The sequence below is a fragment of the Lepeophtheirus salmonis genome, chromosome 4 (genome assembly GCF_016086655.4).
Source record: "Lepeophtheirus salmonis chromosome 4, UVic_Lsal_1.4, whole genome shotgun sequence".
Lineage (NCBI taxonomy): Eukaryota > Metazoa > Arthropoda > Copepoda > Siphonostomatoida > Caligidae > Lepeophtheirus > Lepeophtheirus salmonis.
The window spans coordinates 37,444,037-37,509,180 of NC_052134.2; the positions used below are offsets into that span (position 1 = coordinate 37,444,037).

The 65,144-nt window shown below is 28.0% G+C and overlaps 2 protein-coding genes across 3 annotated transcripts; one reads left to right on the top strand and one right to left on the bottom strand.

Moving 5' to 3' along the window:
- Positions 1-4,520: 4,520 nt before the first annotated feature.
- On the bottom strand, positions 4,521-7,091 carry LOC121115879 (uncharacterized). Of its 2 annotated transcripts, none has more exons than XM_040710048.2 (3): positions 7,021-7,091; positions 5,656-5,840; positions 4,521-4,760 (listed from the first exon to the last, which is right to left on the bottom strand). In XM_040710048.2, the coding sequence occupies exons 1-3, from the start codon at positions 7,022-7,024 to the stop codon at positions 4,650-4,652; spliced, it is 300 nt and encodes a 99-aa protein (XP_040565982.1). In that variant the 5' UTR covers positions 7,025-7,091; the 3' UTR covers positions 4,521-4,649. The 2 variants fall into 2 exon arrangements, with proteins under 2 accessions (XP_040565982.1, XP_040565981.1); XM_040710047.2 differs by having other exon boundaries at positions 5,656-5,843.
- A 22,552-nt stretch (positions 7,092-29,643) lies between these two features.
- LOC121115880 (lachesin) lies at positions 29,644-60,630 on the top strand. The gene is made up of 8 exons (XM_040710049.2): positions 29,644-29,846; positions 52,282-52,439; positions 52,543-52,652; positions 54,191-54,575; positions 55,163-55,291; positions 59,408-59,527; positions 59,583-59,753; positions 59,820-60,630. Exons 2-8 carry the CDS (start codon positions 52,394-52,396, stop codon positions 60,179-60,181), a joined length of 1,323 nt encoding a protein of 440 aa, XP_040565983.1. The 5' UTR covers positions 29,644-29,846; positions 52,282-52,393; the 3' UTR covers positions 60,182-60,630.
- The last annotated feature ends 4,514 nt before the right edge of the window (positions 60,631-65,144 follow it).

A 65,144-nucleotide genomic window follows, 5' to 3' on the forward strand; every position in this document is an offset into this window, starting at 1 on the left:
ATTTCTAAAAAAGGGTTTTTATACAAACTTTAAATAAATTTGAAATGCTAATTATGAATGTGAACTCAATTGTTGTTTATCACATCAGAATTTTGAGAATTGTTGTTTTTCAATTTTTGATGAATATTACTCCTCGAATATTAACGCGTGATTCTTAGTACTACATTTTGTTCATCTTAATCAAAAAGTATAATCAAATGTAATGGCTGAATTAAAATAGTAAATATAAAAAAACATATGTATGGTTTTTAAATCGTGAAATTATGTTTTCTTTCATATCATGTTCACAGATCAATGACAAATAACTAGATAAATTGTGTGATTTTTTTTCTCAGCGGATCTTTGCTCTACGGCTTCTGGGGTCTCTTTGATCAATCTTCAGAAATAATCCGTCATCATATGTGAGTCCCTCTACCTTTGATACCATTCCTCCATTGTTTTAATCTACTGTTGAGAACCTTATTCCTTGCTCAAATTCCTTAATGTTAATCAGAAAATTATTAAACTGACTCTATAAATGGTGAGCCTTGATACTCATTCTTCACCCAAAATCTTGCAGGCTCGTTATTGGTTATTCTGCAACCTTTTTATTGTTGTTTGCTTCCTTATTGCCTGGAAAATTCTTCACCATATTGCAAAATGCATTCCAAGCTTTTTCTTCGGTATCATTCATTGATTTGATATAATTTTGATATCTCATTAGTATTGTTGTTTTGAGTGCATATAATATGTCTGCCTTTTTCTTCTCTTCACAAATTTCAGAAAAAGTTAAACATATTCCTGATACATTTTCACTTGTGATTAAGAGATTTAACGAACTTTTTTAATCAATCCAAGTTTTTTTTTGCAAGGGAAAAGACAATCTTTTTTTATCCAAAATGTGTCATTGAGACCATTCTTTTTTCACACAGTATTTGCTGTAATTCTATTGTCCAAATAACACAGAAAAAGGGGTATTGTTCGTTTTTAATTTACCTTTGTATGATAAAGAAAGGGAATACTTTGAATGATCAAAGAAAACAAAGTTTTTTCCCAGTTTATTAGAAGATTGAATTAAATGTTTTTGCTATACTATTCAGTAGAATGATAAATGTTCCTTTAAATTAATGAATATTAAATAAATAACTATGTTGCAAAACCGTGATGTGATATAGAAAATTTCGGATTGAGTTTAAAATAAGCACTCTTAAACTGTTTATAAATTCCTTTGCAGATATTTATTTTCCATTTTGTAGATCATTTTGATAATTATAGAAAAAATAACTCAATTAGTGTTATACTATTGAAAATATATTTATGAATACTCAATCTAAATTTAATGTATTTTTTTATAAAACGAGTATTTAGGAGCAATTGTTAAAAAATATTGTAAATGAGATCTTGTAAGGAAAGGAATTATCTACAAAATTTATTTTGTAGGCTTTCTCTTATTCAGAAATGAGGTAATCAAAACATTTTTTTTTTTTTGAATTGGTAAAAATATATCGAAATCTCCAAGCACCATTATTATGGTAATTAAACTTTTTTAAATGTACTAAATGCTGTTTGTATAGTTGAGAACAGTTGCCATAGATACAAATCATTTATCGATAATAAAAATAAAATAAAATAATGAATTACGATTAAATTGTTAAGAAAAAAAGTGTACCCTTATTGTCACAAGAAATAACGAAGTTTTTCTGTTTTATGAATACTGCTATTGATTGAAAATAACATATATTTTTTAGGAACATAGAGTTCTGATATTTTTTAGCTAATTAAATATGTAAATACTAAATTGGAAAAGAAGAAACCTTAAAAAAATATTAAAAAATAATAATAACTCTTAACTTTTGACATGATTTGAGATTCCCAACTTTTCAAAATATAATCAAATATATAAAACTCTTACAATTTTACATTTAGCTTTAAAAGTTCCATTTAGATTAGTATATTTAATAGAATATAAAAGTCAATCAACCATTGGTATATTAAGGCCTTTTTTTGGACTCGAACAAGTCAGATTTTTCTTCCAAATGTACGAATTGTACTTCTATAATAGTTTTAAGACATTTTTATCGTTTCCACAAAAAATAATTATATTTTCAAATACATACTTCACTAACTTATTAAAATGGTGTAATGACTTTAAGTTAAGACTAAGCTGTTTATTTAATCTATAATAAATGTCTAAGTAAATTACTTTAGTTTATACAAACTCCGTCTACAACAACTATTGCATTTATTACGCAAAATATATTTTTTGAAACCTTCAGAACCGGGACTGTCAGACTAGAGGTACTATAGTACATTTATAAAAGTGAAATAAAATTGAGTGACGTCATCAAGGACCGAACCTTATAAGTTTTTGAAAATGATATGCAGGAGTAAATTGGACCGTAGCGATAGGGAACTAGACTGGACTGCAGTGTCCAGTCTTTAATACAGACTGACCCAAAAACTAATCAGAATTTCAAAGTTATATCTGTTATAAAGGATTAAATTTTTGAGTTTCCTGAAAAAGAAAAAAGAATACCCGTAGGCTTTTTAAGCAAGAAAATTTTAACTTGTCTTTAATCCAGAGAATACTTTAAGATAATATACAGACTGAAAAGGGTATTACTGTCATAAAATAAATTAATAATGCTGTATAATATAATTAATAATTACTACTAGTCGTCCAGGACCATCGGGTATAATAAGTATTGGAAATAATGCATATAAAAATTATGCGATAATAACAATATTCCTTTAATCATTTCGTTCTGAATGATATAGGTTTTTGCCTATTTCCATATTTTTGTTTCATTTAAAAAAATAAACAGAATTATATAATTATAATCTAAAAAAATGAGTTATAATAAACTAATTACTGGAACAAAAAAAGCTTGTTGAGCATGCCTTCATTTAATGTATTAAGGCTCTGTAATATTGTTTTATATTTTTTATCATAATCACTCAGTAATATTGCTGTTTTAATGAAGATAAATAATACCTGCTGTGAGTAATAGGTTTAAAAATTTCCCTTTCTCTCCTATTCTGTTTTCAATAGAAGATAATGATTTAAGACACATCTCACAATATCTCTAATATATGTATATAATATAATATGCATTTTTTTTATTGGCTAATTTTTAATATTTTATGATGATTAACTTAAAATGTTTGGCTTCGGTCATCTTTAAAACAGTGCCTTTCAAATTATAGTATACGTGCTGTTAGCGTTTCTTAATAGCTGGATTAATCTATTGATTCATTTCACTTTTTTCGATATTGTTTAAGTGTTTGAATTCAATTCATTTTTCCTATCATTAATTGTGCTAGTCTTCGTAACTTAACTTACATGTATTCCCTTTATTAGTCATTTGAGGCTAGGAGAGTACACTATATTTTCTACTAAAAAAGTAATCGAAAAATTTATATTACTTGGAGATCAAGATATTTTCTGGGGTGGTACACAACAATGTTGTGTATCGGTCCCAGATCTATCTTTTCTTTCCGGGTTGTTCTTAACATATTTTTCTTGATCGACTTGAATCGATATTGCGGTTCATACCACGATATGCAATAGTAAATCGAAATTTATCTGTTTTCAAGTTATTGATCGATTTTTTGCTCCCATTATATGAATTGGTTTTCTCCCCTACAATGCATTAGTGTGTACGGTCAAAAATCTTGAGCGATAGGAGGAGCGTCCTCATTGTGTGGAATAATGATCGACAGCTAGAGCATTCTTGTAACTTTTGAAGATCAATAAAATTGTACTAATTTTTGCTCATTTATATAAATTTGTATTAATTTTTCCGTTTCTACTTCTTTTGAGATAATATAAAAACATTTCGAGTAAGAGAATAATTTTAAAGATTGTAAGAAAAGATGTTTCAAGCTATGTCTCAAGATAAGCTACAATATTTTTTCTTTGCTGTATCTGTGGCTCTCTACTGTTTTCAGTTGACAAGCTTGACTCTCAAGTAGCTGGCCACTTAAGAAAGACTTAGACATCAGGTCCCTCAGAGAAACTGCCCTCTCCTTCGTGTGTAGATATTGCATTAGAAGATAAATCTTTTTTTTTTTTTTTTTTGTAATTGAAATTTCCCAACTGAAATACGATTTCCTTATATTTTTATTTTGTAAAGTTACATAAGATCTCATAAAACATAAGTTCAACAACTTGAGAACCATGTGTTCAATCTCAAACTAATTATCAGCCTTAACCGGACGATAACTATTCAATTAAATTTCTCCTAAGATAGTGGTTTCCAAAAGTTTTTTTCTACAGGCACACCAAAAGAAAAATAAAAATTATAGACACAATTAATTGAATTATTGCAAATAATGTATGGTTGTGACAAATCGTAAGGCCCACTAGAATTTGCCTGAATACACACTATCTGGAAACCACTACCCATAAGCACTTCTGATTTATACAATGATATCCTCAGCTCCCGTTGACAGAGTATTTTCTAAAGATGGTCAATTATTTGATGATAAATGTCAGTTTTATGGACTATTTTTCTAATATACAAATCCAAATCTAAAAATAATTAGCAAAAATATTTTTATTCTTTCTATACTTCTACATACATACATGTAATTAATATGCATAATTACGCCAATAAACATATATAAATAATTAATTTGTATTTGCATAGAGTAAAGAGTAAAATTTATTATAGGATAACTCGAGAATATCGATCAGGATTTGACTGTATCATTTTTTCCTTTTGTTTCAATGCAAGCTTTCTAATTTCTTCATCCTTTTGACGTCTTTTTTCTTCTATCTGAAAGTATGCATGGTTTCAAATAGATGCACTCGTATATAGTATATTTTGAAGGATACAATTTGTAATACAATTATTATATTTTTTTAGTTTCTATGGAAATACTAATCCAAATATGATTGTCCATCATATTGCGAGTCACACTTGAATACTACATAAATATGTAAGTTAATATTTTGAGTAAACACAACAAGAAATATGATACTTAATAAAAAGAACACACATCGTGTTCTCATTTTGATGTAAAATAAATAAAGACTTATATAAGTGGTAAATTCTTTACATTGATACTTTAAAAAAATATTTTTTCAATAAAGCTAAATATTAATCATAAACTTTTATTGGATGTATTTATAATTTTATATTTACATCTCAAGTAAGTATTTTTAGAGGATATTTACGAGTGCAAACGGATTTAATAGTTCGGAAAGTATGACAAATTAAAAATATTATAACTTCGAGTCCATGTTGTATGAGTATCATTTTATAAAATTATAATTTAAAAAAATAAATAAAGTGTGTGTCATATTTATCCGTCCTTAAGGGCTGCACATCGACTTTGAAGTAAGCAATGTGCAATATGTGCGCCGCAACAATACGCTGTTTTTATTTTTTTTTAAATGAAATTACTCTCTTTAAAAGTAAACCAGTATACAACTTTTGATAGATTGTTAATTAATGTAAAGTAATGCCTATTAATGGGTAGGACTAGACCTTTTTTTACAAAATTGTAAAATTTAGAAACTTTAAGATTGATGTATTTAGCTCCAATTTTATATTTGTATATTTTTGATCAAAATGTCCATTTGAGGACTAAGTCTCCCAACATTTCGAAATATATATATATATATATTCATCACTGAAAAGATAATTTTAAACTTTATACTAAATTTACTTGTTGCTGTTGAACAAGCTTCAAGGCTGTAGCAAGACTTCTTGTTAAAATTTCGGATGGAGGAAGACATTTCTTCTTAATCTTCTTCTTTTTCTTGGATATTTTCTTTTTTTCAGACTCTTCCTCAATTTTTGGAATAATTATCTCAATTTTGGAGATTTGAAAGCTTGAAGTTTCCTCATGAGTTTCTTTGTCAATACAGATGATTCCAAATAGATAGAAAAAATAAATATATATCTTAGAATGATTTTAATTTATAATGAATAAATTTTATTTTTGTGGATAGTTCCAATTATTTGAATTCAATGGAGAACAAGTAAACATTGCCTTTTTGACAAATGATCAATTATATAGCTGTAAAAAAGAAAAGGAAAAAAGTAATTTTATTACAATTAGAGAGAGCCAAAAAGTTTGTAACAAATGGAATCTTGATATTTAATACAAAATTGCCTCATTCCCCTAATGCATAGTTGTATTATTTCCCCCAGTTCCACCCCTATAATAATGATTATTTTTCTCCAAGAGTTCCATGTACCTATCAAGCCATGAATTACTTTATTTATTTTTCATTATATTAGATAATCAAACATTTTCACTTTAAAAATAAAGTAAAAACCAGATGATTCCAACTGACTATTGGATTGGTGAAACGTTAAAAAAAATAGTTTTAAGATTAAAAGAAATAATGTTTGACACTTATATATATTTTTTTTTTAACTATGCCCATTCTTCGATAGATTATCGTGATGATAATATCTTTAGTCAAACGAAGAATTCCGTCTACGCTTTGATGAATAAAAAAAAGCAGACTAACATAATAATACACAAATATATTTCAATCTAATTATTATATTGTCTTTGTTCTAATGCTATTTTAAATACCAAAAGTTCTGCTCTTTATTGCAGTAATCCATTTTCTCCCTCTAAAATCATATAAAAAACAGCTGATGATAATCGGGGCCTTTCAATTGCACCATAATTCTCCTTCTCACATTTTACAAAATTTATATGCCTTTTAATGAGTAATTAAGGACCTGACCAGGGGCTTCTCGGAGCCTTGCGTTTTTACGGTGCATCGTCAAGGGCTTGACGAAACATTACATATATAATGCATACAACATTTGGTTAAGCATGATTTATATGCCACAATATATGAAATTATACTCTTAGTGATAATAAGGTTTGGAATCTCTTGCTTAAGGCCTTAAGTTTTCTCATCGATCATCATATAATTTACGTCTTTGGAAAAATACATCTGGTAAAAATTATGCCAAGAAAAGATTTAACCTTTAATATGTTTTGTTAAGAAAAATTTGTACTGATGTACACTAAACTTGTTTCTTATACCAATAAAGTAGAGCTTACCCATGTCTATTCCTGTGTTCTTCTTGTTTCCCCCTCTTCCGAGTGAATTGAATTATAAAAAGGAACTAATGAATAGACATACTTTTTTCAAGTAAACGACATTGAAAAAATTAATAATAAAAGACCTTACGTGACAAGCATGACCTTAAAATGCGTGGGAGGAATGTCTGTTATTTTTTATTTCTTCTATTAGTTATAACTAAGTGACCATGTGTATTCCCTAATAAATTTTTGCTTTTTCTGCATGCATGCATATTTGAAGCTTGTTAATGACACTTTGATTTCCGAAGGGCATATTTTCGAAAGATCAAATTCCTATTTGTTTAAAAGACCAAATGTAAGGAAGTAAACATAAATTGATGCATTAAATACAAAGCTCATAAATCAATCAAACTTTGCATTTTACAAAAAGTTTACATTTTTATGTGATATTTAAACGTAATTACCTGATTTAAATTGTTCTTTCTTTCATTCATTAAGTAATTAATAAATTTTAACAACGATGCTTTATTGTAATCGATCATATAAAACCATAACAATCAGAATATTTAACTTATGCGTATAAGTACTGTGATTACCAACTTAAATAAATTCATAGATCACTGGTATTGCATCACTGCACTTACATAAAAAATTACAATACTTGAATTGTCAGGTGTCGATATTTATACTTCTTTTTCAGCGTTTTGAACATTGATTACTTGAATTTAAACTAGAAAAAAAGTTAAGGTTTGAAGGAGGATTTTTTGTCCTGTTTCGACTCTACTTATTATCTACTCGGTTTGAGTAGACTTATTATAGTGAGTCAATTTTCAACTAAAGAAAAAATCTGTTTCGACTTCATATTTTTTTAAATCAGATTGATTTGTATTATGGAACTTCATCAACCATTTTTGAGCCTTGTGTCGTTGTTCATAAATTATAATTTAATCAATCATAATCGGGGTTGTTACAAATTGCACGATCTCACAATTACATAAGAATAATAGCTCATCAGTATTTATTTATTTTGTGCATGTTAAAAAAACAACCGAAAATCAACATGGTAACCCTGACAATTAGAAGAATGTTTTGGAGGAGTGCAGATTCGCTGTCATGACGTTTCATTGGATCAGCTACATTCAGCTGTAATTTTACTCAGAGTTCAACTAAGACTGGCAATTATAACTCCGCAACAAATCCTCAGGGTTACTCTCCGTCTTTTATGAGCATAACCAAATCTTTAATCAGGTTTTGAATGTAATTGTTCATTACACAGAAGTACAATAATAATGAAAATATATAAGGATAATAAAATTCCTTCTGCAGATTACCAAATTTCAATCAAGCGGACCAGCTAAAAAATACACACGATGAGTATTACTGCTTATGAGTCTTGATAAAGGAAAAAAAATCGCCCTAAAAGGACATGAAAAGTACGTAAATGCTTAACAAAGTACCCATTGAAAGCATTTTGTTGAATATAAATTAAGAAATGGGCATAGGTATGCGTCGCTACTTTAATTTTTGATTTTTTTTTTTCATTTTCTAATGGATCGACTCGAATTTACTCAAGTCGACACAACGCTACTTATTGAACAACTATTCCATAGGCGGTAAGAATAAGTGAATCACCAACTGACTTTGGGCCATTATTTGTTTATGGTCGTAGGAAAGTTTGTGAGCTACAATAAAGTTAACGACATGTTCGATGCATAAATTTTCATTTGACTTAGCATAAAAATGAAATAAAAGGTAATTAGATTTATATAATAACAAATAAAGCGCTTTTAGATTACTTATATCGAAAGTAGTATATTTAAATGATGATTAGTATTTTTTCAAGAAATTTTAAACTTTGGAAGAAGGAATTTAGCTATAAAAAGTGTATAACATTTTAAAGGAAAGTACAATCATGCATAATATGATACTAGTCATTTTCTTAAAATGAATCTTCGTAAAACTGAAATAATCTTCCTTTTTTTTAATATACCATTATTATTTTTTTTGCAATGACCAAAAGGGACTCTTGTCTGTATTAAGATCAGAGCCGGTTTTAGAGGGCACTTGCTCCAAGTCCCACTCTTGACTTGTAGACCCCTCTCTGGATATAATTTTGTAAAATTTAAAAATATACACTAATAAAAAATTCTATAGAACAACTGTAGAAAAAAAAAAGAAGATTGATCTTACCTAAAGAAGTCATTTAAAAAATAGAAAAATATATTTTCTAAGAAACTGTCATTAAATGAAATAATATATTGACACAATTTATTTGAAAAAACCATAGTAATGTCAAAAAGGGCTCTGCATTTTATTGACATAAAGTAATATGAAAATATTTAAAAAAAGAGATTTGCATGTTGTTCATGCTAAAACCGGCTCAGATTAGAACTTGTTTGATATTTACATATTTTTTGGATGGGATACCTATTATTTAACTGAAGAAATCTATTACCGATTAATCCGTCCTTTTGTTTTCAATTTTCAACTTTTATCAAGAAAAAAAAAGTGAGTTTTTAATTGATACTATGGAAAAAGTATGAAAAGTTAAAATATCATATTAAAAAATTGATTTAGAAAAAATAAATATTTATGTCCCTTCTCCATTAACTGAATCTCCGGTAGCTCCGAGTATAGTTCTTACATTCTTATGAAATTAAACACAATGCATGTGTTTTTTTTTATATTGCACGGGATTAAAAAAAAGAAGTTTATATAACAACAACATTTGGCTCCAGGACGACCCAATCAGGATGCAGATTTCATTTTTGAGCCCTATATACTAATTGAAAGCAATAGTGAATAATTTATTAAAACAGATACATTTAAAAAAAAGAATAGTTACAATTATTTTTCTAGATAAGCTTATAACAATGATGAGACTTAAATATATGTTTCCTTAATAGTTTTATATCGTTAAAAATAAAATATAATAAAAGATTTTTAAATATGAACATATTCATTTTTTCTACTTATTTCTATGACCAGATCATATAAACAATGTATAAAAAAATTAATTGCAAAAATGATTAAATTACGATAAAAAGTACACAAAATGATGGTCAATCAACATTTTTAACACATTCTTATTCTGATTTTTACTGTAAACAAGATAATTATTTTTTATCCTTATACATGGGAATAGATGTGTTTGTTCATTTATATAGTATATTTATAAATAATGGTGACAATTTAGCTAATTTTATCAATAGAACAAGTTTTTAAAACTATTTACTTTTACAGATGTAACTTATGTTAGCAAAGCTCTCATTCTAAAATAAAACAAAGTTTTTCTGGATGATTGAATGTTTTGGTATCTAAAAAGCCATCGTTTTGGAGTGCATCATAGAATTGCGTGAGTACTTTAAAAAAAAATAGAAATGTTAGATAGACATGGTGGCGAGACTCCAATCGACTAGTTTATCAGGATTAAGTAAAAGAAAATCTCCATTCTTGCAGAACCGACAGCATCAGAGTCATGACAGATTCTGATTTGAACGCAAAAATATTTACAGATGGTTACCAAAGCAAAATCCTTTGTGTTCGTTTCTTCCGATATGACACGGCCAGTCTTGTCTACATTAAAGCCTTAACCGGCCATGGCTAAAATTAAGCCACTTGCTATATATAAATATATTTAACCAATCCCCTGAAGAAAGATGATTTGGATTATTAATCAGCACAGTTTTTACTACAATGATCCATGCTGGCCTGTATAAATCCCATAACTACGAGCTAAAGCCCTTTCTTTAAAATCTTAAGAATACCTCTAACGAGGTCAAGGTGGACAGCATCACTATAGATACTGTATTGATGAAGGTATTTTTTTATTTATTAAGGCTCATAAACGCTTATCTACTATAATATAATATTAAAACTGGTGTATGTATGTCAGTCCGTCCTCTAATAAAAATGCATAGGATAGAGTATTTATTTCAAAAACGGAGACAAATACAGCCCTTGGATATAAAAAAAAAGTTTTTCAAAATTCTGAGTTACGTACCTAAGTTTTTCGCAAACAATTTATTTTTTTGATTTAGCAAGATCGATTCCCCGTGTCCCCGTATAGGTTATAGATTCGAAAATGAACCAAAAAAGTTAAAAATCCTAAAGACAATTACTGTATTATGGGGAAAAAGGGACAACGTATAGATTGAATACGAATTAAATAATAGAATTAGGGAGAGGATTAGCGAGTTTGTCTTAGTATGTATTAATATTCGAAATAAATTCTGTAATATGGATGACATAATATAAAATATGTAGGTAGAGGAATTTAGTTATAGATAACATAAATAAACATTTTATTTTAAAATTATTCGCCTCCCAATTTTGAAGGGTATTTATCATGCACTGATGAAGGTTTTCCTAGTATTGATGATGTTGCATTTAACAAAGAAAAAGATCAGTATAGCGGAAAGATACGATGAGTGTTAATATTCTTATTTTAACGTTTATTAATATATTTCGATCATTGGTCATGGCTATCCTCCTTATTTAAACAAACATCTTTCCTGAGGGCCACCGAAAAACACATGAAATATAAATTGATTTATCTTCAAGGACATGACATTTAAGTAAATAATTATCTCCAGTTTTATTGATTTATGATATGTATTTGCTAAATAACTAATAAGTCGATCATTAATAGAAGATTACATCACAAAAAAGTTATTAACTCGGATATTAAAGCCACTTTTTAGATTATTATCTATACCAATTGTTAAAAAATAGTTTTTTTTATCCAGATTATAAATAATAGGATCAAATATGCTTATTTGTGTATATGTTTATAGAGTTATTCTCCTACACAACGTTCAGGTAGATTATCACACAATCAAACTTGTAACAAGCAATTTATAAATAAGAACTTGTGTTAATCTCAACAAATCTGCGATTTAAAATGTTTTTTATTTGGAGGAAATAAAATGTCACGTTAATAATTTTCGTTCTTTGCAAAATGATTTTATGATGGTATTTTCACTCCTAGAAACAATACACAAATTAAATAATAAAACTTGTTGATTTCAGTTTTTAGCAAGATTGGGGCTTTAGGGATATTTGCTAATTTCAATATTTTCATAAAATATTTGGATTTGAATAATGAAATAAGAGCTTCTAATAAGATAAAATAATTAAACTTGATAGATATCTCACTAAAAAAAGGGTGGGAAATATAATAAAATAATAATATATAACATTTTAAGCGCCTAATTATATTTCATCGTTTTTTAACAATATTAAAATTTAATTATAATTCATTTATTAATTAAATGCATTAATTTTTAGTCTTGAATAATTTTGTACACATAATAAAAAGTTAAAATATTTAGTTCAACTAGCCTCATTATCTCTTTGCTTTTTTAAAAATTGTCCCCACATTCCATGCATACTTTTTTTGAAGGGCAAATGCATTACATAATATAATTTTTCTTAGAATTTTATTGAACATTGATTTTTAAATGTTTATATTTGTGTATTGTACATATTTAGTTACATGTGTTCAATGGTATAATCCCAATAAATCATATTTGCTAAGGGCTCACATTTTAGGAAGAGCCAAATTAAGATTTTGTTTCAATGAAACAATAGGGGATAAATATATTTTAAAAATTAAGACCATAATTTCTAATTATTGTTTGAAAGAGATACATTTTTTTTTGTCTATATATTGCGACAGGGATTGTTCATGAACCAGAGTTAATGCCTTTTAACAGTATTCAATTATTTTTCTCGAAAATGTATTATTCACTACTCCTCATGGATGACTTTGGTTCGATTTGCAATTTTATGCAGGGATATTATAAAGTCTTCTCTACAAATTCTTAATACAACTCACAATTAATATGTGATAAATACTAATACTTAAAAAAATCATTGTAGGGACTAGACCCTCGTGGATTCGGAATTTCATAGAATATAACAGAAAATATTATATTGCATATAAAAGTTCAATTAAAAAGCAAACAAATATAAAAATGGCCTCTCAACTGTTCATACAGGATTATATTTTACTATTTTGGGACTCAATGGAGTGGAGATAGGTGTGGACGAACCCTAAATGACGATTATTCTGATGTGGTTCACGTGAACCCAAAACGATACTCCCTCAGGGAAACACAGTTTACCAGTTAGTCATGATTTAGTACCTGAAAAGGACTGAACATTGCTTTCACAACTTAAAAAATATGAAACCAATGTTTGTTGATATAGTTTAAGTTTCATGATAATTATGAAATAAATAACTCATTCTTTCTTATTGGGTAAAATATATCATTTTCTTCACTTGTGACCACCTTCCCAAGTCGGCATTTTCAACATAAATACCATTTAATACTTATTTAACTAACTTTTTGGTTCAAAAAATTAATCAAACTAAAAGTAGTCTCCCTATGTAACATGATTTCAAATTTTACAAATTCTATAATTAAAAAATGTATGAGGGTCTAAAATTTGTATTTGCCTAATTTCTAAAAAAAATGAAAGGATTAAAAAAGTAAAATTTGCTTACATAATATTTTTATTTCATACACAGAGGAACTTGTTCTAATTTATACTACATATACATAATCCTAAAATAAAAAATTATTTCCTTAATATATGTGAAAAAATAAAATAATCTTAAATGAGGTTTTTCTGTTAAAGGAATATGATACTTTTTATTTGAGGTATCCCTGTTGTCACCTGAAGAGAAGAAGGAAAACGCGTGGTTTATTAAATAAAAAAAGGAGAGTCATCTATATATAGTATACTGTATTATATTAATGGGGCTCTGATTAATATAATTATATTATCCTGTAGAGTTTGTGACAACAAGCCATGAATTCTTTTCTAATCTTCTATAATTGCTTATAATTTTTACTTTGACAACTTTATTGAATGTTTGGCAACAACCACACAGTCTACCCGTCAAAAATATATATTGGAAAATTCACAATATTTTTTTCATAAGGGGTATACTCAGTCATACATATTTTATCCCACTGGTTTGTAAAAATAGAAGAAACAAAAAATTAAAGTGATCACCCTAACAATTCGAAGAATGTTTAATGTGGGATAAAGCGTTGAACCAAGTAGCAATACGAGGACCCACGTGATCAAAAGCTGAAAAATGTATTGGTGCACAGAAACTTTTTTTCTTCGCTAGAAGTACTATTTAGTTATTATTTGGAGATATAAGTAGAGATTATGATGTTATCTAATATCTAAGATGTTCATTCGAAGTCCGTAAGACGGACTTAGGTTATCTAGAAAATATTTTTATAATATGGAGGTTTTTTAAACCGGTAATTTATTTACTCTAGTTCAAAGATCATGATGTTTATTCTGCATTATTTTTTCATATATAGTAAATGTAAAAATAAATGTTTCATTTTAAACTATGGAGTCCAAGTCAAGTCTCGAGTCCAAATTCCCAGCTCTGACAATAATTGACCATTGTATCATCAAACATACATTTATTATTATAATAACAATAAATAAATCATAAATGTATAATTGAAAACTCCAGCCTTTTCTCTTTGTTGGGAAATTCAAAAAAGGAAATATCAAAGAATAAAATAATATCTTCTTTCCCCATAGCAATTTTAGAGTGTAAGCTAGGCGTGATTCATTTATCACTCTCTTTATTATATCCTAGCCTACGTCAGATATTATATGAAAAGCGACATCTTGCGAAAATGTGTTAAAACGCTGCACCATTGGATCTCTTCAGGCTAGCGATCGCGTTTCCCTACTTGGTTTAAAGCTTTAGGTGGAAAGTAAGTTTATTATAACAGATTTGGAAAATAATGTATTCAGACCAGATTACTAAGTAGAAAAATCCCCTTCCACTTTCTATTACATATTTTATACACCTCTAGGTATACTTCTGCCCCTTTTCTCACCCTTGTAGTCACGGAACTGGTCCTAACAGGCATTTATACATTAAATGTATCACTCTAAATAATAATTGATGCATTTTTGGAATGTATCTTAACTCATTCTTTTATAGGTTTTTTAGTATACTTATTAACTCATTACTTACGTATATGAAAGATTCTCCTTAATCAAACAGTATCATTTTTAGAAAATAATAATGAACATTAGTTCCGCCTTGTTATTTATAAATATATCAAAGTTCCAATGTTATCTCATATATCCTGGCATGAGTGTTATATTAATAACATAAATAGCCATGTATTAATGCGTAAATTTATGAACATATATATGATGTACATAAAAGTATGTATAATCTAATCTACATCAGATATTATGTGGATTGTATCATATAATTACTTTGTTTGTTAAATATTTGATGATAAGGCAAAATATACCTGTTGGACTAATGGAAAACAAAATCAAATAATTATAGAGTACATAGCATTTTATATTAATATGTTATGAGATGTTTTGTATTCAAATTTAATTAAATAAAAAAATAAAAATTGAGGAATCCTTTTTTGTACTTGGATTCATATACGAATTATTCAAATTACATTAAAATAAAAAAAATATGTAGTTAACCTTTTACCGCCTAAATTTTATCTGGCGGATTAAAAAGAAAAATTCTCATTCATGATATAATATAAATGAAAAACATAGAAAAAAACAAGACTTTGACTCCACTTGGTCACATTATTTAAAAAAAGTGAATATTTATATTTACTTTACTATACCTACGTTTAAAATTTGTGTCATTTAATACTCAAACATTGATTTTTTTATTGATTTAATCATCAACTAATGTACATAATAGCTAAGTAATAATTTATAGTTGACAACAAAAAAAAAATACAAAGTATAGAAGGCTAGCTATCATATGCTTTTTCAACTTTTTAATTTCTCTTTTTACAGTCGAGGTTAAGAATGGATAAATAACGAAGTTTATAGTCTTTTGATATCTATTATCTAGTCTTTAAACTCTGAGCAATCAAACTAAAAACTATATGTTAGCATTCAAAAGCTGAGTAAAAACAACATAAAAGTAACCTAGATAGCGTTTTATGAATAGAAAGACACCTCGTGGTCATTGTTTTTAACTAACAGCTGGTGTTGCAAGTTTTATTAATGTAAATTAGCACGTCCACAATTGTCATTTGGTTCCTATGAGCTACTTTTTATTGACAATAGATGATAAACAATACCGATCGAATGGATCAAAGTAAAAGTAACAACTGCTCTTGTCCTGCCTTACTTAAACTCAAGGCTATTTAAATGCTCATCATAACTTTACTAACAGCTAAATATTGCTTAAATAAAGCTGTAAAACATTCTAGCACATAGTCGACCTACCTTTGTTTAATAAGTTATTGTTCAATATTAAATAATTCTATTATATCCTTTGATGAGTGATTGAATAATGTGAAAGACAGCATCCTGCTTACTTCAGCGTTCCCTACAAATAAAGAATTTTAGAAAACTGAGGTGTATAAATTTTTACTCGTAATACTACTCAAACCCTAAATAAAAACTTTTGAATTCCATATTTAATTAAATTAGTATTTGATTACGAACAAACCAGTTTTTTCGTATCAAATCTGGCCTTCAATATTGTTTTAATAGGTTCCTTTATTTGCTAAGATGGAGATGTATGAAATAATCCATCTGACCTAGGAAGTATCTATCGTCGAAGTATATATACTTATTATATATCTCTTTTTGTGGGAAAGATTTTTCCTGAGTGTGTTGTCCACTGAGCTATTTCCTTCCATTGATCATTTTTAATTTGAATTTTTTTATTGTTCTGACTCTTTTGAGTCAACTTTTGAAAAATATACTTATATCAATATACTTTTCAAAAAATTTAAGTTTTTTAAAAATATGGTCTTATATTTTCTATGTGATCCTCCAATCATTAGAAAATGCAATTTAAAGTTTAAAAGCTACTATATTTCGAAGATTTTATGGTAAAAGGGAATGACTTCTTAGTTTTTCAATTGTTTTTACGTCGAAGGAATTAACTTAAATGATTAGGATTTCATTTACAAAAGAGTATTTTGTTCTAAAAGGTCTAATTCATCTACAATATCAATTTTTATTTTATTTTATTAGGAGAGAATCAATAAGAGTTTTAATGAATAATAAAATATAAAAACTTTCTGTGTTTATCTAATTACATTTAGATTATTTTACTTCCGTTTATATTTAATATATCTCATTATTTAAAATTTTGACAATTAATCTCGATAAATTTCTACTTCTAAATATAAAATTGTTATCGATTGGTTTACATCCAAAACTTTTTTTTAAATGTTTAAAATTTGTTGGTTATCTATATTTTAGGTTTTAAAGATATACAAAAAGGGTTAGAAATGCAGCACCAGTCTTATACCTACAGTAGTAATGATTAATTAATCATATCATTTTGCATAAAAAAAATGAATTTATTAAATCCAAAATTTCGAACCACACAATTAAATGCAATCGTCGGTGAGTCAATATAATTTATATTGTAATAAAATATACTATCTACTTAAATTTACACATATACTTATATGAATTGAGGCCATACATATCAAATCTTTCAAACAAAGGAAATATTTGTTTGATATTGTCATAATAGGAAATCTATTTTCCTATTATGAATATCTATGCAAACATAAAAGAATCCTGAAAACAATTGAAATTCTTATTTTTGATATATTACATATATATTTATGTATATTTAGATTTGATGGGTTTGATTGTACATTTAAATTTGATTTATTTGTAAAAAAACAAAAACAAAAAAAAACAAAAAACAGATGCCAAATTTATAATAACTTTCTCTGTTTTGATTATATAAAGTTATATAGAAAAAAAATTATTAATTAAAAATATTTAGCTTTCTTTTTATAACGAAATATTGGTAACGGGAATTCTGTCAGAACAAAGACCATTGGCGAACAAAACACATTTATATGTAGATATTACATATATAAATACCAATGGAGAAAAAATAGCAAAGGTGCAAAAGATTGAGTCTATATTCCATAGTTTTTACATAATCATTCTTTAATTAAAAGTTCCCAATCAAGTCCAATTCTATAAATTTTTATTCCATTTTATAATTAACTCCCGAGAATTTTTTTTTGTTAATTTATCAATGGTGTTATTAATTCATGTTAATATACAGTTAGATTGATTAGCATAAAAATTGCAAAATTCTATGTATATATTTTTCCAAAAAAAACTATGAATAGGAATACAAGACAAGTAGTTTAGCCTATAAAGTAGGGATATAGATGTAAGGATTTTAATTGGAGAGAGGTATAAATAACTTTTTTTTTTTTGCTTCAAAGTAATAAATGATACTTTTTATTCAATTTACACATAAAAATCAAGATTTGATCAATGTTTTGTCTCATAACTAAATCTGTAGCGTCTAAAATTTAATTTACCAAAGAGTTGCTTTGTGGATTGGTTTTTGCTGTATTTTTGGATAGGGGGTTTGTCCTGTATTTTAACTTGGAGCCAACAAAAATTCAGTACTGTATGTACTGAATTAAAATAAGCATATATTAACCCATACTCTCCTGGTGATCCCGTATAGGATCACAAAATAATTTAAAATAAAGATATGCTTTTAATCAAAATCTTATATATATATTAACTCTTTATATATAAATTATAATTGGGTGGATTATCCCCAGACAATCCAAGAAGAAATGTCTTACGCTGGGCTGAACAAAGGCAAGAAGTAAACTTTGATATATACAATCCTTCTTTCGAGTAATCTCTCAGAAGTTATTTCCCATTGGCTATATTGGGTAAGAATATAATATGGTTGACCCAGTGGGAAAAAATTCCTGGTCTCTTCTACGTATAACACCGATGTTGATCCTTTAAAATCGATGAAATATAGTGAATTTGAATTCTATCTTGATATTTGAAAATGGGTTTATCTTACAAATTTTGCAAAACATAATATAATTAATAATTGTCAATACACTCAATCAAATATTATAATTAACAAAGGAACCAAAAAAACAACAAAAGGCAATACTGTACTTTAGTCCTGAGAACATCATTTTCCTTCTTTTAGATGTGTTCCATTAGAAATACAACCAATTTCACTTCCATTTAAATTGGAAAATACTTGATTTTATGTGCATTGCAGGTCAGAGATATTTAATATATTTTCAACTTATTAATTCCACTCGCTTCAAGGATGGCGCATTCTTTATTAAAACTAATGAATTATTTAAAATATTCATTAAATTAAAAAAAAAAATTATATAAGGATTAATTTATTTTCAAAAATACTAAAAGTCTGTTTCTACATATTTGAAATATGTGTTGCCTTTGAGAGTTGCCTTTGCCATATTTCGAAATATGTTGAAAAAAATGTATGAATTTTTTTTGTCAGAAACCGTTTTACAGTCTAGTATATTTAATAATGTCAAACGGGGTTAATTTTTTAAGTAAGAAGATGGATACCACCAGTCTGTTTCAAGAATAAACAAATTCACTAGTGGGTGAAATTTTTGAACAGTATAATTGTATAGCAATGCCTACTTTAATTTTCATAACAAAATCTTTTCTGTCAATCATCATAATAAAAAATTAAAAAGCTACACGCCACCAAAAATGGGGTTCTTTCAAAAAATAAATTCAAATCATTTTCCCAACCTTTTTTCTGAATAGTAGCTCAAAGTTTCAAGACTATAGCAACCATTTTCAAAATTTTGAGTACAAATGCGAATAGAATAAGATACCTTCAACTCTTGGCTGCAAATGTTGTTATACATTGCTACTACTTAATAGGAAGTGACAGTACCTGAGCAATAGCTACAGGGAGCGAGGATCAAATTTTCGCTTACTTTAAACCTTGATAACTTGAAGACAACATTATCAAATAAAAAACTGGTTACCAAATAGGAAAGGTATTCTTGTCAGCTGACGATACGTAGTTCAGTTAGCATCATGCCGTCATCATATGAGGAGATAAAGAGCTATAAGTGGAACGAGGAGCTTTGGAGGTCCGCCATAGTCATGGCATTGGTTAATAATGGAGGTGAAATCTCCAATTCAACGATTGCTTCAACCTTAAGAGTGAATTTACGGACTGTTCAGCGTATCCGTAAGAAGCTAGAGGATACCTGGGATATTGATAACACCATAAAGAGGGTACCCAAGGAGGAGGGCGCCGACAGGATGGTCAGGGACACCGACTTTGTCGACAAGGTGAAGAAGATGGTTGAGGATGACCCTACCAGGTCCATGAAGGCCATGGCGAAGGATCTGGGCTGCCATGAGAAAGCAATAAGGGACTGTGTATCTGAAGGATTTAAGGTGCAGGAGCTATGAGATGCAGGTGGGTCAGATCTTGACCCAGAAGGCAAAGGACAACAGGCTGATGAAGTCAACAAAATTGCTCAACAAGCTCAAGCACCCAAAGCAGCCCGGGATGCTGTGGTTTTTCTCTGATGAAAAGGATTTCTGTCAAGATCAGAAGGTCAACAAGCAGAACAACAGGTGGATAGACACCTGCACCAGCCATGTGAGGAAGGTAATGAAGACCAAGTTCCCTGCAATGGCCATGGTGTTCGGGGTGGTCAGCAGTGAAGGTCATGTTATGCCTCCCCACATGTTTGAAACGGGTCTAAAGATCAATACAGAGGTCTACCTGGATGTTATGGAGAAGGTGGTTCTGCCCTGGATCCAAGGAGTGGCAGGAGACAGACCCTGGGTGTGGCAACAGGACTCAGCACCCTGCCATGTGTCCAAAATCTCCATGCAGTGGTTAACCGAGAACTGTTATGACGTCGTAACCAAGAATTTGTGGCCTCCTAACTGTCCCGACCTTAATCCTTTGGACTATTTTTTCTGGGGATATGTCGAGAGACATACCAACAGACATCTTCATAGCACCAAGGCCAGCCTGATGGACTCCATCAAGGAGGTATTCGGCAACATGGACAATGAGATGGTCAGAAGAGACTGCGGCCGGTTCAGAGGCCGTATTGAGGCTGTTATTGATGCCAACGGGGATTAAACTTTTTCAGACAGCACCTAAGAGTATGTGGTACATATCTCATTATGTGAAAAACTTTATTTAATTTATTCGTTTGGCTGCGACTAGTAGCTAAAAAAAAGGCCAATATTGTCGAATCATGGTAACATATAATAAAATAATATGATATTATCTTATGAAATAATATTATATTTTCTTATGAAATAATATGGTAAAATGAAGTAATTTAATGGGGTATAATTAAATGAGATAATATGAATATAGAAAAATAGAAAGATGAACTAGGGACCTTATAACATAATTTGGGCTTGATATTACAATTATTCAGTCCATTAATAACTGTAAAAGTCATAACCATATCCTGTAGTTTTCTCCTATTTTCAAGTGACTAGATGTAAACCAACTTCATAGGATGCATGCCTGCATACCACCTTAATAAAGCGTTTCTGTACATTTTCAAGAGATTAGGGTTCCTTTCTAAACATTGGATTCCACAAATGAGAAAGGTACTTTAAAATAGGCATACCATATGCGTCATAAAGCTGTATCGTCCTTGCGCATTGTTTTGGAAGGATATTTATGTCCCAACCCTTAATTTTTGTGAAGCGTGTGAGGGGTTCTCTTTTATAAAATTGGACAAGTATATATAAGTATATTTTAAGTATATCTTCAGGTGGTCCTCAAAGTTGTTAAGTATTTGAGTTTTTCCAATATTTAAGATAGTCCAGATATTTTTGCGATCCCTTGTATTGTTTAAATATAATTCTCAATTTATTGTAGCAGCTCCTTTCTAGTTCCTTCGCAGAAAAGCGTCAGATTGTCTACGTATAAAAGTCATATCATCAACATGTTACCTATTTTTATTTCCTTAATTCTAGGGTCAAAATGGGTTTTCTCGCTAATGTTGTTTATGTTAATTATAAATAGATTTTGAGAAAAATATCTCCTTGTTGTGCTCCACGATTGATATAAAACTTTTTTTGATACTTGATATGTCCATTTTCGAAGAGAAGTTCCTCAGTATGGCAGATATTTTTTTAATAAATCCATCTGAAAATTTGTATTTATATGGTTGCCCAATTATGAGCTTATGGGAGACAGTATCAAATGCTTTCTCAAAATCAAACATAAGTGCTGCAATTTCTTCATTTTCTGATCAGTAAATTACATCTTGGTTTGAGCAAGGTATATTTTCTAGAAGCCTTGATTTAATGAAATCTTTTTGGCTAGAGAAATGAATTACGAGAGAAGTTTAGCTATTCTATTATTTGAAATACAGTAAGTACTTTGTAGGAGGTATTTAGAAGAGAGATAGGTCTGTAATTTTTTATTTCTTCCCCTCGAACGAATTTTCTTTTGTATATGCGACAGAGATCCGGTGCTAATCAAATATGGAGCAAATCCCCTTTTAAATATATCTTTATAGACCGCGTGAAGAACAAGGGTTAGCTGGGTATTGAATATTTATAAAATTCAAAGGATAGACCCGAGGGCCCTGGAGATTTGTATTTTTTATTGTATTTCCCGATAAAGTTATTAATCTCAATTTGTGTAATTTGCTTGTCTATACCCTTAAATTTATAACCAATCTTATTGTCTCTCTCTTCCTATTTAGATCCCAAGGTGAAGGAAAGATAATCTTTTCCAATTAAATTTATTTCTCCATCCTTGTAGGATGGACGAAACCCAAAATAAGGAACCTCAGTATCCGGAACAATAGGGAGAGGAATAAACCAAAAAGGACGCAAAGGCTTTACCCATTTTTTGTAAGTAATGATGCAGGAACCAGAAAACCTTTTTGTAAAAAGAGTTAGGGATGTATCTTCCAGAGTCGCTATGCGTAATGAGAAGAAACATAAGAGAATACAGAAAACTTTAAATTACCTGTAAGGACTTCCAGGTTTGAAGATATCAAAGAAAAAAGCAAGAAAATTAGTTCAATCTCAGCATTTATCACCAATAATTATGAGAAGGTATTGACAGAAGGACTGGATGAGAAAAAAATGAGGAAAGTGAGGAAAACTAGTTTTCTTTATTAAATTTTCGATAATCGATTTTTTTAAGCAGGAATTATAGATAATTACGGATATTATGACACAATATTCGAAAAAAGAACATAGCACACACTGGAGAAGATTAAGCCCCAATGGTATGTTAGAAGATAATGGCGAAATAGTTCAAATAAGCCAAATGATATATTTTACGTAGCTAGGGACGGGTTTGGGAATCAATGCATCCGAAGACTTTGGATAACATGTAACATTCGTACTAATTTTTTTTTTTAAATTCACATAATAAAATGTAAATACTCGAATTACTTTCAGTTTGAACATATTAAAAGAGATTGCAAGAATAATATAGAACACGAAATATTATACAAAATATAAATTTAAATATTGGACCAAGACCGGAAATAATTAATGAAGATCCAACCCAACCTTTTGTTACAGAGGAAACAATACATTTTACATATGGTGTCGTCATTCTAAAGGATAATATCGATCTTTGTACATAATGTGAAGACAAAAAAAGGTATATGGATGCTCTGGAGTAGTAAAATCTGAAAATAATTTTATACAAAAATTGAATTAAATAGAGTGAGCTCTTGGTAGAGTGCAAAGTTATGGTCAACTGGACTTTTTTCCGTTGTTTACAACCCTGGCCTCTTACTGGTAATTTTTATATTCTCCCAACAATGTCTCAATAAGATCGGTCTCCATCTTTTTCCATAACCCTACATACAAACAAATAAGTCGAGCCAAAAACATTCCGGTCAAGTTCGCTGGTGGAGAGAAGAAGTAGTAATAAGCAAGAGAAAAGGCCAACTAAGCCTAAAAAATATAACAACCATAGTGGAACATGAAGAGAAAGCGGACTAAATATTAGTAAAGTTAAACATAAATGGAGAATACAAGCAATCTATTATTAAACAAAGACAAAGACTTTTAAAATAAGAAGTGCGAATGTCAATAGAATCTCAGAATAACGGAAGCAAAGAAAATTTTATAATTATCTAAGAACTCTAGATCATCCAAGCATTGTTTCTTTCTTTGATACAAGAATGATAAATGAGATAGATTACACAAATATTCCGTACAGAATATAAAATTTATTTTATAAATGCGATGTAAGGGAGTTACCCTTTTTATAGATAAAAAATTGGAGAATCGCATGACGGAAATTTAATAGAGATATCATGCGACGTTTTTGGATCCAATGCCATGATATAGGTAGTTAGTTTATGTACCATTAGGAAAGTCTTTTAACATGTTACTGAAAATAAAACCACTAAATCACTATATTATATGCAATGGAGAGAGTTTAAAAGTTATTCACAATACAATATTATCAGAATATAAATTATTAAAAGCCGATATATTACCAAAGGTAATGAATTAATTACTCAAATCATCACACATATTTAGAAATATAAAATATATTAAATGGAAATTAATCACTGACTAAAATTGACAAAATATGAACACAAATCAAGAAAAAATCTCATAAATATATGTAAAGTATATTTAAGACCTCCTACAAGTATAAAAAATGGTAGAATATATACAATAAAAACTAATGGAGGCATAGGAACTATAAATATTGATATACATATATATTAATGTCTCCCTCAATAATTAAAAAAGAAAAAAAGTTATATGGGATAGAATGCTTTGGAAAAGTATAATTGACAACGAAGATTCTGAAGAACCAACATGTTCTGAAGTAATTAACGACTTGATCAAAAATAATATAATTCCTCTGTAAGAAAAGAAAAAATGCTTTAGTAATATATAGTTTTGTTATTTGGTTATTTTAATTACAACATTATTGAGTGACCACTTTTATATTTATGTTACATGTTGTATGTTACACGAGGGTACCATTTATTAAAAAAAAAATATATATATATACTGAAGAAGATTAAATTAACATTTTTAACATAACTAATAAAGATACACTATACATAGTATAATACATTATTGCAATTTATACAAAATTCATGGTTTTAAAGAATCCATTATCGAAAATTTAATAAAGTAAACTAGTTTTCCTCACTTGTTATACTAATAGCAATTTTTGTTTTGTTTTCATTCTGCTAATAATATGTTTTACTTTCAGAAATGTTTGAGCTTCAGCTATTTTAAAAAAGTAGTCCTATAAATCACCCTTCTACACAATATATTTAAATTTAATTACTTTTGAAAGATTTTAAATTTTTAGTAGATATTCTTACTGTAAAATTAACGCAGTAGTTACATTAAATGATATAAAAAAGCTCCTTATTAACATATAACCATTTATATCTAGACCTTTTTTCTCGAACTTTTACTAAGGATGCAAACATTATCAAGATATTAGTCTTCACAAGAATATATAAACACCAGTTATTATTTAATGGCCAGACACTTTTTCAATAATTTTTTAATAACTAAGAATTGATGAAAAAGGAGTTGAACAGATCGTCGGAAATATTTATAAGAATACGTTTAAAGACCCAATAACACACACACTTATAAAAAATATGACTACATACCCTAAATATCGAGAAAAAAAAAGAAAGACATTAATGGAACTAAAGCACAAAATCAAATTATCATTCCATTTATAAGCCAAATTATTATGTAAGTACTATCAATCGCATTTCACAAGTTCCAAAATTATAATTATTCATATGTTATTGTTCTGTGTTTAGAAAAAAATGTTTCATATATATCGACACTTTTACGAGATACCAAAAATACCCTGCAATCAGATCTCCAATGTAATCTGCGCGTATGAGAAATTTGTACAAAATTAAACATATCCCGAATAAAGGGACTTCGGCCCCTTTCCATACCATTAAAAACAACCAGAAATAATTGAATGAAAATGTTTTATTGATTGGCTGATGCACTATTTGCCTTCCTCCTCGCCAAACTCTTGATTACAGTATTTGGACCAAATTTGAATGTCTTCACGGAAGAAATATTGGATAAGTTGACAAAACTTGAGCTAAATTATATCATTAAGAGCTGATTGTAGCTTTGGACCGGTTGACGTACAGTATTAAAATCAAATGGCTTCATAGACTTCTAAAAAATATGAGTTTCATATATTTGAAAAATATCCAGTGTTTCGGTATAAATATTTAAAAGAAGTACATAAGTGTTTCATTAATCTAGAGAAATGGGTTTTAACTGGGAAGACGGATTGAAGTATAGTATGGAACGTCATTTATGTATAAAAAACAATAAAAATATTTACCATGTAATATGTAGAAGTAAAAAGGTTAAGAACCACTGATCTAAAATATGTCAGAATTAAATTTACACCTGGTATATAAGCTATCAAAAAAGGAAAATTATTAATTAAATTATTGGTGTAAGAATCAAATTAAAAATTAAAAAGTATCAAATATATATTTGATGCATTGAAATACGTATCAATGTTTGCTTATAACAATATATCCCACTCAAAAAATATGTCAATGTTAACTATCGTTTATTTTTTGAATAATTTATAGAAGGATTACCTAAATCCGTAAAAAGTATACGTATTGAACAAAAAAGATTTTTATCGTACTTATATCATTGTCATAAATGAGAAGATATTTTTTTATTTCAGACTCGAATTACGAAACATTAATAGATATCGAACTATAGCAACAAATTTTTTATGCCTATATCCATCTTCAAAATCGATCGTTTTATTTATTTAGAAATGTATTTAAAAAGGTTTTACAAATTATTTTATGATAATATTGAATGGAAATTGCATAACTAAAAATATTATTAAGTGATAATTTTTAATATTTAACAAAGGGATAATATTGTTAAAGACAAGTATAATTCTTTTTGTGATAATATATGTACCTATGTATATTAAATCTATTCAAACATAAACTTTTTTAAATTGTTATATGTTTTTCCATTCTTCCTCAAGTTCTAAGATGTGAGAAGTTCGAATATAATTTTTACACAACTAAACATGTTGTAAATTGACCATAAAAATTTCCAAAATTCAATATCTGATGATTTTTGATTGTTTTTGGACCAAAAGTATAGATGAAACACGCAATTGAATGTCAAAAAATACATTAAAGAAAAATAATATTATTTATGAGTAATATTTTTTTATATATTCTATTAACAAAGTATCAAAATTGCCCAGTGCTATGAAGCTAAAGAGAATAAGCTATATTTGCGAAAGGTATTTCAAAATATGTTTAATCACCTGTATCAATGTTATTTTCCCATATATATATATATTTTTTTTTTTTTGGAAAAAAGTTTTAATTTTTTTTATTTACCTCCATTTCCTGTTGATGATAAATTTTCAAATACCAATTTGAAAATAAGAATTCTACACCTTTTATATAAGTTTATATATTTTCTTAGACTTCTATATATATGTAAAAATGTAAACTCACAAAAATGTTTTACATAATAGTTGTAATTTAAATTATCAATTTACTTCTGAAATGCATTCTTTTTACAACTATAAAAATTGTTGCCTATTATATTCCTGGAGTTGAAGGAGATAAATTCTCTTCCTGGGATGTTTAGTTTTTATTTTCGTGAAGTCCGTCATCATTTTTATTCCCCTCTCGGAAATGTTATAAATCACCTGAATATTATGACTCTAATTTTTTTCTTCAATGTATTTTTCCTTTCCTGACCATGATGCATGGATCCCTTAAAAAATAATTTTCTACCATTTCAATAAAAGAAAATGAGGAAACATAACAAAATTTAAAAAAGAAAATTTTTGAATAGATCGAACGTACATACATAAAACCTATTTTTTAAAATAATATGAACTAATCAATCAACCATTCAAATAGGTTATAAGAATTTACATAGTATATGATGAGCTATATTGAATGAACTTATTTCTTAATCAATCTTTTTTTTATTTAAATAATTGATATTCTACTTGACAACATATTTTTCTGAACAAGTTATATAGACTTTTGTTTTTAAATGTTCGTCATTCTAAACCGCAGAAACCCCAGTAGTTTTTTTACCATGCCATTAAATATAGAAAAAACTAATTTATTTTTTTTTAAAAGTTTATTTTAAACCATAATTTATATTTACCAAATTTCTAATTATAATTAAATTGCACCAAAATGATGGATATATGTCATATTGGCATTACCATCAATGTTCGTCTTCATTTTAAATTACTTGTGTTTGAGAAATAAGTATAAATGAGAAGTTCTTTTATTTATATTCAGTATTTCTCAATCAGACAGTTGAATTGGTTATTTTTTCTTTAAAAAAAGTCAAATATCTTTCAAATAGTTAATTTAAAGTAGCAATGTTAAAGTTGATTACCATTTAATCAGTACATGAAATATATTTTACCTCACTATAAAATGACAGGGGCTTCTACTTGGTTTTGTAAGGTTTTTTTTTAAATTTAAAAAATCCAAAGCTATTTATGACAATTAATTATTTTGAAAAATATTCAAAGCTATACACAGAAAATTTTAGAAATAAAATTTCAAAGCTTTTTACAGAAAATTGAAAAAAAACTATCAAATTTCTTATAAAAAAAAGTGAAAGATCTAAAATTATGCACAAAAAATTAATTTTTTGGAAAGAAAATTCAGATATTAAATTTTTTGCTCTGCTATATAATTCTGCCAAATGAAGAAAGAAAATTCTAGTAATAAGCAATCCCTAATTATTATTATTATTATTTTTTTTTTTTTTTTGGGGGTACAGCCCTCCCCTTGCAGACGCCTCTACAAGCACAATGTCCTATGGGTGAGATAAAAACAACAACAACATCCTTCTTGGACGTAGATAATAAAGTAAATAAAGACATACAGCGAATTTACATAATAATGAAATAATTAACGTAAAATTTACCTAATGAAAAAACGCATCAAAAAGATAAAAGTTGAATATTAGACGGCTGAAGACCAGCTTAATGGTCAATATTTCAAACCTTCTATATTATTGAACCACATATAATTTTTCTATAAAAATGAAAATCTTTACATATAAGAAATCTTATGCATCTTCACTGTAAGTGATTTATCCAATCTAATACATTATCGGCCGTACAATGTTAAATGAGCAGTACATACTCTGAGGAAGTTTTTCTATTCACAATCCATATTATTAAATTTATAAATACAAATAATAAATAATTCGGAACTTTTTAAATCAAGATTGAGTGATTTTTGTTGAATACATACATTTTTATACCATAATTAAATGATAATATTGGTTTTTATTTATAATTTTTATATGGATTCAATAAATTAATTAGTTGTGTATTCTTTTTATTCCAAATTTTCTGTAATATCCGAGTCAGCCCTTTACAATCAAGTATGATTATTTTATATAAAAGTAGTAAAAAGTTGTTTTTCATAGAAAATCTAATTTAATGATATTGAGTTATTTCTATAAATGTTATTTATCTATGCCTTCCTTTATATTATGTTCTAATATATTATCAAAAAAATGAGTTCATTGAGCAATTTAGAATTCATTTTCCTCCAATTGCACGTACTACTATCTTATATCTTTCCTACATACATGGAAAGTCAATTTTACCAAATAAAAAGAGATCAAATATGTCCTCTAGCGGATATACTCTGCACTAATCAGAAACGGACAGGCGGATTGCATGTATTTGATGCTGCCAAACAACCTTCTTCTTTTACTTTCTCTCAATAAAGTAGGGAAAAAAAAGGAAAAATAAAGAAAGAGAGTGAGAAAAATAGAGGAAGAGGAGAATATACAAGAATTGAAATGATATTTTTACCTCTCTTGTTTATCTCATTATTTTAAGCCCTCGTCTTGTTCCGACGTTTATCTATGTAGTAAAAAAAGTTAAAAATAATTTTATAAAAGTGTGTTTGTTTGTATGTCATAAATTAATAGTGGGTCCTCTTCGTTTTGTCTTAACCGTAAATATAACCTTGTTTTTTCTTATTCTAAGGAAAAAAAAGGTTATGAAACGGAGTTATAACACAGCTAGAAATCGACAATATATTTCCAGCATTCTTATCAGAAACTGCATTTGAATATAATTATTTATTATATAAATGAGAGAGATACAGAGAGAAAAAGATAGAGAGAAACAGAAATTTGTTTATAGAATTATTTATGTGTTAACTAAGCTTAAATACTTATTATAGCAATTTATTTATTTGAATTTTTTCTTCAATTTAAGTCGTATTTTCAGTCTTATGCGTTACATTGTCGATACATATTTATGTAGTTTTCTTAAATATTTATTGCAATTCTCAATGATTTTTTTATTTAGTCAAATATTTAAACTATGATCGTTCATCAAAAATATATATTTCTATGATGCTTTCTACTTCTCAACCTCTTATCATATTCATCGTATTTTTTAAATAATGTTTTTGGCCATACTGTCGCATTATTTTTTTTAAATGCCATTATATGTCCAATCATTTGATATCTTACACATTTTTTACATCCTTGAGAGGTTATCTCAATAATTAATTTTTTACTTAGATACATTGATCAAAAACATTAAAAATATAGAGTAAAAGAAAAGAATCCCCATATATTTATTTTATGTATATTATAGACTATCTTTTTTATTTTATTTATTACCTAAATGGCCCCATCATTTATAAAAAATTAATTAATCTCCGTTTCCGTAAAAATATGTGTAGGTACGCTGTATATAAAGGAAAGTTAATATTTTTGAAGGTGCAATAAAAATTACATACATATTATATCCTACCTATCACTTCAAGTGTGTATTAATTGTATGTATGGAAGAGGGTTTTATATGTTCCTATTTCGGAGAGCTTTCTAAGAAAAGGGAGAGAGGTGGGTGTAATGGTTCTTAGTTACTTACTTACTTATGGTTATATTATGTGAAAATATAATATATATCTATGTTTGTATGTGTAAATAATAACATTGCTTAAACAATGATACTATTCATGCAGTTGGGCAGTGTGTATAGACGTACACATATATATGCTTTTCCTTTTTCCTTTAGAAATTGCTTTGTAAAAACTAAAAAAAAAAAAAAAAAAAAAAAAAAGAATGTTGGGGCAAAATACATAACATATTTATACATATATATGCCCACCATAAATACATATATATATGCGGGAATTAGAGACTTAAAAGATATGTGGACCTCAACTCAAATTCCAGTTTCAATGATTTTTATCAATATTGAATCTGAATTACCTACATTCGTATTTTTCAACAAATTATCGTCCATTTCTACCCGCAAACTTTTCTGATTCAGCCTTTGGAGGCGTCGTAAATGTCAGACTTAAAGTAGCAAACATTAATCGTCGCAATGAAAGAATGAGAAGATGATAAATTTTATTTAAAATCAAATATATCAGGGACAATTAAACCCTCCATTAATCAAGTAAAGAATTTAAACTATACTTAATATTCTTGGCCAATTCAAATAATCCTACCAGCCTCGGAGAAGTAGTTGGCGAGGCGATTCATCAATTTGATGGTGTCTTCGTTCATCATCTTCTCCAACCTGGACAAAAACTCCGGATCCCCCTTTAAATTGTTCCCTTTCTTCCTGCTTTCTTGGAGATGTTCTCTTTTTGTCATTTTTTATCTTGCCCGCCTTCAAAACGAGGATCCTGGAGCACTTCACAATGTCCAAAATCCTCGACATCTCAACTTCAGCATCTACCAGATCTGAGATGCGTTGCTTTTTGCTCATCCATGATGACGAGATGAGGAAATGTTTATTATTGCTTGTTTCTCCATGATTGATGGCTGAACCAGAATGACAAAAAAGTCACTAAACCTTCATATATTAATGAGAAACTTAACATAAATTAAAGTCTACGTTTTTCTGGCAACCTTGTATATTTAAATGTAATCCTTCGGACGCTTCTGATCACGTAAAAAATATAATCTCTCTAATGATATTTTGTTCAAAATTGTTTTTGTATTGATTCATTACTTATTATCTTGTTGATACAACAATCCAATAAGTCATAAAATATAATAATTTCATGAATTTTGTATTTCCTTAATAAAAATCTTCGAAATACAATATGATATGAAATAAAGACTAATTAAGATAGATTAACACTCCATATCAAGTCCTACATAGCATAATTTTTGTAACTCCCCATGGAATTACCGGCTGGGAAATTTAGTACACCCAACTCAATGGACCTTTACGTCATATCCATGGAAACATATAAATATCTTTAAAAAATAAAATTATGAAATTTATATCAATTTATAAATAACTTAAGAATCCGAAAAATTAAAATTTCTGTATATAAAATTCGTAGGATAAGAACAAAATTTATATAATTTCTTTGAATTCGAACAAATTATAACATTTATTTTAATATTTCTTAGTAAACACTAGGGGAAAATGACTCATTTTATAAATATAACTCATTTTTGGTCTGAAATTTTAAATTATAAGGAACGAATATACGCATTTATTTATCTTTAAATGAAACTTTAGTAGATGCGCATTGAATCAATAAACAATACAATCATATCTGTCACATTATATCCTTTTTGAAAAGAAATAATAACGATATTAAATATTTTTACTAAAAATATTGTTCAACCAACTCGTTTTGAAATATACCTACTTTAATATATTTAAAAAAAAAGTATGCATAAACCATTAAAATAATCTTGTTATTTAATAATATTTTGTATTGATATTGACAGATTAGATTGAATTATATTTTATATCTTTTTTTTCAATTTAAACTTAAATTGACAATCCTATATTTACTTAAAATAAATTACAATTATGGACAAGTAAATATATATTACGCTTATACGTCATTAAATAATTGTATGCATAGATAAAATAATATTGGTATTTTTATTTGATATATTTATATATGTTTTAAAATACTCATTGAGAAATTTAATTAATAATTGTCATTACCTTTATTTTTTTACCATAAATTAAAAATACTTTAAATACTTGAGTCACTATTTTCTTTAAAGTATCTTTTTGCATATAAAAAGATTCCTAAAATATAGCAATGTAAAAAAAAAATATTTTGAGACAGTGTTGCCTTGACAGGAAGATCAATAGTTTTTCCATGTCAATCTCTCAATTTTTTGGACTCTTTCTATTCAATGAACGCTTTATATGGTGGAGGGAAAATTGACTCAATTCCATTTTTATTCTTCTATCCTTAGTTGGTCAAGGCATAGAGCTCTAGCGACCGATATAGAATAATCAAGCAGAATTTTTATTCTCATATGAGCAAAATATAAAAAAAAGTCACCGTCATTTTTTTCTACATTTCTAGAAGAGGGGAAATAAAGAAAACAAGATGAGCTGCATTCGGTATTATTATATGTTTCTAGAATTCCATGGTCAAAGCATACAATGCTAGGGACGTCCGCAGGGATTGTACGGCTGTAGGCTTCACCCAAATAAATAAATTTTTGAAAAATAACCATTTTGAAAGAAAAAAAAGTATTCAATAAATAAGGGAATTTTTTCTAAGGGTTTCTTTTCTACGAAAAGGTATTTTGATCACATTAGGCATCAGAACTAAAGATTTAAAAACAAGCCCCTCCCAAAATATAATGCTGCTGAATCCCCTGAATACTAAGGAATATTTTTAGAGAAGAATAGTTATGAAATGGAAGGGAGATTTGAATTAAAATTATCGTATTATGAATGTTTTAAAGAGTTAATATATAAATTTTCGTTAGTATATTTATTTAGTCTCATCAGAATAATAAATAAAGCTATTTCATTTCCTTCAATTTCCTTTCTCTTTTAGTTCAATCCCCCTTTTCATTTATAAAAGAACTCCTGAGTTTCTCACAAACTCATTTCCATGTAAAGAGTTCAAAGAATTGAAAAATCCCCTATTTTAATTGGCAACCCTCAATGAGTGTTTTTTATTTATTTTTTAAAGGAAGTAGGTATTTTGTAACAATACCAAATTTTTTGCACCGTCTTTTGAAACCAATATGGATATCGTTATTTCTTGAGTTTTTCTAAAAAAAGATAATAGAATGATGTCGTTTTATTTATTGTAATAGAAAAAACCAACTTTTGCCGATGCACTCCATTAAAAAAAAATAACATTTTATAGTACTCAAAAGTGAATTTTTTTTTATAGAGAACAGTGTTAATTAATAAAAGGTGTAAACTTTAAACAATAAATATGAGCTTGTTACGTTTTTGACTTTATGCTGCTTAATATTATTCTAATGACCATAGACCTAACAAAGTCTAAAAACCCGGCGAGAGTTTATATTAATATATACTGTATGTTATTAATCTCCTATTTAATCTACATTTTATTAAAATTCTTAAATTAAAATATTATGAGCATACAAGGAGCACTATATTGATTGCTCAGAGTAGAAATTTCTTCTTACAAAATGACCATGTTGGTTATGATATCATACGGTTCTTACACTCAAAGCGATTCCAGCAATTTCCGCATATCTACAAAGATATTAGAAACTTTGTCTTCAAATTAAGGCTCTACTAATCAATTAAATTAATACATAATTGAGTCCAAGGTTATTGGATGCATAAAATTCACTGCTTAGCGCAATTTAATTATATTAATAGACAAGATGTTTGGAATCTACATATCTAATAACATACAATATTTTTATGATTAAATTCACAATCTATAAATAATTTATATTATAGAGTGGAGACCTCAGTATGAGTTTAATTTCTCCCATCTCTATGAGGAAAAATCTCAACTCATAAATCAAGATGAGAAAAGTTCCAGACAGTTATCAATGATGCTTATGTGGGTAGTCACATTGAATAAAAAAATTCATAAAAGTAAAATAGGTTGATATAAATAATATATTAGTTTTGGCCTTGTTAAGTCTTAAAAAAGTTATTTAGTCTGTAATATTCCTTTTTTTTTTTTTTTTTTTTGACAAATAATGAAAAATGATTGGTTGAATGATAAAAATTAACTCTAACTTTAAAAAATTTGATTGATAGAACATCTTCAATAATATCATGTAATAAAAATCAAAACATGTTTTTTCCCCTTTATTTATTAAATTTGCAATAAATCATACTAAAAAGTTTCATAACAAAAACAGATTACCAACAGTAAATCAAAAAGTTTCATATATCTAGCATTTAGACATAATTATAGTTATTAATTATGTATAATTTTTATTAAAAATGCATGTCATTTTGTTTAAATTATATAATCAAAGAGAAAAACATATATATATAATAAGAAAATATTTGTGTCTCAAACTTTGTAATAGTGAATGACTCTGTAGAAAATTGTATTTATTTCAAATAAAAATTGTTATTTAAAAAATTATCTAAAATCATGAAAAAAAAAAAATTAACTAAGAAATAAAAAGTATTAAATGAATAGGACAGTCAAAATAGGTAAATTTTTATTTACTTTTACACTTTTTATAGGCTTGAGCTTACTTTTAAAGATGAATTAAATCAATAATTTACATAAAAAATAGTTTGTTCTTTGTTAAATTTTATGTTGATTTAAAAAATGTGTCTATATTTTATGTCAAGCATTAAATCTGAAGATCCGTTTTTTCTTTTTTAAACGAAAAAACCATATTCGTAGTTTTTGCGTCAAGTTCTAATAGATTTAAATGTGGAACTTAAAAGATTTTTTTTTACATGAATTATAAATAACAAAGGTTTTAACTATTTGGAAAATTGTTCAATCCCTAACCAAACTAATAAAATATTTATGAGGTGTCTTCAATTTTCAATAAAAATATGATTTTAAATCATAATTTATTTAGAGAAGTCCAGAATTCACAACAAAATACCTTTTAAACAGAATGGCTTCAATTCGATTCAATTATTAAATGCATTACACGAACATTTTTATTTAAATTTTTATTCGGATAAAGTATTAAGACTTTTGCAAAATATAGATTTCCTATATTTAATTTGACTCCGAGTTATAAACATAATCTCAATAATATCAAAGATTTCAAATTGCGTGTACACACATCACCAATTCAATAACCATATGTTCAACCACTATAAAAATAATGGACAAAATTTCAACTATTTTTTAGTGTTGGATTTAAATAGTGTGTCCTTGATTGCTTTTACCTCAAGAAGCATGAAAATTAGCCATATCAAGCGAATTATTACCTTTTGTGCCATAAAAAGTGCTTTTGAAATATCTTTTTATGTTATATTTACATAAATTAGTTAGTTTTATTTTTCACCTTACACGATTTCATTTAAAAAAGGATATAACTGTAGTTTTTGTATGTTTAAATTAATGAAATTAGTTAAACATTTGATTTAGAATTTATCTATTTGGAACACCTTTTTTTTCTTGGCCCACAAGGAATATCTTTATTTGAATTTAAGAGTAGAGACAAACAAATTCTAAAAAACAATACACACAACTAGATACACGTACGTTCACTAAAATAAAACGTTGCAAAAAAATAATCCAATTGATAAGATTAAAATTAAAATAGCATGCAAAAATTAAATAAAAAACTTGTCGAAAATAATGAGTGGTAAAGTTTGTTTTATAAAATTAATGTCCGTTTTAAAACATGTAAGTGACGCTTCAAAACGGATAAAACACCAAAATTCAAGGAAAGACGCTTTGTATACAAAATATGATGAGTTTTTGGAACACATTCATATACCTACCACTTAGAAAAGATGGTTTTAAACTAAATCAGAGAGTTATTATGGGGTTTATCTATTGAAAACATATGTTTGTTAAAAATTCCCTTGTGTTACATTTATTAGTAATATATTGATCATAATTAGTTGATCAATATCTGAGGTCAACCAATAAACTTATATCTGTGACATTTTTCATAAACATAAGTACTAGGGTTTCTTATTTACGAGTAAATTATCTTTCTTATTATTATTATTTTTTTAAATTATGGGATCCCATTAGTGAAAAATATATACTTAGGAATTTAATTATTTTTTTTATATACTTTAAGAAGAAAAAAAAATTAAGTGCAATTCTTCCTTTTATCATTATCGTTAATAGTGCATGGGTTGCTTTTTGAAAGCAATGGGTCCCGATTTTTAAAATTCCACGACTTGATTCGACCCACAAAAAACCTTCATTAATATTAAGTTATAAACGAGATAACTTTTGATGGAGCTGACAATTGTAGGATTGTGAAACAAAGTATTGCCCCCGGGACCTACAAGTCAACTTGAGCATCCCTAGAATCCCTCTAACTCTTTTATGAAACTTATATTTTTAAATAATTAAATGCAAGATTTTCTAGGAAGTTACAGATTTCCTGGGAATTTCCCGTAGGTGTAAAACCTCGATAAATCCCTCAAGAGAAACCCTAATCAGCGGCACATGATATAAAATTGTCCACACGTCAAACTTTCTCTTTCTACCTCGAAAATGGAGACTTCCACAGCGGATAGTTGAAATTCAATTATTGAAACCTTTTAATAATAAGGAAATAACATCGCAGAGCGAAGAGTATATTAGTACATAGGAGGAGAGAGATCTCGACTTTATCGATATATTCCGACAATTAGCACTTTTGAGGATCATAAAAGTAAATTGAAGGTTCCAATATGTGGAGGAGATTTCTTCCCTATTATAAAGTATTTTGGGGGAAGGGGCGCTCGGATTTGATCCGTGGATTGAGGGATGAGAGCGGAGGAGATAAAACCTCATCAAGTAAAGCACTACGACTTTTTTTTTTATCTACTATGAACCATTACAGTATAATTAACGGACAAACATAATATGTATCATGGAGAGGAACTTCTATGTCATCAAATCCATTAACTTCTGAAACAGAAATAGTACTATAGCACAAAAACCACTGATTGTCTAATCCTACGTGGAAAACTTATTCGAACAATTGAAATAGATTAAGACGAGATCCCTCATCTCTTACTGAAATAATATATTCCACGCTTTGCAAAGTTATATTTTTATTATGAAAAGATTGCAATGATTCAGCTTCAACTACCCCTGTCTTCAAATTCGAAATAGAATGATAAAGTATGACGTGCGGGCAAACTGATACAATTTACCCTTATTTAGTATATGATACTTAAATATAATACATCAAAAAATGGGCTCATTTTGTATATACTACCTACATATCTATCTGGAATTGTTCGTACACTTTATGTGCACGCCCTTTCTATCCATATAACATCTTTGTTTATTTTAGAAAGTTACACAGTCAAACGACACAAATAAATAAATATAATCAATTTACTCAATGTATGTGTTATTGCGGCTTTAATAAAAAAAATATATATTAAATCAAGGAATGGGACACATAGCATATCTTCCACCCTACTGATCCTAGATATATTTACCAAATAGGTATATATGTATATACATGTTGTGTGGTTTCTTGTACAGCTACATAATAATTTTTCTTAGCAGTACATACGTAATATTAGTAAAGAGAAACTAGATGAATGCCTACATATAGTGAGGACATAGTAATTACAGAAAATGATAAAGGAGAGATTAATAATAGCAAAAATAGATGAATGATGAATGGTGAGACAAAAATAGATTCAAAATATATGGATCTTTTTTTTATTATTTATGAGATTTTGTTAGAATGTACAAATACATACATATGGTAGGTACTTACATTGTTATATGACTAACTACATTCCTATATGTAAAACGGATATCTACTAAATTTATGTTCAAAGATATTTGTACATAATATGTGTCCTGTCAATACAAAATCAAGCTGGAATGGGGTTTCTTAAAATTGAATCAGTTTACCTTGTCATTTTTTATAGAATTATTTTCAATTTCTATCAACGAATTATTCTGATTAATCTTTTGGATGTGCTGCAAAATACACTTTTAAGGTAGACATATTCTTCCTCACAATTATCCATATCAGAGCCACATTATGTCTTGCAGTGATATGTAGGTTCTTAACTATAGTTCACTATAGAATACAAATACTATATTTGATGATTATAATATGTCTATGAAATATTGGAGTATACTCGGTGGGTAAATAAGTCCAGAGGCTGACACATAGATGGTACTATTAATACAAAATGCATATTATTTCTAGAAAGATTCATCCTGCATACGTCATGCGTCAAAGTTTGAAGATAATCTTATCATTTGTTTACAAATTACATTGCTCTAGGGGACGCTACTTTTTTTATTTCGAAAAATATGAAAAAACTGAATTTTGTATTTTGATAGGAAAAAATACTGTCACAGCAAATACTTAGCTTGATAAGAGTTATCTGGGCTCTGCTCTATCGAAAACAATACTGGAACGTTGGTTTTCTGACTTCAAAACGTGGCTGACCAAGCACCAGTGATGCTGAACTCTCTGGACGTCCAAATGAGGTGATTATACCAGAAAAAACCAAGAAAGCCCACAAAATGATTTTGAGAAACCGTAGAATAAAGTTGCATGATAAAGCTGACATCTTAAAGATATCAAAAGGCAATGTTTTCACCCTTTTGCATAAACATTTGTCCACAAGGAAGTGGATTTCCAAATGGGTACAGCCTTTGCTCACAGTGGACCAAAATCAACAACGCATCGATGATCCCGAGGGCTATTTAACCGGAATAAAAATGATTTTTTTATTCATTATGTGACAAGAGAATCCTGGATCCACCACTACACACAAGGGTTAAATCTATCGTCAGCTGAGTGGACGGCATCTGGAGAAAGCGGTCCAGAGTGAGCAAAAACGCATAAGTCAGCAGCTAAGGTTTTTGCCTCTGTATTTTGGGATGCTCAAAGTATTTTGTTCATCGATTACCTTGAGAAAGGAAGAACTATTAATAGATAATATAATATGGAATTATAAGTGCGTTTGAGGGAAGACATTGCAGAAAAACGGCGCAAATGAAGAAGAAAAAGTGTTATTTCCTCAAGACAACGCACTGTGTCAAAAGTCTCTAGAAACAATGGCAAAAATAAACGAATTGCACTTTGAATTGCTGCAGCACCCACCGTATTCTCCAGATCTGGCCTCTAGCCACTACTGGCTTCTTTTAGAACTAAAAAAATACTCCAGGGAAAAAAATATGGATCCAACGATGAGGTGATTGCCGAAACTATAGCTTATTCTGAGGGACTTGACAAATCGTACTATAAAAAAGGCATCAAAGTGTTAGAGAAGCTCTGGACTGATTGTATCGCTCTTGAAGGAAACTATCTTGAAAATTAAATTTGAATTTTGACAGATAAACTTCTTTTTATTTGTAAGCTTCGGACCTTATAGACCCACCGGATATGAAGTACAACAAAATTGGGCATTTTTATTTTTATTAATTGTTGTTCAATATTGTTTTTATTTGTAGCCACCCATATATTTAGTTAATTTGAACCTTCCAATTTGTCACACGACTTGCTAATAGCAAACATAGTCTTTTGTCTCCCGTAAGGAAATATATAGCGATTTTAACTTAAAGTTGTTATTCGTAGACTAAATTACAGATGTCAACGAAAAAATATCTTTTAGATTTCGTATATATTTGTTATAGCATTTGACTTGACGCGTTGATCACAAATATTTAATCATTTTTTCCTAGGAAATTTTGTTTTTGAGAATTTTGGAGTATTTTTACAGTTTTTAAATATTTGTACTAACATTTGAGTAACAAAAAAGTAATTCAAATGAAAATAAATCTATGTTGAGCAAAAATATTGTTATGATTCCAAATAAGTGACTTGTATTTCATGAGGGATAATCTAATTATAAGAAAATACAATGAAAAGGTTCAACAGCACTCAATACCTTTTTATTCATTTCAGGTAAACGAATTCATTTAAAGTGATAATAATTAATTGGTCTTTCATTTGCACAAGAGTATTCTATGTCTAGCTTAGCAGCAATATTCTTTTTTTTTTTTAAGTAGAAATTGCTGATGGTTGAAATTTTGTAATGATGAGTTATATTATATAAAAAAAAGTAAAAAAATAAATATTAGTAAGCAAACAATGAATTTTGATACAATTTATTAATATATTTATCATGAGTGATTTTGTCCTCCATAGAATTAAATAAAAACTATTACTACCAAAAAATAATTAGAAACGATACTCAGGGGTTCGTCTATAAATATAATTTTATTTAAATTACATACAATAAGTTTTGATACATAATGTTTTAAAAATTTGAAAATTTCATATCCATAGAAATATAAAATATACCAAGCTTATGGAATTCTCGCCTTTTTTCAATTTTTATATGAATTCTCGAATGAAAACATGAGGAAATATTAATGTTTTGTGTATTTGAATCCTTTGAAATTCTGCTTGGATACTAGACATGTAGCGTTCCAAAAAGTTTTGGACGTTTAATCCAATCTTAAATCTTAAGAAATTGTCTAAATCGTACTTAAAAGTTGTCCCATAGAATAATCTTTGCTAAATAACGTTATCATTAAGGAATTTCAACCATCTTGGATCCAATGCTTATAAAAGTAATAACTACTCTAATTAAAACTAAATAGTTTTTCTGCATAAAAAAAGTTCAAATTTTACTCGAGTAATTCATTTGGTAAACTATGGTTCTATTTTAGTATTATATTAGTGAAGATTTTCCTTTTTTGAGGGTGCTTTTTGAAATAGAAGCGGGATTGATTTTAAGTCCCATATTAAGGTCTCATACAACTATAATTGATACATATATTAAATTGAAAATACAAAATAAATAGTAGTTAGAAATGTTGTGTTGCTTCTATAAAATTAATCTATGCCAGTCAAAAAGACAAATCTTATTAGTCTTTACTGTTGTTGCGGTTGATTCGAAAGACTGATACTTAATTCTACATATAATATGATTGAATATCATCAATCATAACTAATTAAGTAATAATAATTACATTATATGTCGAGTTTTAGTAGATATAATTTATTAGGAGCTCCTAACCCACCTCACAAGTTAGCTCACATTAATAGGTTAAATAAATAATTATTTATCTCTCCTAATTAATTCCACACAACTTTTTAAGGTTATATCAAAGTTAAGCAAACATGAATATGAATTTTTTTAAAAGCGCAAAAATACAAAATTATCGAAGTATTGTTTTGTCATCAAATAAATTAATAATTGAGTTTGCCTAAATTTGAAGGACCATTACCCCCCCTGCTCTTGCATCTCTTATACTTATATTATACATCAACACTGAGAGTCAAAGAGTTGTTTGGGACTCGAATTTGAGTCCTACTTCAATCTAACTAAACTGTAAGTTCAGACTAGGCTTGGACTCGAAGTTTATAGCTTTATAATTGACGTCAACATGTAAAAAATGACTATTACGTATTTGCATGTAACAATTTAACTTTAAAAATACCTATGGACATGTAAAGTTCAAATATATATTCTTATTGGTTTTAAAATTTAGATTAATCACTGATTAGTATAAACAATTTCAACTAATTCATTGCTATTTTTCATTTATGGTCTCATTTGATTATTTAACAAATATTTTATATATGATAAATATAAATATATATCTATAAATTAGGGAAATCAGACTGGCTTTTTATATTTTAGAGAAAGTTTAATTTCAAAAGTATGGTAGACAAACCTTTTTAAATTATAATCAATGGTTATTGATTACATAATAGAAATAAATTATTCAAATACATTATAATACTCCCCTCCCCGGCTCACAGATTACGAAAGTGAACCCCTGGTCTACAACAGGGATTAAAATCTATCGCTGTAGTTATCCTGAGTATCAAACGCCCCCATATAATATACTATGATACAACCCAGCCTAGGGTTTGTGTAAGTGAATGACTGGTCCAAAATGTGGATTATTACCTCCGCCACCGCTTTCCTGCGAATCAAAAACCCGTTTTAATATCCTTTAATATTCCCCACCCATGGGATGTGCAAAAGTCATTACCAACTGCTTCCCTGAGCATTAAGGACCTTTTAAATATCGTATAATATCCCTCCGCCTATAGGTTGTGCAAGTGGACCGCTGGTAAAAGGTGGGCCAGTAGCCACTTTACCGCTGAGCATTAAGAAACCTTATAATAGTCTATCAAATATATCGGCCAATGAGTTGTGCAAGTGAACTTTTGCATAGAAATCCCCATTACTCACAATCTTAAGTTCCATATGAGAGAGCATATAAGCGAACTTTATACCTAGCAATGTATTTCCATCCGATAAAGGTCGGACATGAGCCTTAAATTTATCCAATATTATTGTTAGTGTGCTATAACCGTGGACAATAATCTATTAGGGATGTGTGGAAACATAGACTAGAGAGGACGGAATCACAAACAAATATGATGATACAACTCTCCTCACGGCAATTTAAGGAGGATGTGGCAAACAGTACGTCAGAGTCCAATTTCTAAGTATCGACCATGGAAAAACAGATCCCCACTACGTCTTGGCTGGGGTGATCCAGGTATCAGAGAACGGATATTATAGATTAGGGACACAAAATGATGTCTTAAAACAGCTTTGAACCTTGAAAGGAGTCATTGATCAATGTTGATGAAGTTCACAGAGAGAAGAGAGTTACATTGCGACTGACTGTATCAATTCTATCAGATGGAAATGAACAAGGCTTTTTAAGGGTGCAATTGAACATACTTCAAACAAATAAGTTCATCTGCAAAAAAAAAAGTGACTCCTGTGTAATAGCAAATGCCATAATAGCACAACGTACTTCAAAAGTAGTTGATTTGGTTGATGTGTGTATGTTAAGGATATACTATGTAAAAATATTAAGATAAAAATTTGGGTATGTTCAAAAAGAGGATTTTTGAAATTATTACATTTGATGTTGAAAAATAAATTTGTTTTTATCTATTTTCAAGAAACTAATAAAATTTACATTAAATAAATATTGAACCTGCAGTTCTTTTGTACAACCCATGGGTGGGGTGTATTATATGATATCAAAAGGGATCCTTGATGCTCAGGAAAGCTGTGGCGGTGGGTAACGATCCACCGCTTGAGCTTGTGGCTCTTTTGCACTCCACGTGGGATGGGTGTATTAATTGTCATCAAAAGGGGCGGCTCATGCTCAGGGAAGAGGTGGCGGTGGGTAATGCTCCATTTTGGTCCAGTGGTTCACTTACACAACCCGTGGGCAGGGTGTATCATAGGATATTAGAAGGGATTCTTGATAATCAGGATAGCGAGGGCGATAGGATTTGATCCCCTTCAGGAACTAGCTGTACACTTGCACAACTTGTTGGGTGATATATATTTTCCATAGTAGAATTGAGTCTCTCGTGACAATTTCTTATCATATCATATATTTGATTATCTTAATATAATATTAATTTCAATGATTATACACTAGATTATCAAATTGCTTGTATTGAAATTGTATCATAATCAAATTGCTGGCAATGAAATTTTATCAGAGATAAAATTTTTAATGATCAAATTGATGGATTAATTGTTTAATATAATCAAATTACTCACTATCATTTTACCTGAAAATGTAAATGAACGTAAAATGGCCACCCTTTTGGAAATTTTATAGATTGTCCGGACATTTTCCAGATTACCCGTAACATATATACTATCCTAAAGATTCAACCTATGTACATTTGGGGGTGTCAGGAATACAAAATTTCGAAAAATTACCTTTTAATTCTTTTTAAAGGTAGCTTTTTGAAAAAATAAAACTTTGTAAACAAAAATAATTGTGTTTTGGGCTGGAAGTTATTCATATTATGTTTTTGAAATAATATAAGTGCTGAAAAACGTAATTACTCAAAATTTCTTATATCCCCCAGTATACATCTTAAAATTAAAACATTTTAAGAAAGAGAAAATTCATTAGAAACATTTTTCTACGTGCACAGAAAACTGCCCCGGAGAAAATTGCCATGGAGGGAAAGTAACGGGGAGAAAATTGACCGTATTTTGTTTAAACTACTTGATGAATAAAGCTATACATCATAGCTATATAACTTTAGGCGGACCGTCATAACACACATCTGGAGATAACATAAAGCAAGCTGGGATACTGAGGGGTGTTTTTAAGGTTAAAAATTTGTTATTTTGCAACACTGCTCATAAAAGATACTGACACGTTATGTCGTCAAAATAAATTTTAAAGAAAAGTGGGTATAAGTATTCACGTTGTGAGGATAACGAAAAGAAGAAAGGGATTAGGGGGTTCAGAACAATCCTCACCAACTGAAATGGATTATATTATGATGTCAAAATTCGATTTAAAGTTCAAATACCGCACGATCAAATTGACTAAACTTGTATATATTATATTTCTGTAAAAATTTAAAGAAAAATCAATTATATTAATAACTTTTTGGACAATCCCCTTTTTGTTCGCATTGAAGTAAAAAACTTATAATGCGGTTTTCTCTGTTTGATCAAAAAATCCCACCTTGTTTTTATGTTATCCCCGCACAATAGGTTTGGTTATGTGACTATAAGCATATTTGTTATATAGGGGTTGACCATAACTTCCTTTTTCTACAAGGCAATAATACAAGTTTTATAAGTTAAAAAAGTTTTATTTTGGTTTCGTAATTCTAAAAAAATTGTTTTTTAAATTTTGTTTCACAATATTTTGAAAATTATATAAGATAAGTAACGTAAGTCTCATTGTCCATACATTGGCCCTTTGGTATTTTAATTAGTGACGGGAAAATTCCAAAAAAAAATATCGATTTCAATTCTTTGATGTTTTAAGTATTAGTTAAAAAAATATCCTTTTGATATCAGGGTCTTTGTTTTTGGAATTTTTTTGAAAAAAAATCAAAGTATAAAAATTTATGGAAAAAAATTTCAAATAATAAATTTTGTGGGAAAAAAACTTTATAATTGCAAAACTATTCACAAAAAATTTCAAAAACCCAACGTTGCTCATAAAACATAAAATTTTTTGGGAAAATAATTCAAAAAGTAACTCTATAGTATCATTTTTTTTGTAGAAAAATTTTAAAAGTATGAAATAATTTATAGAAAAATAATTTTTTTGGCAAAAAAAATGTAAATTAAATTTTCTTGTAAAAAGCAATATTTTCTGAATTGGAAGGATGGTGGCTATTGTTTTTTCATAACTTAGACAAGTTATTAAGAGTTAAATGTAAATAATAAATAAGAATGGGAATCTCAAATTAAACATTATTTTCCCAACGCCGATCCAAATTCCAATATAAAAAACACCCGATTCTCAGATTCCGATTAATCGCTTCATTTTAATGCACGGTAATTTTTGCATTTTCACCGTTTCTCTTTGAATAACTTTTCATTTAAAGGTTTTAAAGAGTTACAATATTAAATTTGTAGGAGAAAAATTTCAAAAATCTATAGTTATTCACAGACAATTTAATTTTTTGTAAAAAAAAAAATTGAAATATTAAATTATTCAGTAAGAATCAAAAATTATTTAATCAGGAGGGGGTGCTATAGTTCCTCCAGCCCTCCCACTGTGGAAGTCTATGGTATGATACAAATATAGTCATCGAATGCCTTTTACAATCTATTATTGAATTATTCTTCTCGAATAAAAGTTTTTTTTACTCAATTTCTTTCAAGTTCATGCCTAAAAATATATTTATCTTTGCTTTTTAAAAAAGCATCTAAATTAAATGTAATGTATGGGTATAACTTTCTTGAATATATGTACATACTACAAACGTACAGTTATGTATTGTAAACAGATTAGAAAAAAAGGAGAAGAAAAAGAAGTACTACATAAAAAAAATATATACATACCATATATAAAGAAACAGTAATAAAAATACAATTTTATTTTTTTATTTTTTTGTTAAATAAAGGATTTATTTCCTTTTTAGGGATACTCTAAAAAATACATATACTACATATAATTGAAAGAAAAAGAAAGTTAAAAAGTCAAAAATAGAAATATGTAAGAAAAAAGAGTTTAAGTTACATCAAGAGAAAAAAAGAAAAGAAATGCTTAGAAATATGATACGCAAGATATGTATATTGATGCTCACATCAAAATATAACTTTTTTTGCTATATACATATATTTAAAAACTTAAGCATTTTTTTTAGTCTACCTATGTATATACTTACATAAAGTATATACTATACAGGGTCAATCATAAGTTTGAAAAGTATAATATATACAAATGAATTTAACACTTGAACGACAGTAGTATAGCACCTTCCTTTGCGGATTCCTGGTATCCAAAAAGAGATCACCAAACTTTCAATACTCTACTGCCTAATAAAAGAATGACTTTTAAATGAGCGTTTCCGAATAATAAATAGTTACTATGGAAATACAAACTTGCTGCAAAACATGAAAGAAAAATGAATTCCAGTATGTCTAAACATAGGTTTGAACAATGGGTTCTTGGTGGGTGCGAAAATGATCTTACTGTCCGCGTTGATAATATACATCATTAGTAGCTAATGTTCAAGGTAATTAAAAGACAATAGATCAGTCATTGGAATGAAGACAACGTTATTATTTTTTCCCATATGAGTCATCATTTCTTATACAGGGTGGTCAAATCAAATTGGCACATTGGTGGTACACTACAAAACCATCCTTTCCTAAGTTTATACCCATGCAGAGTCAGCCTGCACAAAAGAGTATAATGATGGTCTTACACTTTCCCATCTTCTGAAATGGTATTTCAGTGACATCAGAAATAACTTTGTATCAAATAATGTTTTATATTATCAGTGACTACAGCTTACCGAGTGGTCAAGAATAATAGTCCCATTAATTTTAAGATTGTTAAATTTAGAGTATTGTATGTAAAGATTTTGTCACACAAGTCAAAACTCTTTCCACGGCAGCATAGGACTCAAATCCACACTGGAAATGAAGTGTAAGAATGGTACGCCATTTTGAGCACTCTTGTGACATAACCATTTGGCCTTTGTCTTCACCTGATCTTAACCCCCTTTACTTTGCTATGTAGATCATGATCGAAGAAGAGGCCAATGCCTCTTTTCAGTCGCAGAAATGACTTTTTATGGCAGTTACGGATCTGTGTAGATAAAATATACTGGGAGATGTTGTGTTGAAAGTCATTGACGAGGTATCTTTCTCCAAGTTGTGCAATCACATTGAATGATATATTAATCAATTGTAGTATATTATTAAAGCTGTAAAAAGTATTTGTACATATTTTCTTTAAAGAAGCATAACCATTGAGTTATTTGAATCACCATGTAGATCCGCTTAACTCAAATTATTCCTTGCTTAAGTTTTAATACATAAATATTGAATAGTTGAATAATTAGGGAAGTGGAAAAAATATCATAATAATTTCTTTATTGATCTTTGGAAATCTCATTTTTTTAGGCATGTGTATTTTCTTATTTCCACTTTTTTTTTCTTACGATTTCAACTAAAATTCCTCTCAATACTTTATTGTTAAATATTTAGACTTTTCTTTGCTTTTTCCGAAAAATATTCTATAAGTGATTATCCATTAATTATTATTTTGGTTCTTTCTCATCAAAACATAAATATTACATCATCATTGACCTTAAATGATGAAATTTATTAAAGAAAAAGGGAAACTACAAAACCTCTCAATGAATTTCGAAAATATTTATTAGCTAACAAATTATTCAAGGGTATATTTTGCTTCTTTTATTTTTATTAAAATTACTTTTTAAGACTCTAGTTTAAATAATATTTGTTTATTTAATCAAAAACATAAAAAAAATACTATATTAAAATTTATGGAATATATAATGTTTATATTTCTTCGATATTACTATATGAAAAAATAAACCATATTTATTGAAAAATAAAGCTGATAGAAAGTTGAAAATTTCTCAAACAGTTTACCAATACACAAAATCGTACAATGAACTTGGAATAAGTTTAAGGAGAGTTTTTTTGTTTTTTTTTTTCCAAAAAAGGTCATAATAAGACTTTTTTCATTGGAGGATAAAGTAACAAAGGGTTAATCAGAGGTAGAAGTATGCTTTGGGATAGAGTTAAACATAGAAAAATATAACAAGTTGAAGATTTGAAAATAAATAATGGTTGGAACTGTTATTCTTTTTTGAAATTCTAAGATAAATCGTAATGGTCATCTACGTCTCCCTGAAAAATGAATTACTCCCTATTTTTGAAGTATCTTTTTTTAATGGATGATAGTATACTTTTTTAAATATAATATTTAGATATTCTCCCTTCATTATTTTAAATGTTCTAAGTTCTCTTTTGTGGTGTGCCATAGCTAAAGGGTACTTTTTTAGAATTTTTATAGTTATCATAACAATTCTCTTGTAAAATAAAAAATCACTTCATAATTTTGTAAAAAAAAAAATAATGTACCATTTTCCAATAAAACTAAAATATTATTCGTTTAAATTCAGTCTCTTCCCGAGAATTTAAACTCTTAAAAAGTTTTTGTTCCATGAAAAAAAAAATATATATATCTATATATTTCAAAAAATTTACATTTATAAAAGAACAAAAACATCTGTCGAAATTTTCAAAAAATTCCAACACTCCCCAAAAAAATAAAAAAGTAATCTTGCGGGCTCCTCTGATGACGCCATATTAATAAAATATCCTTTTTTTAGAAATAGATTCCTCTACATGTGATTCATCGTAAAAATTATTGCTGTTTAAGAAAAAACTTTAATTGGGAAAACAGGGGAAAAGTTGTAATTTGTGATTGTCAATGTTTCTAAAAAAAAGGTATTTTGTTCAAATTCAGGAGTGGAGGAAAAGTATAATTTTTAAAATTTAAATTTTTCGAAAAAAAAACAAGCCCTTACCCTTAAATATTATTCTACGGAACCCTTTTCTAAGTGTAACAGCTAGAGGATGTTATCAATGATCAATAATGAAAATCCAGAGTAGAATGGGCCTGTTAAATAAATAAAAAAACGAAAATCAACATGGTAACCCTGTCAATTTGCAAAATATTTTAGAGGAGAGAAAGAATAATGCTCATTACGTTTCATTAGATTAGCTACAATCAGTTGTGACAAGAGAGGAAGGAAAAAAGGATAAAAACAAGGAGATTTGTTGGAATTACTCCAATGTCGATCTTCTATTCTACCTTGAGTCCAAAAAGGACTTACAATTATAACTCCGCAAAAAATCATCTATGTTACTCTCCGTCTTTTATGAGCATACACAAATAATTTTAAATCAGGGCTTGGATATAAATGAATCTATTTAAATAAGAAAGCTTTAGAATTAAATAATAATAATAAGAACTCCTAAGAAAAAGAAAAATTTCTTATTTATACTACCAATTACAGATTAACTGCCCAGCTAAAACACACACCGTATTTACAACATTGCCAAGGATATACATTCAGTATGTACCATAAGACCCATCCAGCCTTTTCCTTGTGTTCAGTGAAATACTCATCACAAGGGATCCTATGAAGATATCTGTGCAAAATATCATCCCTCCCCCCCTCCTACATAAAAAAACAAATTAAAGTATCAATTGACTGACAGAATGAAAGCATTTTAATTATACGAGAGTTTTAAGTGTATAGTTAATAATGTAAAAAACATCAGGGTATAAGAAGTTTTGAGAACTACAAAGGTACTTTGCGATGAAATAAATGAGTATCTTATTAGATTACAATTAATACTACTGTAAATTGTATATAGATACTAATAAAATTTATTAATATCAAATGAAATGAGTTTAAACTGAGCAAAATCTTTGTGAACTAAATATGTAAATGTTGTTTTTGTCTTTTACATCTTAAATATGGTTTTTTATTCTAAATGTTTTCTTTGCTTTTGTATGTGTATTTAAATAGAAACAAAAAAAAATATTTCTATGCGGAAAATAAGAGATTGTATTGTTTTGTTTAGTCGTTTTAAACATGGAGATTGTAATTCCATTTTACATTTTTGTTACTAAAAAAGTGGGGCATTGTAACTTTTAGAGGAATACAAAGCAAGGAAAACATTAAGAAATTGAAAGAAAATCGAAAATACAAAGTAATTTCATGAAAACAAATATTTGTACTTTTTCAATTTCACAAATTTGGATAATTTTATCAAACATTGATGGATGGATCGTTTTTGTGTATAAAGGAATTCTTAAATTATTTATAAAAATGTGCTAATTTACAAATATATATTAGATGGAAATGTCTCTGTGTGCTTGTCCGTAAATTTTGCACAAATCAATAAATAAATTTTGGTAGAAAAGTTTATGTAGGTATTTTAAAGCTCAAGAGATGGCTCAAGTGACACATTTTTGACCCTCAAGGCCAAGACAGCCTTTAAATCGAAGTTATCTGAAAAACTATTTCATATCAACCAAACAATAAAAATTCTAAAAAATTATTCACACTTCATGTGTTGGTCTGTATTCTTGCAAAAAAATAATCCAAGAGATTATAAGGTTTATATAATTAAAAAAAAAAAAGAGAGAATGCGACAAAGGATTTTTAAGAATTTTATTAAAGTTGAGTCAATTACAGTTTATTTATTATTCTGTAAAACTTATTATCTATATAAAATATGCAAATATACATACTAACATGAATCATTCTTAACATTTTATGCTCTTTATTTTTTGTTTATATGAAGCAAAAGACTTCAGAATTAGTTTTAATTTCTTAATGCCCGGGCAACGCGGGGCTAACCTACTCTAGTGATAGTTAAATTTAATAAAAATTTAAATATTGTATTGAATTAGTCTTCAAGGTTTCCTTTAATTTCCCTAATGGAGAGGATATCCAATTGGTACATGTATTTGCGTTTATAATTTATCAAAAATCACCAAATTCTGTAAAAGAAAATTAAAAAAGAAACAAAATATATTTTTTTAAAAGTATTTCTTGAATGAATAACAGAAATTAAAAATACCGATGTATTTACAAATTGTTAAAAACATTCCTTTTGACTTTTAATGCCACCTTAAGTGAATTTATTCCACTTAAATTTTGAACAAGTGTCGAATATTTTATGGAATATATTTTTGCATACAAACACAATATCTACATATGTTCTAGTACATGGAGATGAAAAATAATTGATATCTGGTGTTATATTAGTAACTAAATTCAAAACAACCCATTTTAATGCTGTCTTTTCATGTCTCATTTGATCAAAAATTGAAAATCATCCGAAAAAACTGAATGTGAAATTAACAACCCCTGACCCTTAACCGAATCATTTTAGAGAGGCTACAAACCATTAAAAAAAGTACTCTGATCAGTTTACTATTAAATGACACAATTAAATACGTGTTAAAATGTTTCTAATATATTTTTATCCAAGTTTTGTCATGATCTCTGAAAGTTTATTGACTGAGTTAGATAATTACTTAATATAATTAAATTGCTCGTAAAAGGAGATATGTATCCTGGTAGATAAATCAATGATTGTGGTAATATGAAGGTAAGAATTATTATTTTTAGATTTATAATTTATATACAACCAAGTATTTCAAATGATTTTTTTTTTTACAGATTGGTCTGCTTTACACCATCGAAGTTTTTAACATTGGGGAGGGTAACATGCAACTACGAAGATGACGGAATATAATACATAAGACTTACACCACTAATTAGTTGTTTTAAGATGAGGACAACCCTTTCAATCTTTATATTACAGATTTACTGTTATGGTAAGTGCTTATGAATGATTAATAATAATTTGATAAGTACCTATAAGTACAGAGTATATTTGATTAGCTAATAATTCAAACATATATTTTTTATTCGATATAGGTGTAGTTGATTCAATGCCCAAGTTTATTGGAAAACTTGAGAATATGACAGTATCCGAAGGAAGAGATGCATCTTTTACATGTACTGTAACCAACTTAGGAGGTCACCGGGTAACATTTCTAATAATACATATAATTTTTTTAAAACAAAGCTACTTTATATACTTACATCTTGTCATCAAGACGAGCATTTTGTGTCAACTCACAACTTTTCCCTTTAAAAGAAATATATACATTGGACTAAAACTCTTTGAAGTCATGTAGAGTTAAGTATTCTTAGATGCTAGTGTTTATTAAGTCCTTACTAAATGTCTGGTCTGGACAGGTCACATGTAAAAAATCAGACATTTATTGGATGAGTTTTTGATGACGTCATGTGTCAATTGTGAACATCCTTATATAAACGTCTTGTAAAATTTAATGAGTTTAATATGTACTACAAATTCTTATAACTGCGATTAAGAGAAAATCGGTCTACTTTTTCAAAACGTTTAAATTTGGACCCACGGTCAGACATTACAGTATTGACCGAAATATCAGCCCAAATCGGTCACAAGAAAATCAGTTTTGATTTTCACTGGAAAAATACTTGTTCTTTGACCGAGTTTTAACATTATGAGGGACTTTTGGGCCAGCAAAGGTTTATTAATATTCTTTTGAATTAAATCAATAATTAGAGTAAAATGCTTTAAATTAGAAATAGTCAATGACATAAACAGCTAATATTATAATACTTAGTATTTTTGTTGATTACAAAAAGCGAGTCGTGAAAAGTTCCAAATAAAATAAAAAAACAATGCGACTGGATTTCAGTAGAACTGGGATTTATATGAACATTTGATTATTTTGTGTCATGCGCAGTTACAATATGCACAATCATCTATATTTTCAATTATAGTCGAACCAAAATAAGAAAAAAGAAATGCCTATTTTTAAGAAAAAAAAAATTATAATACTTTTTTTATACCAATTTTATTGATAGGATAGCGTTTTAGCTCGAGTACATTTATTTATTTAATTGGATAAGAGCAAAAATTGTCGAATCTACAAATTTTTACAAAATATTACCATGAAATTACAAAAGAAAATACAAACATTGCAATGTTTGACAATATTATACATATATATAGATCAAGTATGCAGAGTTTTTGAAACCTTAAATATTTGCTAAGAATTGAATGCCAAACATACAAAAAAATAACTAAAACTAATTCGAATCAACACATTGCTAAATACCCCTAGCAATTATCCATAAAAACGCTGTCCAAACATGCTCGGTCATAGTCGATATTGCAGTACTCTCTACTTCAATATAGCTTGCTATATCCAAACGAAATATTTCCTAGGGAAATGTTATAAATACTGAACATTGCTCTGTACAATTAATTGCATTGTCCGGAGGTTCCTCTCATTCGAGTGGATGTATAACTGTTCTAATATAATAGAAACTGTGTTAGAAAAAATTACGACTCGCAAGTAATAGTTCCAAAAATATTATGGTTGACTATGTTCTTCGATAGTTCGAGTTCCTTTTAGAATGTTATTTTTTTAAAAAGATGAAAACTTAGACAGTTTTTTAATGTCACAAATCCCATTTATTTTATTGTGTTCTTCAATGTTAACTTTTCTTCTTTTATCTAACTCCATAGGTAGCATGGATCAAATCTGATGACAAAGCTATTTTAGCAATCCATGACCATGTCATTACAAACAACGAACGTCTTCACGTGACACATAACGACAAAGACACGTGGACTCTTCAAATTAAAAATGTAAAGCAGAAAGACACTGGGGAATACATGTGCCAAGTTAATTCTGTTCCTATGGTGAGTCAAATTGCTGCTCTAGAGGTTGTCGTTCCTCCTGAAATATCAGACCGGCATTCAACGAGTGACTTGAGCGTGGCAGAGGGTTCATCTGCAAAGCTACATTGTGCAGCAAAGGGACATCCTAGTCCTGAGATCATTTGGAGAAGAGAGGGAAGGGATAGCTCCATTTATATCCGAAGTTCCAAACATGGAAAAGTTAAAATGAGTATGTGTATTCAGTGGAGCATTGCTACATGTTTTGAAAGCATTTTTTTGCTAAATTGAAAAAGTTTATATGTATGTATAATTTCTAAAAACCTCATTTTGATAAAAACACGGAGAGTTAAAATACTTTGAACAAACTTTCTGACAATATAATAATAAAAAGTGAAAAACTCAGAGATACAAAGAAAAAGAAATTCCTTCCTTATTTTTAAAAGAAAAATACATTCTTCGTTTATTAAAAAGTTAAAAATACATACACTGCGTGTTAAACGTATGAAGTTATATTATAGACTATACATACATAATTTATGGCAAAAAGTCTTTTAAGGCAAATACATAGAGAATTGCATACGAAACTCCTTATATATGCACGAGTAGAATGTACGTATGTCATTTTAAATAATGATGATACTTTTTATGTAAGTATTCACAAATATATTATGTTTCACAGTTATTTATTTTTAAATGAACATAAACTTTTCAAAGTAAATGAGTGATTCAAAATTTGTGTCTGAGCAATGCCACTTGAATAATTAAGTAAAATATTTTTTTTTAATTCTTTCTCATTCATTCATTTTTTATCCATAGAGAAGCGTGTCAAGTCGGGTACACTATTTCTTCCTTCGGTTACGAGATCCGATATGGGAAATTATATGTGCATTGCATCAAATGGAGTTCCTCCAGCGGTCAGCAAAACCATTAAACTTATCATCAACTGTAAGAGATGGATTAAAGCTTTTACTCTTAATAATTTTATACAAAGATATACATTTCCAGCATTAAAAATAATGTTGTTGTACTAAATCTGAAGGGCACGACTGAATTTGACTTAAAAGACGTCCATTAGAACATTTTTTTACGTCTTTGTAGCATCAGCCAGTAACGTCATTATCAATCAATTTTTACACAATGTTTGTAAGAGTGATAAATACTTTAATTAGGCTTAAACTACGAATAATGTTAAAGTATTCTTGCTCATGAAACATAGATTCAGTCTTAATAAACAAAAAAAAATAGTATGAAAAGGATGTTTTTGAGAGGGCATTTTAAAATCTGTGGTATTTTTCAAGGACTGATAATATGGGAATTATTTTTAAATCCCAAATTAGGACCAGATACAACCCTATTCCAAAGTATAATCACTTAAATGAACAATCATAGAATCATAGCTTGTTATAATTAAACATCCGTTTCATTTTAATTTATTGAATTGAATAAATAATACTTATAAACCATTTAAAAAATTGAGAATTTTCAGGGATAAATTCTTATTTAAGAGAAAAAGTTTTGCTTGTAAAACTTTATTCCCAATGTGACAGGATAAATGGGCATAAAATTGGAATAATATATATGTTACAAGCTTACAAAAAATGCCAAACAAATTAGAGTATAAAATTGCTTCTAAATGTAGATATTAGGATTTTATGACAAAACTTGAAAAGTTAGCTTATAGACACATAGCCCCCCTGATCTTCAAGATTTTAAATACTTTATATGTAACTAAGTACAAATTTCCCCCCTCCTCTCCTCATTACAACAGATTGGACACACACATTTAATTAAGTGGTATTCAAATTTAATTTTGTTTAATCAAAAATATTACATTTAAAACGAGAAGGTTAATTAAGTCATATATTCATTTATAGTTACTAAGAGGAACAATTTATCAAATATTTTTTGAGATACAATATCTGGGTGCATTGTATTTTTATTATTACTAAAATACCAAATTAAGTTAGAAGGAAATTATTTACTTTTCTATAAACATATTTTTTTGCAAATTGATGTCAATATTAATAAAAGCCTTAGTAATTTATCATACAAATTAGTATTTGTATGATAAATATACACTGTCTAACTCAAAATATCGAATTCATTTATATTTTTAGATTTATCTTGAAATTTTCTATAAATAGCTATGGATTTTTTAAATTTTTTTTCCTGAAAATTTAATATTTGAAAATTTATATTCTTATTGTGAGTAGGATTTTTGATTTTTTTTCAAAAAAATTCCAAAAAAAATATATATTAATAATCCTGCGGATTCCCCTGATGTAGCTAATCGTATTACCTATTTACTAAAAATCCTACTTGTTCAACAAAAATATATGTTTATAAATATATCCATATCTGTTTTCAGATCCCATAAGAACAAATATTCAAATTTTAACAATGCATCACTCTCCTTCTTGAATAATAACTGTGCTATTATAGAATAAATAAATAAATTAGGCCCAGAAAAAAAAAGAAGGAAATTTGCATAATGCTTCATTAATTAAATGCCTTTTTTGAAATAATGATTACCTATTATTTAAACAGAAAAAATAAAAGCCACATTCCATATTAAAATGTATTTTACTTTATGTCTTCATATAATTCCTTTGTGCAATATTTTTTTTAAATAATTAATTGATATATCTTATAAACAATTATTTGTTCTTAATAATTTATCATACTTATTAAATATATTTTGATACATAAATATGTTAAGACCCTTAATGTAACATATTTACTAGCTCCATTAACAAATAAAGTCTATAACATTACAAAATTATAGTTGGAATCATATTTAAAATTAATACAAAATCAATCAATAAATATCTTAGCAACACATTTAAAAAAAAGATGGACTTAGGGTGCATTTTATTTAATGTGTATAGATATGTACAATTTTGCCCTTGGTCATATGAGAAGGATTTTATCAGAATTGATAATAAAATTTCTTTAAATATCAATATTTTTTTCCCAATAATGAAAAAAAAAAAGCATAAAAAAATATACCTGTAGGCCGAAATACTATATATTGACCTTTTTTATTGATTAAAAAAGTCAATCGATTTGATTTTTAAGTAGATTTATGTATATCCCTTGTGATGAAGTTTAAAAAGCAAAATATTCGATAAAATCCTGTCAGATTAAAAAAAAAGATATTGAAGGAATGTATATGGAGTGAATAGTTTAAAATAAATAAACCCTCTTCGAAAATGAAGTCGGAACTTGGGACAAAAAATTGTTATGTTACTCACACTCATACATTTTCTCAATAAATGGATCCTATCCATCATTTGAACAAATATTTGGAGTAATAATAATACATATTCAAGTACAACAGAACCATTCAAAAATTAACTTAATAGCTAAAAAGATGATGAAAAGCAAGGAAATTTCCTTCAACACGAAAACAATCTTGAATAAAAACCAAGTAAAGGAGAAATCCCTATTGATCTTTTGGAATTTATATACATACAGACCCATACTTCATAGACCTATTTTGATCAATTATGGCCTTTGTATTCAAATTTATGGGATGTGTTGAGATACCTATGAAGAATGTATAAATCATTTTCTAATTTTTTCATATGTAATTTACAGTGCCTCCAAAGGATCAATCAGAATATTTTGTTGGTAGAAATATTGATGACACTATGCAACCAAATGCTGGTCTTGGAAATTTACCAGCTAAAATGCACATTCTTTATTTATTTAAGGCATGCAATGACCATTCAACCTACAACTGCAATAGATTTGACCTTAACAGAGTATAATTCCGATTCGGAGACATATTTTGACGTAAAAAACTAAATAGATACATAAATAAAAACATTGTAGCATCTGAAGGATTAATAATTAATTACCTTATCTTTATTACAACTCCTACAAAGTGTGTATAATCAAACAAAAATCAAGTGAAATAACGGATCATATTTGCAGGTTCATATTTTATGTATATTTTTTTTCAACAGGGCTAGAACAAAACTCAAAATTATATATTATGCGCAGGGTAGTGTGACTCACTGTCATTTTGGCTAATATAAATAATGATTGCTTGAGGGAATAGCTCGCATAATCAAACATTGTGTGCCCCCGATGTACACTTGAGTTGTTACAAGTTATAACTTAACTTAACCACTTTACGCCAAGGAATACTTTTAACATAATTATCACTTAATAATATCACTTTCATAACGTCTAAAATAATAATGAGTAATTAAATTAAAGGATTTTTTCAAGAGACGACTCCATTTTGTCTGAAGCCCTTCTCTATCTAGTACTCCTTCCTGTATAATCATAATTATCATTCAGGGAGTTGTATTATTTTCCCACAATACTCACTGTTGCCTTGTTTACCAACTAATATAAGTAAACAACGCTCATGGTCTATTGCTTTATATTATAACAATAACTAAATAATAAGCCTAACATTACAACTTCAAAAGATTTTAATTTATAAAAGGTCGATTTTTTCAATTTAATTTTTAATTTTCTTATGGAATATTTTATAAATAAGCAATACCTTAGATTACTTATTTATTAAATAATCTATAAAAAATTTAAACTGAAAAAATTAATTAAAACTGAACTTTGTTTAATGGCATTAGATAACCTAAATTATCAAAGATAAATGTATCAATTCCAATTATATTTAAAAGTAAAAGGTTGGGTTACCACTTTAAAAATATTTTGTTGCGACTTTTATTAATATTTTTTTTAAATAATATAATATTTGTTAAGTCAAATACATTAGAATATAAATATTTTTGAATATTTACTTAAATTTTTGGCATTATTGTATTTATAGACTGATTAATATTTAAGTTAAGGTACTATCTAATTATCATAAGCATTTTTCATCCTTTATATTTTTAATAACTATTAATAATTTATATTAAAACTTGAAATTTATAATTTTATGTGGAACAATTTTTTGATAAATAATAATTGATTACATGAAAATTAGCACATATTAAAACATGGTAAAATTTTGGTTACATTTAATTTTTCAATGAATGATAATTTAACTAATGTTTGATAATAATAAAAAATATACTATAGTTCAACCCCAGTTGGAGGTTACCAATCAGCTCATAGGAGCCCCTCTCATGACTGAAATATCATTAAGTTGTACAATTGAAGCCTCTCCAAAACCAATTACTTTTTGGACCAACCATAAAGGTATATATATGTCAAATTTTAGCCGGATAAACGATAAAGCTTCCTATTTCCACAGGAGCCATGATTGTTCCTAATTCAAAATATCAAATAGTGGAAAGGGATCAAAACTCTTATCGTTCAACCTCCACATTAATTATTAAAAAACTCGAAAAATCGGATTTCAGTGAGTTTGAATGTGTTTCAAAGAATACTATTGGGCAGAGTGAAGAAACCATTAAGCTCTACGGTAGGAGGAATTATGAGTTTTATTTTCATAATCTCCTTGTTAATACCTAATTTAAAAACATTACAGAAATCCAATTGGAAACAACCAAAGCTAGCATTATTACTACAAAAAAAGATCTTCAGTTCCATTCATCGGATTCGAATGGGGATAAATACAAATTTTCATCATCCTCTGATATTGATTCACAGCTATTTACTCGAAATCATAGAAGGATTGAAGACAAATTCAATAATGATTCAAATATATCCAATGAGGATTACTATGAGTCTCTTGATTCAAATTATCACGGAAAAGGTCTGACTCGGAGTAGAAATGATAACAAAGCCTATTCATTTTCGAGCGGACTCCGGATGAGGTTGTCAAATATTACTACTTATTTCTTGTTGTTTTTAAATTTTATTTGGTTAAATATGCATTTATTCATTTAACCTCTTATTCATTTCATCATTAGTTTTCTTCACAAAAATCTGGATTTCAATGGTTTCGAATATGTAGTTAAATTTAGTTGAACTTATTTTTTAAAAAAATTACATAAATGCTCAAAATAATTTTATCTTTACTTCTTTTTTACAAAAAAAAAAAATATAATATATTGTATGGGCTATAAATATAGTTTAATTTTTACTGGATATGAGCAATATATCAATCATTTATTCTCGGATATTAGATTTTTTTTTTTACATTTATAAACGATGTGCTAAATATTTTCAATTTCATCTTTGTCTATATATCATTTAGTTAATCTTTTTTTTTTCAGCCTCTTCATAGTGACAATTGAATTTTTATTGCCCATATTTCAATGAGCTCAATGTCATGTATTTCATAAAAATTATATATAATTATAATTATTCGTAATAAAACTAATTGATCTAGATAATTACTACTTTTCTTCTTTTTTGTGCCTGAATTTTAATTTACAATTAATTAGTGATTGGAGTTTATGTAAGCTAAGTGCATCTAAAGGATTATTTGTAAGTATAACATATTTCATGTTTGGAAAATAGGGATTATAATATATTTATTTTGAAGTAATGTTATTAAAATAAAAAAATCAAAGGAGCAAATTTGAACTCTTAAAACCTATTGATTTAATTTTACTTATTAAAATATCGTATTATATACGATATAAGTAAATTAAATAGCTTTTAGAGCATTATAAGAAAGATACAACAGAGGATTTTCTCCTTTGTTAAAGTTGCTCTAGACTGTAACTGTATTTTAGTAATTGTTTATATCCTATTTATTCATTTACCTAAAATTATCTATATGAACCTTTCTTTACAACGAACAGTTGTTTTCTTCTTTAGATTACCCATTATATCTAAATAATAAGGGGGGAAGTCACAGACGAAGCAGGAGCAGGTAATTGCTCTCGCTTTTATCCAAGACAACTTATTAAATTACAAATTAGAAAAAACAAAACTGATTCATGTCATATTATCTAGTATTTCGATATTTGACAGACGTCCTATACATTAGCGATTTTAAAGAGTGGCAAATGTCACTCTTACAAGTAGGGCTGCTTGGTTGGAGTCAGAAATCGAAAAATTTGTACCATCTCCGGCTACATAAATTATCATAATTTATGTAAATAAAATGTATTTTTAATGTAAGGCTTACATTGAGTGTTCGTAATTTTTTTTTCTAAAAGGTTATAAATTATAGGTAACATTTAATTATTAAATTTCAAAGTTAAAACTCATTTATAAGTTTATTTATCAAATCGCAATTGTTTTCTATACGTGTTCTATTGTCTATAAAATTACAATTATCGAACATTTCTAAAGTTATTATGTTGCCCATAGCCATGATAGTCCATTATTTAGTTATGTGGTTAGTCAATTTCATCAGTGCATTTAAAGTGTAACGTTGCAATGATAGTAGGACTATGCCTCATTGGCCTATGGACCCTTCCCAATTGCTAGACTTCTAAATGTGACATATCTTCAGGCTGAGCTTTTGCAATGATAATGACTTGTACCTATAGAATTAAATTCGAGAAAGGGTATACGTATTACACTAAGATTTTAATTTATAATTTAAGGTTGAAATATTTTGAGGATATACTATTATACAGTTTTAATGTACATCTGTGATAATAAATATTGCAGGAATCAACAATATTTTTGAATCCAATTAGAAAAATAATTTTATAATACTTTGACTATTAGAAATAGGGACTAATTTGTTTATTACATCAAATTTCCTAGACAGGAAAATAAGTTCCTCATGAGATACAAGTGAAAATATACATAGCTATAAAGAACTGACAGTTTAATAACACTGAAGAAAAGATTTCATAAATTAGGGACACAGTTCATTAGATAAGTACTTATGAGATACCTGAGACAGTTGTAAACAACACGTTCTCCTTCTCAAAAATCATAAAAGCTTGCGTTATAAAATTCAAGCTACAATTGCAAAATATAATACAATTTTTTGAAAAAATCTAAAATGTTTGATAATTTTTGGTAGGGTAAAAGTAATTTTTTGTAACAACCATTTTTTTCCCCCGCAAATTTTTATGTTTTCGTTGTAGCTTATACCATTTAAACTATTATTTTTTTTGCAAGCAGCTGATAAAATTTTATTAAAATTCAATACTCACTCATTGACGAGAAATTTGAGATAATGGAACGCTTAGTATAAAAGGGGTAAGTTGCAACAAGTGATGCAATTTTTCTCATATTATTTTTATTCTTCTTTCATATATTTACACTTCACAATAAACTTGTGTAATTCCCAGGAAATAGCTCTGAAAAAGATTGGAAGAGTTATTTTTTCCATCAATAATACTGATCCGTAATATAAACCAAACTATCTTTTAATCTGCTATAATATATTAAAAGCTAATATTTCAATAAACTGAGTAGTCAAGTTATTTATTGGTAAAAAATATTATAGCTATAGTCCATTTATCATAATTTTTAACTCAATTTAGATTTTTTTTAACTGTTGGAACTGCCTCTTGCAACAGAAATAGTTTCAACTGATGACAAGTCGCAACAATAAGCAACTTTTGCATTAAATATATTCAAACAAAATATATATTTTTATGCAGTGTCAAATTTTAGTCTGTGTCTTGGATTGTTACAATTCAAATGAACACTAATGATAATTTAATCTGTTCAATAAAGCCAAATAGTGACATTGTATAACTAATTTGACATATTACTCTCGTAATATTTTCTTGATTACATTTTTCTATAATGGATGTGGGTACAAACATCTATACATTTCGAAACAAACATAGCATCACACTTTCATTATCATCCTCCATACGCCCCATACATTCGTGGAACGGGAAGGCTCATACTAGTCCAAATACATAAAGTATATTTCTTTGTCCCGGAGTCACCTGGGTTCAAACGTAAACACATTAAGATCAAGATAATAACTTCTCCCAAGCGCATTGTCCATGAGCTTAGGCGATTCCATAGGGAAATAAATATAAGTTATGTATATTGATTTTACCAAAAAAGATTCCTAAGTTAGATGGAGTAAATGTAATACTATAATGTTTACTTATACTTAATCAGTAAAACTCCATCTAACCAATTAAAGGAACATAAAAAAAAATTCTTATTGCCAACTTTTATTTAGTTAAGGTAGATTTATTATATAGATATCACCAAATATTTATTTAGTGATTATGTACATTTGATAAAATATACATAGTATTGAATATAAGTGTTAACAGCTTATTATGAAATGATACCAATTCTAAAGAAATGTCTTGGATTTATATAAATAAGTATAAAATCTCTTGTAATACCCTTTTTAAGTTTATAATGCCTAAAGTCAGCTACTTTAAATCGTATCTAGGGTTGAGAGCCAAATGTCGTGACTCAAAAACTACAAATATTTTTTTGAAAGGAGAATACATTGTTGTTGTGTTTTTTTTTGTTTCTTTTACAAAGCTGATTCTGCTCCCCATCTTGTTTTGTATATAAATCCAACAGCTAATTTGATATTCTATAGGCATGTTAGAGAGTCGGTATATTTGACTTTATGATTTTCAAGTTCTTATTTGTTATATTGTATCTGTTTGCTATGTTAATTCAGGTCCTTAATCAATATAAATAATTATTATTGATATTCTAAGGTAAAAATAAGGAAAACCCATAAATATGAACATAAATATTTTTAAAATGAAAAGCTGACACAAAATGCCTTGTTTGCTGTGTGATATCATAATAGTTCTTGTTTTCATATATAATCCTCAGTTATATAAATATTTGGGATGTATTGGTACTTAAAATTTTGACGTTTTGTCTTAAATTGGACGTAAAAACTATCCAACAAAATAACCTTTTATAAATACGGTATCATAATTGATTTCAGACACTGACGTAATCATCAATCAACCTTCACCAGATAATAAATACTTTAATTATGCTCAAATTAAGAATAATAGCAAATTATTCTCGTGCATGAAAAAAACTTAAAGTAATACAAAAAGAAATTTAACTGGTAAATTGAGTTACTTTATTATAACATTAATGAAAAAAATTGCCTTCTGGAGGGAAATTTCAAATTTAGAAGTTTTTTTAAGTGACCAAATGTTCCATATCAAGGACAGATGCACCCCTGATAAATCTAAAAATAAGGAAGTAAGTATTCAAAGCTTGTACTATAAAAATAATTAATGGAAAAATAAACATGTTTTTTTCTTAAAATTTAGTGTTAAATATAAGTAATAATGGTGTTACCAATGACAGTTTTATTGCCACAAAGTATTTTATTGATCAAAAATTCATTTAATAAATGTTTTTGTTATATTTAGAACAATCAAATAATTATGAGGACTTAGTATTATCTTTATGGACATGAATATACATCCAGTATAGGTATTAAACTACAAGATCCCTAACATCTCCTTTCTCAGCTCAAATTATTTTGAACTCTCCCTCTTTGCAATTCTTTATATTGAAAAATGTCTATCATTCGCTTAGATTTAGTCCCCGGTTTCTGCTCCGTAGCTCTCTGGAAAATAATGGGACTTGATAGCTCCTATTGAATCTATATTCTAGGACTTCCCTTACGATTGACCAATATGCATAGAGAAAAGGTATATCAGAGACACTGTTTTCATGATAAAGAGATAGAAAAAACCGTCCAATTTTGTGACGTATTAAGTATATATTTTATAAATATAAGAGAATGAATGTATATATCGCTCGTCATCGGAGAATCAATGAAGGTATATAGATATATTAAATTTATCTTTCTCGCGTCCAGTCAACTTGGTGTGGTAGAAAAAGGGATGACTGCAAGTACCTTGCATCTGAGTATCTCTTGATTTCTATAATTTTAGACTATTACCTTGTTTCTCACTTTTATCTCAAGCAAGTCTCTTATCTTCGAATCTAATACTCTCTTTCCTTTTTT

What these genes read in the sequence shown, in the direction of transcription:
- LOC121115879 (XM_040710047.2), bottom strand. An exon ending in AGCTTGTTCAACAGCAACAA is followed by an intron (nt 4,761 to 5,655) that starts GTAAATTTAGTA and finishes GCATACTTTCAG; the next exon opens with ATAGAAGAAAAAAGACGTCA.
- LOC121115880 (XM_040710049.2), top strand. Translation starts at nt 52,394, where the DNA reads ATGAGGACAACCCTTTCAATCTTTATATTACAGATTTACTGTTATG. An exon ending in CCAACTTAGGAGGTCACCGG is followed by an intron (nt 52,653 to 54,190) that starts GTAACATTTCTA and finishes CTAACTCCATAG; the next exon opens with GTAGCATGGATCAAATCTGA. An exon ending in ACATGGAAAAGTTAAAATGA is followed by an intron (nt 54,576 to 55,162) that starts GTATGTGTATTC and finishes TTTTATCCATAG; the next exon opens with AGAAGCGTGTCAAGTCGGGT.